Source organism: Nothobranchius furzeri, chromosome 11 (assembly GCF_043380555.1).
Source record: "Nothobranchius furzeri strain GRZ-AD chromosome 11, NfurGRZ-RIMD1, whole genome shotgun sequence".
In the NCBI taxonomy this organism is placed as follows: Eukaryota; Metazoa; Chordata; class Actinopteri; order Cyprinodontiformes; family Nothobranchiidae; genus Nothobranchius; species Nothobranchius furzeri.
This window is the reverse complement of record NC_091751.1, coordinates 7,766,363-7,835,106: the sequence shown is the minus strand read 5'-3', so window position 1 is coordinate 7,835,106 and position 68,744 is coordinate 7,766,363. Positions and strand designations below refer to the sequence as shown.

The 68,744-nt window shown below is 57.3% G+C and overlaps 2 protein-coding genes and 2 long non-coding RNA genes across 4 annotated transcripts; 2 read left to right on the top strand and 2 right to left on the bottom strand.

Moving 5' to 3' along the window:
* Window positions 1-18,105: 18,105 nt before the first annotated feature.
* Window positions 18,106-21,470, bottom strand: LOC139073060 (uncharacterized). The gene is made up of 2 exons (XR_011521868.1): window positions 21,080-21,470; window positions 18,106-20,372 (listed from the first exon to the last, which is right to left on the bottom strand). It is a non-coding gene; the product is annotated as an uncharacterized lncRNA (long non-coding RNA).
* Window positions 18,428-19,926, top strand: LOC139073059 (spectrin alpha chain, non-erythrocytic 1-like). Its single transcript, XM_070556014.1, has 5 exons — window positions 18,428-18,515; window positions 18,939-19,031; window positions 19,142-19,246; window positions 19,322-19,471; window positions 19,680-19,926. The coding sequence occupies exons 2-5, from the start codon at window positions 18,966-18,968 to the stop codon at window positions 19,755-19,757; spliced, it is 399 nt and encodes a 132-aa protein (XP_070412115.1). The 5' UTR covers window positions 18,428-18,515; window positions 18,939-18,965; the 3' UTR covers window positions 19,758-19,926.
* A 5,729-nt stretch (window positions 21,471-27,199) lies between the features above and the next one.
* On the top strand, window positions 27,200-28,806 carry LOC139073057 (spectrin alpha chain, non-erythrocytic 1-like). Its single transcript, XM_070556013.1, has 5 exons — window positions 27,200-27,395; window positions 27,819-27,911; window positions 28,022-28,126; window positions 28,202-28,351; window positions 28,560-28,806. Exons 2-5 carry the CDS (start codon window positions 27,846-27,848, stop codon window positions 28,635-28,637), a joined length of 399 nt encoding a protein of 132 aa, XP_070412114.1. The 5' UTR covers window positions 27,200-27,395; window positions 27,819-27,845; the 3' UTR covers window positions 28,638-28,806.
* A 262-nt stretch (window positions 28,807-29,068) lies between these two features.
* Window positions 29,069-30,191, bottom strand: LOC139073058 (uncharacterized). Its single transcript, XR_011521867.1, has 2 exons — window positions 29,961-30,191; window positions 29,069-29,252 (listed from the first exon to the last, which is right to left on the bottom strand). It is a non-coding gene; the product is annotated as an uncharacterized lncRNA (long non-coding RNA).
* Between the last annotated feature and the right edge of the window lie 38,553 nt (window positions 30,192-68,744).

The window sequence follows — 68,744 nt, the reverse complement described above, 5'->3', positions numbered from 1 at the left end:
CAGTCAGACCGAGTGCTGACATAAGGCAAGACGCTCCTCGGGACGCGTCTTGCTGTGGCCTCTCTCCTGGAGGTGCTCAATCAGACCCAGTGGTGACACGTGGCAAGACGCTCCTCGGGGCGCATCTTGCTTGGGCCTCTCTCCTGGAGGCGCTAAGTCAGACCCAGTGTTGACACGTGGCAAGACGCTCCTCGGGGCTCGTCATGCTTGGGCCTCTATCCTGGAGGCGCTCAGTCAGACCCAGTGTTGACATGTGGCAAGACACTCCTCGGGGCGCGTATTGCTTGGGCCTCTCTCCCGAAGGCCCTCAATCAGACCCAGTGTTGACACGTGGCAAGACGCTCCTCGAGGCGCGTCTTGCTTGGGCTTCTCTCCTGGAGGCCTTCAGTCAGACCCATTGTTGACATGTGGCAAGACGCTCCTCGGGGCACGTCTTGCTTGGGCCTCTCTCCTGGAGGCGCTCAGTCAGACCCAGTGGTGACACGTGGCAAGACGCTCCTCGGGGCACATCTTGCTTGGGCCTCTCTCCTGGAGGCGCTAAGTCAGACCCAGTGTTGACACGTGGCAAGACGCTCCTCGGGGCTCGTCATGCTTTGGCCTCTATCCTGGAGGCGCTCAGTCAGACCCAGTGTTGACATGTGGCAAGACACTCCTCGGGGCGCGTCTTGCTTGGGCATCTCTCCTGGAGGCCCTCTGTCAGACCGAGTGTTGACATGTGTCAAGACGCTCCTCGGGGCGCGTCTTGCTTTGGCCTCTCTCCTGGAGGCGCTCAGTCAGACCCAGTGGTGACATGTGGCAAGACGCTCCTCGGGGCGCGTCTTGCTTGGGCCTCTCTCCCGAAGGCCCTCAATCAGACCCAGTGTTGACAAGTGGCAAGACGCTCCTCGGGCGCTTCTTGCTTGGGCCTCTCTCCTGGAGGCGCTCAGTCAGACCCAGTGGTGACATGTGGCAAGACGCTCCTCGGGGCGCGTATTGCTTGGGCCTCTCTTTTGGATGCCCTCTGTCAGACCCAGTGTTGACATATGGCAAGACTCTCCTCGGGGCGCGTCTTGCTTGGGCTTCTCTCATGGAGGCCCTCAGTCAGACCCAGTGTTGACATGTGGCAAGACGCTCCTCGGGGCACGTCTTGCTTGGGCCTCTCTCCTGGAGGCGCTCAGTCAGACCCAGAGGAGACATGTGTCAAGATGCTCCTCGGGGCGCGTCTTGCTTGGGCCTCTCTCCTGGAGGCGCTCAGTCAGACCGAGTGCTGACATGTGGCAAGACGCTCCTCCGGGCACGTCTTGCTTGGGCCTCTCTCCTGGATGCCCTCTGTCAGACCCAGTGTTGACATGTGGCAAGAAGCTCCTCGGGGCGCGTCTTGCTTGGGCTTCTCTCCTGGAGGCCCTCAGTCAGACCCATTGTTGACATGTGGCAAGACGCTCCTCGGGGCGCGTCTTGCTTGGGCCTCTCTCCAGAAGGCCCTCAATAAGACCCAGTGTTGACACGTGGCAAGACGCTCCTCGGGGCGCTTCTTGCTTGGGCCTCTCTCCTGGAGGAGCTCAGTCAGACCCAGTGGTGACATGTGGCAAGACGTTCCTCGGGGCGCGTATTGCTTGGGCCTCTCTCCTGGATGCCCTCTGTCATACTCAGTGTTGACATGTGGCAAGACTCTCCTCGGGGCGTGTCTTGCTTGGGCCTCTCTCCTGGAGGCGCTCAGTCAGACCCAGTGTTGACATGTGGCAAGACGCTCCTCGGGGCGCGTCTTGCTTGGGCTTCTCTCCTGGAGGCCCTCAGTCAGACCCATTGTTGACATGTGGCAAGACGCTCCTCGGGGCACGTCTTGCTTGGGCCTCTCTCCTGGAGGCGCTCAGTCAGACCGAGTAGTGACATGTGACAAGACGCTCCTCGGGGCCCGTCTTGCTTGGGCCTCTCTCCTGGAGGCGCTCAGTCAGACCCAGTGTTGACATGTGGCAAGACGCTCCTCGGGGCGTGTCTTGCTTGGGCCTCTCTCCTGGAGGTTCTCAGTCAGACCCAGTGTTGACATGTGGCAAGATGCTCCTCGGGGCGCGTCTTGCTGGGGCTTCTCTCATGGAGGCACTCAGTCAGACACAGTGTTGACATGTGGCAAGACGCTCCTCGGGGCACGTCTTGCTTGGGCCTCTCTCCTGGAGGCGCTCAGTCAGACCCAGAGGAGACATGTGTCAAGATGCTCCTCGGGGCGCGTCTTGCTTGGGCCTCTCTCCTGTAGGCGCTCAGTCAGACCGAGTGCTGACATGTGGCAAGACACTCCTCCGGGCGCGTCTCATTTGGGCCTCTCTCCTGGAGGCCCTCAGTCAGACCCAGTGTTGACATGTGGCAAGACGCTCCTCGGGGCGCGTCTTGCTTGGGCTTCTCTCCTGGAGGCGCTCAGTCAGACCGAGTAGTGACATGTGGCAAGACGCTCCTCGGGGCGCATCTTGCTTGGGCCTCTCTCCTGGAGGCGCTCAGTCAGACCGAGTGCTGACATAAGGCAAGACGCTCCTCGGGACGCGTCTTGCTGTGGCCTCTCTCCTGGAGGTGCTCAATCAGACCCAGTGGTGACACGTGGCAAGACGCTCCTCGGGGCGCATCTTGCTTGGGCCTCTCTCCTGGAGGCGCTAAGTCAGACCCAGTGTTGACACGTGGCAAGACGCTCCTCGGGGCTCGTCATGCTTGGGCCTCTATCCTGGAGGCGCTCAGTCAGACCCAGTGTTGACATGTGGCAAGACACTCCTCGGGGCGCGTCTTGCTTGGGCCTCTCTCCCGAAGGCCCTCAATCAGACCCAGTGTTGACACATGGCAAGACGCTCCTCGGGGCGCTTCTTGCTTGGGCCTCTCTCCTGGAGGCGCTCAGTCAGACCCAGTGGTGACATGTGGCAAGACGCTCCTCGGGGCGCGTATTGCTTGGGCCTCTCTCCTGGATGCCCTCTGTCAGACCCAGTGTTGACATGTGGCAAGACTCTCCTCGGGGAGCGTCTTGCTTGGGCTTCTCTCATGGAGGCCCTCAGTCAGACCCAGTGTTGACATGTGTCAAGACGCTCCTCGGGGCGTGTCTTGCTTGGGCCTCTCTCCTGGAGGCGCTCAGTCAGACCCAGTGTTGACATCTGGCAAAACGCTCCTCGGGGCGCTTCTTGCTTGGGCTTCTCTCCTGGAGGCCCTCAGTCAGACCAATTGTTGACATGTGTCAAGACGCTCCTCGGGGCGTGTCTTGCTTGGGCCTCTCTCCTGGAGGTGCTCAGTCAGACCGAGTAGTGACATGTGACAAGACGCTCCTCGGGGCGCGTCTTGCTTGGGCCTCTCTCCTGGAGGCGCTCAGTCAGACCCAGTGTTGACATGTGGCAAGACGCTCCTCGGGGCGCGTCTTGCTGGGGCTTCTCTCATGGAGTCACTCAGTCAGACCCAGTGTTGACATGTGGCAAGACGCTCCTCGGGGCACGTCTTGCTTGGGCCTCTCTCCTGGAGGCGCTCAGTCAGACCCAGAGGAGACATGTGTCAAGACTCTCCTCGGGGCGCGTCTTGCTTGGGCTTCTCTCACGGAGGCCCTCAGTCCGACCCAGTGTTGACATGTGTCAAGACACTCCTCGGGGCGTGTCTTGCTTGGGCCTCTCTCCTGGAGGAGCTCAGTCAGACCCAGTGCTGACATGTGGCAAGACGCTCCTCCGAGCGCGTCTTGCTTGGGCCTCTCTCCTGGAGGCGCTCAGTCAGACCCAGTGTTCACATGTGGCAAGACTCTCCTCGGGGCGCGTCTTGCTTGGGCCTCTCTCCTGGAGGCGCTCAGTCAGACCGAGTGCTGACATGTGGCAAGACGCTCCTCGGGGCGCGTCTTGCTTGTGCTTCTCTCCTGGAGGCCCTCAGTCAGACCCATTGTTGACATGTGGCAAGACGCTCCTCGGGGCGCGTCTTATTTGGGCCTCTCTCCTAGAGGCCCTCAGTCAGACCCAGTGTTGACATGTGGCAAGACGCTCCTCGGGGCGCGTCTTGCTTGGGCTTCTCTCCTGGAGGCCCTCAGTCAGACCCATTGTTGACATGTGGCAAGACGCTCCTCGGGGCACGTCTTGCTTGAGCCTCTCTCCTGGAGGCGCTCAGTCAGACCGAGTAGTGACATGTGGCAAGACGCTCCTCGGGGCGCGTCTTGCTTGGACCTCTCTCCTGGAGGCGCTCAGTTAGACCGAGTAGTGACATGTGGCAAGACGCTCCTCGGGGCGCGTCTTGCTTGGGCCTCTCTCCTGGAGGCGCTCAGTCAGACCGAGTGCTGACATAAGGCAAGACTCTCCTCGGGGCGCGTCTTGCTTGGGCCTCTCTCATGGAGGCCCTCTGTTAGACCAAGTGTTGACATGTGTCAAGACGCTCCTCGGGGCGCGTCTTGCTTGGGCCTCTCTCCTGGAGGCGCTCAGTCAGACCGAGTGCTGACATGTGGCAAGAAGCTCCTAGGGGCGCGTCTTGCTTGGGCCTCTCTCCTGGATGCCCTCTGTCAGACCCAGTGTTGACATATGGCAAGTCTCTCCTCGGGGCGCGTCTTGCTTGGGCTTCTCTCATGGAGGCCCTCAGTCAGACCCAGTGTTGACATGTGGCAAGACGCTCCTCGGGGCACGTCTTGCTTGGGCCTCTCTCCTGGAGGCGCTCAGTCAGACCCAGTGTTGACACGTGGCAAGACGCTCCTCGGACGCTTCTTGCTTGGGCCTCTCTCCTGGAGGCGCTCAGTCAGACCCAGTGGTGACATGTGGCAAGACGCTCCTCGGGGCGCGTATTGCTTGGGCCTCTCTCCTGGATGCCCTCTGTCAGACCCAGTGTTGACATATGGCAAGACTCTCCTCGGGGCGCGTCTTGCTTGGCCTTCTCTCATGGAGGCCCTCAGTCAGACCCAGTGTTGACATGTGGCAAGACGCTCCTCGGGGCACGTCTTGCTTGGGCCTCTCTCCTGGAGGCGCTCAGTCAGACCCAGAGGAGACATGTGTCAAGATGCTCCTCGGGGCGCGTCTTGCTTGGGCCTCTCTCCTGGAGGCGCTTAGTCAGACCGAGTGCTGACATGTGGCAAGACGCTCCTCTGGGCGCGTCTTGCTTGGGCCTCTCTCCTGGATGCCCTCTGTCAGACCCAGTGTTGACATGTGGCAAGAAGCTCCTCAGGGCGCGTCTTGCTTGGGCTTCTCTCCTGGAGGCCCTCAGTCAGACCCATTGTTGACATGTGGCAAGACGCTCCTCGGGGCGCGTCTTGCTTGGGCCTCTCTCCAGAAGGCCCTCAATAAGACCCAGTGTTTACATGTGGCAAGACGCTCCTCGGGGCGCTTCTTGCTTGGGCCTCTCTCCTGGATGCCCTCTGTCAGACCCAGTGTTGACATGTGGCAAGACTCTCCTCGGGGCGTTTCTTGCTTGGGCCTCTCTCCTGGAGGCGCTCAGTCAGACCCAGTGTTGACATGTGGCAAGACGCTCCTCGGGGCGCGACTTGCTTGGGCTTCTCTCCTGGAGGCCCTCAGTCAGACCCATTGTTGACATGTGGCAAGACGCTCCTCGGGGCACGTCTTGCTTGGGCCTCTCTCCTGGAGGCGCTCAGTCAGACCGAGTAGTGACATGTGACAAGACGCTCCTCGGGGCCCGTCTTGCTTGGGCCTCTCTCCTGGAGGCGCTCAGTCAGACCCAGTGTTGACATGTGGCAAGACGCTCCTCGGGGCGTGTCTTGCTTGGGCCTCTCTCCCGGAGGTTCTCAGTCAGACCCAGTGTTGACATGTGGCAAGATGCTCCTCGGGGCGCGTCTTGCTGGGGCTTCTCTCATGGAGGCACTCAGTCAGACACAGTGTTGACATGTGGCAAGACGCTCCTCGGGGCACGTCTTGCTTGCGCCTCTCTCCTGGAGGCGCTCAGTCAGACCCAGAGGAGACATGTGTCAAGATGCTCCTTGGGCCGCGTCTTGCTTGGGCCTCTCTCCTGTAGGCGCTCAGTCAGACCGAGTGCTGACATGTGGCAAGACGCTCCTCCGGGCGCGTCTCATTTGGGCCTCTCTCCTGGAGGCCCTCAGTCAGACCCAGTGTTGACATGTGGCAAGACGCTCCTCGGGGCGCGTCTTGCTTGGGCTTCTCTCCTGGAGGCCTTCAGTCAGACCCATTGTTGACATGGGGCAAGACGCTCCTCGGGGCACGTCTTGCTTGGGCCTCTCTCCTGGAGGCGCTCAGTCAGACCCAGTGTTGACATGTGGCAAGACGCTCCTCGGGGCGTGTCTTGCTTGGGCCTCTCTCCTGGAGGTTCTCAGTCAGACCCAGTGTTGACATGTGGCAAGATGCTCCTCGGGGCGCGTCTTGCTGGGGCTTCTCTCATGGAGGCACTCAGTCAGACACAGTGTTGACATGTGGCAAGACGCTCCTCGGGGCACGTCTTGCTTGGGCCTCTCTCCTGGAGGCGCTCAGTCAGACCCAGAGGAGACATGTGTCAAGATGCTCCTCGGGGCGCGTCTTGCTTGGGCCTCTCTCCTGTAGGCGCTCAGTCAGACCGAGTGCTGACATGTGGCAAGACGCTCCTCCGGGCGCGTCTCATTTGGGCCTCTCCTGGAGGCCCTCAGTCAGACCCAGTGTTGACATGTGGCAAGAAGCTCCTCGGGGCGCGTCTTGCTTGGGCTTCTCTCCTGGAGGCCTTCAGTCAGACCCATTGTTGACATGTGGCAAGACGCTCCTCGGGGCACGTCTTGCTTGGGCCTCTCTCCTGGAGGCGCTCAGTCAGACCGAGTAGTGACATGTGGCAAGACGCTCCTCGGGGCGCATCTTGCTTGGGCCTCTCTCCTGGAGGCGCTCAGTCAGACCGAGTGCTGACATAAGGCAAGACGCTCCTCGGGACGCGTCTTGCTGTGGCCTCTCTCCTGGAGGTGCTCAATCAGACCCAGTGGTGACACGTGGCAAGACGCTCCTCGGGGCGCATCTTGCTTGGGCCTCTCTCCTGGAGGCGCTAAGTCAGACCCAGTGTTGACACGTGGCAAGACGCTCCTCGGGGCTCGTCATGCTTGGGCCTCTATCCTGGAGGCGCTCAGTCAGACCCAGTGTTGACATGTGGCAAGACACTCCTCGGGGCGCGTCTTGCTTGGGCCTCTCTCCCGAAGGCCCTCAATCAGACCCAGTGTTGACACGTGGCAAGACGCTCCTCGGGGCGCTTCTTGCTTGGGCCTCTCTCCTGGAGGCGCTCAGTCAGACCCAGTGGTGACATGTGGCAAGACGCTCCTCGGGGCGCGTATTGCTTGGGCCTCTCTCCTGGATGCCCTCTGTCAGACCCAGTGTTGACATGTGGCAAGACTCTCCTCGGGGCGCGTCTTGCTTGGGCTTCTCTCATGGAGGCCCTCAGTCAGACCCAGTGTTGACATGTGTCAAGACGCTCCTCGGGGCGTGTCTTGCTTGGGCCTCTCTCCTGGAGGCGCTCAGTCAGACCCAGTGTTGACATCTGGCAAAACGCTCCTCGGGACGCTTCTTGCTTGGGCTTCTCTCCTGGAGGCCCTCAGTCAGACCAATTGTTGACATGTGGCAAGACGCTCCTCGGGGCGTGTCTAGCTTGGGCCTCTCTCCTGGAGGTGCTCAGTCAGACCGAGTAGTGACATGTGACAAGACGCTCCTCGGGGCGCATCTTGCTTGGGCCTCTCTCCTGGAGGCGCTCAGTCAGACCCAGTGTTGACATGTGGCAAGACGCTCCTCGGGGCGCGTCTTGCTGGGGCTTCTCTCATGGAGGCACTCAGTCAGATCCAGTGTTGACATGTGGCAAGACGCTCCTCGGGGCACGTCTTGCTTGGGCCTCTCTCCTGGAGGCGCTCAGTCAGACCCAGAGGAGACATGTGTCAAGATGCTCCTCGGGGCGCGTCTTGCTTGGGCCTCTCTCCTGGAGGCGCTCAGTCAGACCGGGTGCTGACATGTGGCAAGACGCTCCTCCGGGCGCGTCTTGCTTGGGCCTCTCTCCTGGAGGCGCTCAGTCAGACCCAGTGTTCACATGTGGCAAGACGCTCCTCGGGGCGCGTCTTGCTTGGGCCTCTCTCCTGGAGGCGCTCAGTCAGACCCATTGTTGACATGTGGCAAGACGCTCCTCGGGGCGCGTCTTGCTTGGGCCTCTCTCCAGAAGGCCCTCAATAAGACCCAGTGTTGACACGTGGCAAGACGCTCCTCGGGGCGCTTCTTGCTTGGGCCTCTCTCCTGGAGGCGCTCAGTCAGACCCAGTGGTGACATGTGGCAAGACGCTCCTCGGGGCGCGTATTGCTTGGGCCTCTCTCCTGGATGCCCTCTGTCAGACCCAGTGTTGACATGTGGCAAGACTCTCCTCGGGGCGTGTCTTGCTTGGGCCTCTCTCCTGGAGGCGCTCAGTCAGACCCAGTGTTGACATGTGGCAAGACGCTCCTCGGGGCGCGTCTTGCTTGGGCTTCTCTCCTGGAGGCCCTCAGTCAGACCCATTGTTGTCATGTGGCAAGACGCTCCTCGGGGCACGTCTTGCTTGGGCCTCTCTCCTGGAGGCGCTCAGTCAGACCGAGTAGTGACATGTGACAAGACGCTCCTCGGGGCCCGTCTTGCTTGGGCCTCTCTCCTGGAGGCGCTCAGTCAGACCCAGTGTTGACATGTGGCAAGACGCTCCTCGGGGCGTGTCTTGCTTGGGCCTCTCTCCTGGAGGTTCTCAGTCAGACCCAGTGTTGACATGTGGCAAGATGCTCCTCGGGGCGCGTCTTGCTGGGGCTTCTCTCATGGAGGCACTCAGTCAGACACAGTGTTGACATGTGGCAAGACGCTCCTCGGGGCACGTCTTGCTTGGGCCTCTCTCCTGGAGGCGCTCAGTCAGACCCAGAGGAGACATGTGTCAAGATGCTCCTCGGGGCGCGTCTTGCTTGGGCCTCTCTCCTGTAGGCGCTCAGTCAGACCGAGTGCTGACATGTGGCAAGACGCTCCTCCGGGCGCGTCTCATTTGGGCCTCTCTCCTGGAGGCCCTCAGTCAGACCCAGTGTTGACATGTGGCAAGACACTCCTCGGGGCGCGTCTTGCTTGGGCCTCTCTCCCGAAGGCCCTCAATCAGACCCAGTGTTGACACGTGGCAAGACGCTCCTCGGGGCGCGTATTGCTTGGGCCTCTCTCCTGGATGCCCTCTGTCAGACCCAGTGTTGACATGTGGCAAGACTCTCCTCGGGGCGCGTCTTGCTTGGGCTTCTCTCATTTAGGCCCTCAGTCAGACCCAGTGTTGACATGTGTCAAGACGCTCCTCGGGGCGTGTCTTGCTTGGGCCTCTCTCCTGGAGGCGCTCAGTCAGACCCAGTGTTGACATCTGGCAAAACGCTCCTCGGGGCGCTTCTTGCTTGGGCTTCTCTCCTGGAGGCCCTCAGTCAGACCAATTGTTGACATGTGGCAAGACGCTCCTCGGGGCGTGTCTTGCTTGGGCCTCTCTCCTGGAGGTGCTCAGTCAGACCGAGTACTGACATGTGACAAGACGCTCCTCGGGGCGCGTCTTGCTTGGGCCTCTCTCCTGGAGGCGCTCAGTCAGACCCAGTGTTGACATGTGGCAAGACGCTCCTCGGGGCGCGTCTTGCTGGGGCTTCTCTCATGGAGGCACTCAGTCAGACCCAGTGTTGACATGTGGCAAGACGCTCCTCGGGGCACGTCTTGCTTGGGCCTCTCTCCTGGAGGCGCTCAGTCAGACCCAGAGGAGACATGTGTCAAGATGCTCCTCGGGGCGCGTCTTGCTTGGGCCTCTCTCCTGGAGGCGCTCAGTCAGACCCAGTGTTCACATGTGGCAAGACGCTCCTCGGGGCGCGTCTTGCTTGGGCCTCTCTCCTGGAGGCGCTCAGTCAGACCCAGTGTTGACATGTGGCAAGACGCTCCTCGGGGCACGTCTTGCTTGGGCCTCTCTCCTGGAGGCGCTCAGTCAGACCGAGTGCTGACATGTGGCAAGACGATCCTCGGGGCGCGTCTTGCTTGGGCTTCTCTCCTGGAGGCCCTCAGTCAGACCCATTGTTGACATGTGGCAAGACGCTCCTCGGGGCGCGTCTTGCTTGGGCCTCTCTCCAGAAGGCCCTCAATCAGACTCAGTGTTGACACGTGGCAAGACGCTCCTCGGGGCGCTTCTTGCTTGGGCCTTTCTCCTGGAGGCGCTCAGTCAGACCCAGTGGTGACATGAGGCAAGACGCTCCTCGGGGCGCGTATTGCTTGGGCCTCTCTCCTGGATGCCCTCTGTCAGACCCAGTGTTGACATGTGGCAAGACTCTCCTCGGGGCGCGTCTTGCTTGGGCTTCTCTCATGGAGGCCCTCAGTCAGACCCAGTGTTGACATGTGTCAAGACGCTCCTCGGGGCGTGTCTTGCTTGGGCCTCTCTCCTGGAGGCGCTCAGTCAGACCCAGTGTTGACATGTGGCAAGACGCTCCTCGGGGCGCTTCTTGCTTGGGCTTCTCTCCTGGAGGCCCTCAGTCAGACCCATTGTTGACATGTGGCAAGACGCTCCTCGGGGCACGTCTTACTTGGTCCTCTCTCCTGGAGGCGCTCAGTCAGACCGAGTAGTGACATGTTACAAGACGCTCCTCGGGGCGCGTCTTGGTTGGGCCTCTCTCCTGGAGGCGCTCAGTCAGACCCAGTTTTGACAGGTGGCAAGACGCTCCTCGGGGCGCGTCTTGCTTGGGCCTCTCTCCTGGAGGTTCTCAGTCAGACCCAGTGTTAACATGTGGCAAGACGCTCCTCGGGGCACGTCTTGCTTGGGCTTCTCTCCTGGAGGCGCTCAGTCAGACCGAGTGCTGACATGTGGCAAGACGCTCCTCGGGGCGCGTCTTGCTTGGGCTTCTCTCCTGGAGGCCCTCAGTCAGACCCATTGTTGACATGTGGCAAGACGCTCCTCGGGGCGCGTCTTGCTTGGGCCTCTCTCCAGAAGGCCCTCAATCAGACCCAGTGCTGACATGTGGCAAGACGCTCCTCGGGGCGCGTCTTGCTTGGGCTTCGCTCCTGGAGGCGCTCAGTCAGACCCAGTGTTGACATGTGGCAAGACGCTCCTCGGGGCGCTTCTTGCTTGGGCTTCTCTCCTGGAGGCCCTCAGTCAGACCCATTGTTGACATGTGGCAAGACGCTCCTCGGGGCACGTCTTACTTGGGCCTCTCTCCTGGAGGCGCTCAGTCAGACCGAGTAGTGACATGTTACAAGACGCTCCTCGGGGCGCGTCTTGGTTGGGCCTCTCTCCTGGAGGCGCTCAGTCAGACCCAGTGTTGACAGGTGGCAAGACGCTCCTCGGGGCGCGTCTTGCTTGGGCCTCTCTCCTGGAGGTTCTCAGTCAGACCCAGTGTTGACATGTGGCAAGACTCTCCTCGGGGCACGTCTTGCTTGGGCCTCTCTCCTGGAGGCGCTCAGTCAGACCGAGTGCTGACATGTGGCAAGACGCTCCTCGGGGCGCGTCTTGCTTGGGCTTCTCTCCTGGAGGACCTCAGTCAGACCCATTGTTGACATGTGGCAAGACGCTCCTCAGGGCGCGTCTTGCTTGGGCCTCTCTCCAGAAGACCCTCAATCAGACCCAGTGCTGACATGTGGCAAGACGCTCCTCGGGGCGCGTCTTGCTTGGGCTTCGCTCCTGGAGGCCCTCAGTCAGACCCATTGTTGACATGTGGCAAGACGCTCCTCGGGGCGCGTCTCATTTGGGCCTCTCTCCTGGAGGCCCTCAGTCAGACCCAGTGTTGACATGTGGCAAGACGCTCCTCGGGGCGCGTCTTGCTTGGGCTTCTCTCCTGGAGGCCCTCAGTCAGACCCATTGTTGACATGTGGCAAGACGCTCCTCGGGGCACGTCTTGCTTGGGCCTCTCTCCTGGAGGCGCTCAGTCAGACCGAGTAGTGACATGTGGCAAGACGCTCCTCGGGGCGCATCTTGCTTGGGCCTCTCTCCTGGAGGCGCTCAGTCAGACCGAGTGCTGACATAAGGCAAGACGCTCCTCGGGGCGCGTCTTGCTGGGGCCTCTCTCCTGTAGGTGCTCAATCAGACCCAGTGGTGACACGTGGCAAGACGCTCCTCGGGGCGCGTCTTGCTTGGGCCTCTCTCCTGGAGGCACTCAGTCCGACCCAGTGTTGACATGTGGCAAGACACTCCTCGGGGCGCGTCTTGCTTGGACCTCTCTCCTGGAGGCGCTCAGTCAGACTGAGTAGTGACATGTGGCCTGACGCTCCTCGGGGCGCGTCTTGCTTGGGCCTCTCTCCTGGAGGCGCTCAGTCAGACCCAGTGGTGACATGTGGCAAGACACTCCTCGGGGCGCGTCTTGCTTGGGCCTCTCTCCTGGAGGCCCTCTGTCCGACCCAGTGTTGACATGTGTCAAGACGCTCCTCGGGGCGCGTCTTACTTGGTTCTCTCTCCTGGAGGCGCTCATTCAGACCCAGTGTTGACATGTGGCAAGACGCTCCTCGGGGCGCGTATTGCTTGGGCCTCTCTCCTGGAGGCGCTCAGTCAGACCCAGTGTTGACATGTGGCAAGACGCTCCTCGGGGCGCTTCTTGCTTGGGCTTCTCTCCTGGAGGCCCTCAGTCAGACCCATTGTTGACATGTGGCAAGACGCTCCTCGGGGCACGTCTTGCTTGGGCCTCTCTCCTGGAGGCGCTCAGTCAGACCGAGTGCTGACATGTGGCAAGACGCTCCTCGGGGCGCGTCTTGCTTGGGCTTCTCTCCTGGAGGCCCTCAGTCAGACCCATTGTTGACATGTGGCAAGACGCTCCTCGGGGCGCGTCTTGCTTGGGCCTCTCTCCAGAAGACCCTCAATCAGACCCAGTGCTGACATGTGGCAAGACGCTCCTCGGGGCGCGTCTTGCTTGGGCTTCGCTCCTGGAGGCCCTCAGTCAGACCCATTGTTGACATGTGGCAAGACGCTCCTCGGGGCGCGTCTCATTTGGGCCTCTCTCCTGGAGGCCCTCAGTCAGACCCAGTGTTGACATGTGGCAAGACGCTCCTCGGGGCGCGTCTTGCTTGGGCTTCTCTCCTGGAGGCCCTCAGTCAGACCCATTGTTGACATGTGGCAAGACGCTCCTCGGGGCACGTCTTGCTTGGGCCTCTCTCCTGGAGGCGCTCAGTCAGACCGAGTAGTGACATGTGGCAAGACGCTCCTCGGGGCGCATCTTGCTTGGGCCTCTCTCCTGGAGGCGCTCAGTCAGACCGAGTGCTGACATAAGGCAAGACGCTCCTCGGGGCGCGTCTTGCTGGGGCCTCTCTCCTGTAGGTGCTCAATCAGACCCAGTGGTGACACGTGGCAAGACGCTCCTCGGGGCGCGTCTTGCTTGGGCCTCTCTCCTGGAGGCACTCAGTCCGACGCAGTGTTGACATGTGGCAAGACACTCCTCGGGGCGCGTCTTGCTTGGACCTCTCTCCTGGAGGCGCTCAGTCAGACTGAGTAGTGACATGTGGCCTGACGCTCCTCGGGGCGCGTCTTGCTTGGGCCTCTCTCCTGGAGGCGCTCAGTCAGACCCAGTGGTGACATGTGGCAAGACACTCCTCGGGGCGCGTCTTGCTTGGGCCTCTCTCCTGGAGGCCCTCTGTCCGACCCAGTGTTGACATGTGTCAAGACGCTCCTCGGGGCGCGTCTTACTTGGTTCTCTCTCCTGGAGGCGCTCATTCAGACCCAGTGGTGACATGTGGCAGGACGCTCCTCGGGGCGCGTATTGCTTGGGCCTCTCTCCTGGAGGCGCTCAGTCAGACCCAGTGTTGACATGTGGCAAGACGCTCCTCGGGGCGCTTCTTGCTTGGGCTTCTCTCCTGGAGGCCCTCAGTCAGACCCATTGTTGACATGTTGCAAGACGCTCCTCGGGGCACGTCTTGCTTGGGCCTCTCTCCTGGAGGCGCTCAGTCAGACCGAGTAGTGACATGTTACAAGACGCTCCTCGGGGCGCATCTTGCTTGGGCCTCTCTCCTGGAGGCGCTCAGTCAGACCGAGTGCTGACATAAGGCAAGATGCTCCTCGGGACGCGTCTTGCTGTGGCCTCTCTCCTGGAGGCCCTCTGTCAGACCCAGTGTTAACATGTGGCAAGACGCTCCTCCGGGCGCATCTTGCTTGGGCCTCTCTCCTGGAGGCCCTCAGTAAGACCCATTGTTGACATGTGGCAAGACGCTCCTCGGGGCGTGTCTTTCCACATGTCAGCACTCGGTCTGACTGAGCGCCTCCAGGAGAGAGGGCCAAGCAAGATGCGCCCAAAGGAGCGTCTTGCAACATGTCAACAATGGGTCTGACTGAGGGCCTCCAGGAGAGAAGCCCAAGCAAGACGCGCCCCGAGGAGCGTCTTGCCACATGTCAACACTGGGTCTGACTGAGGGCCTCAAGGAGAGAGGCCCAAATGAGACGCACCCCGAGGAGCGTCTTGCCACATGTCAACAATGGGTCTGACTGAGGGCCTCCAGGAGAGAAGCCCAAGCAAGACGCGCCCCGAGGAGCGTCTTGCCACATGTCAGCACTCGGTCTGACTGAGGGCCTCCATGAGAGAAGCCCAAACAAGACGCGCCCCGAGGAGAGTCTTGCCACATGTCAACACTCGGTCTGACAGAGGGCATCCAGGAGAGAGGCCCAAGCAATACGCGCCCCGAGGAGCGTCTTGCCACATGTCACCACTGGGTCTGACTGAGCGCCTCCAGGACAGAGGCCCAACCAAGACGCGCCCAAAGGAGCGTCTTGCAACATGTCAACAATGGGTCTGACTGAGGGCCTCCAGGAGAGAAGCCCAAGCAACACGCGGCCCGAGGAGCGTCTTGCCACATGTCAGCACTCGGTCTGACTGAGCGCCTCCAGGAGAGAGGCCAAAGCAAGACGCGCCCCGAGGAGCGTCTTGCCACATGTAAACACTGGGTCTGACTGAGCGCCTCCAGGAGAGAGGCCCAAGCAAGACGCGCCCCGAGGAGCGTCTTGCCACGTGTCACCACTGGGTCTGATTGAGCGCCTCCAGGAGAGAGGCGCCAGCAAGACGCGCCCCGAGGAGCGTCTTGCCTTATGTCAGCACTCGGTATGACTGATCGCCTCCAGGAAAGAGGCACAAGCAAGACGCGCCCCGAGGAGCGTCTTGCGACATGTCACTACTCGGTCTAACTGAGCGCCTCCAGGAGAGAGGTCCAAGCAAGACGCGCCCCGAGAAGCGTCTTGCCACATGTCACGACTCGGTCTGACTGAGCGCCTCCAGGAGAGAGGCCCAAGCAAGACGTGCCCCGAGGAGCGTCTTGCCACATGTCAACAATGGGTCTGACTGAGGGCCTCCAGGAGAGAAGCCCAAGCAAGACGCGCCCCGAGGAGCGTCAGGTCACATGTCACTACCAAGCCCCCACAATGCCGCTCAGAAAATGGTCCCATACCGGAAGTAAGAAAAATTGCAGTTCCACCCTCATCCGCTGGGGGCTGGTGCCAGAAGCGAGCAAATCCTCATTGACTCCCATGTTAAAAATGCCGATTTCACAGCAGAAATAAACATGTTTACAGCCTGGTGCCAAAACATGTTTTTTGTCTAAATTATCTAGTTTATACTCATGACAACTCTGAGGGGGGTGAATTTTTTTCTCACTCTTCTGTTTAAGTGTATTGAAAGCCTAAAATTCTGTATAATTAATGAGCATCCGACACACGTGACCGCCGCCTCAGACCCACGTGACCACAGAGCTAGCTCCGTGGAAAGGCCTCAGTACAGCCTCGGTCTGGCTTGGAAACTGCTCCGGCATTTTGAGTCTCTGTGTTTGTGTATTCTTCTTTGGATATTATTGGTGCAATTGTTGGACAAAATGACTTGCAGTGGTATTAATTGCACTAATAGAGCGTCCAAGGAGTCTCCACTTCATTTTTTTCGGTAAGTTAAAATCTATATTCGTATTTTATGTCACTGCCACCTTTAAACTAGCTGAGTTTACCGAAGTAGCTAGCTAACTATCAGTTTAACATGTAGCATGTACTGTTTAACCATGAAATTTAAATGTAAAATACGGTAAAATAATTAATAGGGCATATTTAGATGGGTAATAGGGTAAAACCCAGTGCATTTAAGATAAAAATGGGTTGAAATATGACGGAGCGCTAAGAGGGAGACTTCTGTGTCCATTCTTCCATCCGGTAATCCCCAGCGGTCAGGCCGGGCAGCCTGACCGATCCGGCGCCTACTTGCTGCGCCTAGCTGCTGCGCGGTCTGACCGCTCGTGGAGTTTTTCATGTCTGACTTTAACCGCATCTAATACCGTATTACGGCGTGAGCGCAACAGCGACAACTTAATATCGATGTGTAAGCAGCCTGAGTGGTAGGGTGTTTTCATCTGAACCCTTAAAACCTCCAGCAGGCTATGCTGCACTATTGACGTGTTAGCGCGCGGCGCTAACAACTTAGCAACGTGACATGTCTCTGAGAAAGCGTAAAACACGGACGCTTCTTCTGAAGCGGAAAATAACACTTCTTCTTAAGCAGAGCAGGATGTCGCCTCGGCTCGTTCACGGCCGAGCCGGACTGAGCTCGATAACATTGACCAAGCACAGCCACTGGGCCGTTGTAGCTGCCACCAGGCCTGCTGAAGGAACTCCAGCGGGTTTCATCAGACTCGTAAAGTTTCTTGTTTTTGCTGGGGATTTCTGTATTTTACCGCTCCCTCCTGCAGTCTTCCCCTATTGAAATTTAAAATGTGTAACTTTATGTATTGTGATGAATGACTAATATTCATGTAAAACTAAAACGTTAGGCATTTAGGGGGAAAAAACAAAATAATAAACATTATACAGATGTCAAATAAATCAAACTGTAATTAAACTATATATTTTCAAAGTCATATAGACAGCATGATGGTTTGTGTGATCCGCGCGGTTTCACTTACACCCCTTTAATGATCAGGCTGTTTTTTATTATTTTTATCAGCTGATAGCAGTTAAAATTATGGTAAAAAATACTTTTATCTGTTTTTGATAACTTAATGCCCAGGAAGAGCATCTTCCTGGGCATTAAATATAACCCAAATGTTTTATTATGAGCAGATCTGATGAAGGTTTAGACAAGCAGTCTGCAAAGTAAAACTTGTTTAGAGTCCAAACTCTTACTAAAGCTTTTAAAAAGAAAAAATGGTTGAATTTTGAGAAATATCCACAACAGGGGAGCGAGACCTCTGAAAAATGTATATTTTCTCTGAATTCATAGAATAATGTGAAGATTCTGGGAAAAGTTGGGATTCTGAGATTAAAACGTAAATCTTTCTAATCATAATTCTGGCAGTTTTTGTGTCCTTCTGCTGTGGAAAGTCGTGCAACATGAAGATACTGAGAAGATGCTTACAACCTGTATTTTTATTCCATCCATAAATAAAATCATGAGCTATTTTTTTAATCCAAATTTGATACAAAGGGCCATCGTTGGTTCCAGACCCGTTCTAGAACATTCCTCTAATCTTAAAGTCATCATCAGTTTCTTCCTTTTAACAAATATTTATTTGTTCAAATATTTAATATTTATAACTGGAATATTTGTTCCTCCCTCTCCCACTGCAGTTAGTCCTGTCCTGCAACCCTGTTTTTGCAGCTTAGTGAAGCCAACCATCACTAACCTGGGGGTGGTTTTGGACCCAGAGATGCGGATGGACTCCCACATTAGCCAGGTGGTTAGATCCTGCTTTTCCCGGCTTCGCCAGCTACCAAAGATGAAGTCCATCCTGAAAGACGTGTCATATTTTCTCCCCAAGCTGGACCTGACCGTCATGTATCGGTCCAAAATAGTGTGATGATATTGTGTTTTTTGTACATAACAGACTTTTTAACAGACAAATTTGTCGCATTCTCCTACACCTCTTCACGGGCTCGCCACAGTAAATATTCTATTTGGCAAGAGATAAACTTTATTGTATTTATCCTAGTGAATCTATAATTAAACGGGTAAACTAGTATTAGCACATCCAACATCAAAGAAAGTAAAATGTTACTATCAGGAGAGGGAGAATGTTTAAGTGGTTAGCAGCAGTGTGCTAGCCGATGGCCCCCTCCATGAGGCCACCACAGCTCAGCAGAACGTCGTTGTAGCTTCTTCTGGGGAGAAAAACACTTGGAGAAAAAATAAAGTTAACAGCTGAAATAGCAGGAAATAATACAGTTCAAGAGCAGATTGTAGAAGAAAGAAACCCCTGGGTTAAACTGGTCTGTCTACTGCATAATGCTGAACTCTAACATGTGTCCTCAGGGAAGGACCTGATTGGTGTCCAGAACCTGTTGAAGAAGCACCAGGCTCTGCAGGCTGAGATCACAGGTCATGAACCTCGCATCAAGGCTGTCACCCAGAAAGGAGAGACCATGGTGGAGGAAGGTAGAGCAGGTCTGGTCCTGACATGTTTCTGAGGTGTCTGCAGGTTCTGGCTCACTTTTTTTGGGTCCAGGTCACTTCGCTGGTGAGGAGGTGAAGACTAAGCTGTCAGAGCTTCATGGACGTTGGGACACGCTAAAGGCCAAGGCGTCCCAGAGGAGGCAGGACCTGGAGGACTCTGCAGGCCCAGCAGTACTTTGCGGATGCTAATGAGGCCGAGTCCTGGATGAGGGAGAAGGAGCCCATCGTTGGAAGTCCAGACTAAGGGAAAGACGAGGACTTGGCCGAGGTATGGAAGTCCCTTCCTGAGAAACTCCAATCGCTTTTCTTTGCTCTCTTTCCAGTCCTTCATAATTAGTGTTTCTGTATTTGTCATTTCCTTCGGTTGTCTACCAGACGTCGTTGCTCGTTTGAGCGTCTCATGGGTTAGGGGTAGAAGTGCTGGCCTCGCACAGGAAGTGATGACAAACGTGTTCCCGGCGCTCTTATTTCAAACGGTTTACAAGCTGTGATGTGTGTTCCCGCTGCAGAGCAGCCATGACACGTGGCAGCCGGCAGAAGGCTCACGCTTTTCCACTAAACACCCGCAGAGCTGCGTCTGCGGTGAACTGAGCAGGGTTTGTTTTACAGTGGCGGATCCGATTGGACCATCGCTGCGAGAAAGCTCCACTTGTGTCAGACGAGCTGAAGGTTCTGATGTTCTGCTCCACAGGCTCTCCTGAAGAAGCACGAGGTCCTGATGTCGGACCTGTCGGCTTATGGCAGCAGCATCCAGGCCCTGAAGGAGCAGGCCCAGTCCTGCAGGGTGAGTTCAGAGCCCTCGGCCCGTCAGAACATTCTTATCCACCACGTTCTAACACCAGACCTGTTAACCCGACAGCAACAAGATAATCAGCAGGTGCTTTTGTCCTGCAGGACCTGAAGGCCAACGAGTCCCGCCTGAGGGACATCAACAAGGTGGCATCTGAACTGGAGTCAGAAGGTCTGATGGCTGAGGAGGCTCCTATGGTTCAGGCTCAGGTGAGCGTCACCTGTCTGCAGCAGCTGGTCCCTCTCACTTCCTGGTTTGTTAACTCTGCTCGTCTCTGTTTGTAGCAACAAGAACATCAGGGTTCTGCTCCTGGAAAGGTGCATGTTGTCCTCCGCCTCAACCAGAACCAGACGTGGTGTTTTTGTTACCACTCATTTGTTTGTTTGTTTGTTTACAGGATGAAGCCGACTCTTAACACGGCGTCACCCTGGAAGGTGAGTTCATTCAGCTGATCAGAGGTCACCTCTGATGGCAGCAGTCACGGCCGACCGTGCTGACATCACACAGGAATTCAGGTGACCCGGCAGGCACCAGGTGCTGGTGAAAGTGGGGACATGTCAGCTGGTTGCCATGGCTACAGTTATCTTTATGCATCTGTATGACTGCTGACTGGTGTGTGTTTCCTGTGACCTTTGACCTCAGACCGTACGGTTGGGCGTTCAGACGACGGCTAACTTTAATTCCATCAAGGTAAGAGGAAGCTCTTCCCTTCCTGTCTGAGCGATCCGTCTCCAGGTTTCCTCGTCCGGCGTCCAGCCCGCTGGCGTCCACCTTCACCTCACCTTCATCTCATCTCACTTCATTTATAGTGCAATACTTTCACATTATCATTTTCCCACACTTCTGTATACCTGTATTTTGTTGTTTTTCAATAAAGAATGACAAATTATTTAAGTTTGGTTTTTGTTGCACACAAATATATATCTGTAAAAAATATCTTCAAAGCTAATGTTTACATAACAAGTATGATTGGGTTTTGCAATACGGCACTCAAGTTTATTTTAGTAAGATTTTCAAACCAAGTAAAGTTAGTAAAGAACACATTTCTATTGTCTGCTAAGAAACTGTTGGGATTTAAAATGGGCCTGTTGTACAAATAACTTGTAAATGATTATTCCTCACTTTTGTCTTAACCAAAGAAATTCCAGTAATTGAGCAAAAACATTTATTTTTAACACTACATTTTATAAAACAGGGCACAGTGTCGGCACATGTATGTATGTCGATGGTCCGCCCCAACCGAACCAGGAGACACAGACGTCAGGGAGGCCAATGTTGTCTCTGCAGCTCTCTGGGCACCACGCCTCACTCAGCTGTCCCCAATGATCCAAATGGCTATGGAGGAAAAAAAATTAATAAAAGAATGAAACTTAAAAACTCCCAAACCTCATGTCATGTTTACTAATCAGCTATGGCTGATTTATTGTTTGGATCACAGTGAGTTACACTAATTCTAATATATTTTTATTTCTATTATACATACATACTTTTTAACTGTTATTTTCACATGACTGTTATCAGGCTCTTGTTCTGGTTCTGATGATAACTCTGTGTCTTCCAGTAAGTTATCTTGTGCTTACTTCATCTGTATAATGTCTCTTTACTTTTGGTAAATTGTACTGAGTCCAGAATAAAGGCTAGCTGGCTGTACAAGATACAAACAAGTATTACGTTTTGGAAATATATGAAACACCGCCAGCATCTGTTAGAGCCTGTGGCGGGGTGCTGAGGGCCGGCTCCAGCCCAGGAATGAGCTCTACACGCCGGCCGGGAGGGTTTGAAACACCGCCATCCTCTCCTCTGCTGGCTGTTCATTCTGTTATGGTTACCGGTGCTTGTCTTGCAATGTGAAACGCTTGGTCTCGGATTTTGTAAGAAAGATAATAAAATGTCCCCCCAAAATACGACTTAAATATATTTTCTCTTCTTCATGATACATTTAATGGCTGGTGCGACTCAGGAGTGATAGCGCCGAAAAAAACTGTACTGAAAACTTGCTCAAAGCAAAATGTATTCATTACGGAAATAAATTATAAACTTACCGATTTAAAACTTTTTTAATACAGGTACTTCTCACGAACAGGCGCAGAAAACCTCCACCTAAACTCCGTGTGAGGTTCAGGTCGATGGGTGTTCCAGTTAGCTCCGGTTGGGTTGAAGCTAGGTGGCTACATCCGTTAGCTCGGCTCCCACCTCCGCTTTAGCTTTGGGTTAGCCAGGGTTAGCTTCAGGTTAGCTCGTAGCTAGTTCGCCTGGGTGTCGTCACTCGAGCCCAGCCTTACAGCCACACCCTCAGCGCCTCCTCTCTTCCCTTTTATGGAATTGTCTGGGCTGGACGGAACCTGTGACACGGTCAAAATGGCGGTGGTGGACACCTCCCATTATGGACAGATAACGTGTTATTGAAGCCTATGGAATCGAATTGTCCAGTATATGTACAGTCAATGGTCACTACTCAGTCTGACTGAGCGCCTCCAGGAGAGAGGCCCAAGCAAGACGCGCCCCGAGGAGCGTCTTGCCACATGTCAACACTGGGTCTGATTGAGGTTCTTCTGGAGAGAGGCCCAAGCAAGACGCGCCCCGAGGAGTGTCTTGCCACATGTCAACAATGGGTCTTACTGAGGGCCTCCAGGAGAGAGGCCCAAGCAAGATGCGCCCGGAGGAGCGTCTTGCCACATGTTAACACTGGGTCTGACAGAGGGCCTCCAGGAGAGAGGCCCAAGCAAGACGCGCCCCGAGGAGCGTCTTGCCACATGTCACCTCTGGTTCTGACTGAGCGCCTCCAGGAGAGAGGCCCAAGCAAGACGCGCCCCGAGGAGCGTCTTGCCACATGTCAGCACTCGGTCTGACTGAGTGCCTCCAGGAGAGAGGCCCAAGCAAGACGCGCCCCGAGGAGCGTCTTGCCACATGTCAACAATGGGTTTGACTGAGGGCCTCCAGGAGAGAAGCCCAAGCAAGACGCGCCCCGTGGAGCGTCTTGACACATGTCAACACTGGGTCTGACAGAGGGCCTCCAGGAGAGAGGCCCAAGCAAGACGCGCCCCGAGGAGTGTCTTGCCACATGTCACCACTGGGTCTGACTGAGCGCCTCCAGGAGAGAGGCCCAAGCAAGACGCGCCGCGAGGAGCGTCAGGCCACATGTCACTACTCAGTCTGACTGAGCGCCTCCAGGAGAGAGGCCCAAGCAAGACGCGCCCCGAGGAGCGTCTTGCCACGTGTCACCACTGGGTCTGATTGAGCGCCTCCAGGAGAGAGGCGCCAGCAAGACGCGCCCCGAGGAGCGTCTTGCCACGTGTCACCACTGGGTCTGATTGAGCGCCTCCAGGAGAGAGGCGCCAGCAAGACGCGCCCCGAGGAGCGTCTTGCCTTATGTCAGCACTCGGTATGACTGATCGCCTCCAGGAAAGAGGCACAAGCAAGACGCGCCCCGAGGAGCGTCTTGCGACATGTCACTACTCGGTCTAACTGAGCGCCTCCAGGAGAGAGGTCCAAGCAAGACGCGCCCCGAGAGGCGTCTTGCCACATGTCACGACTCGGTCTGACTGAGCGACTCCAGGAGAGAGGCCCAAGCAAGACGTGCCCCGAGGAGCGTCTTGCCACATGTCAACAATGGGTCTGACTGAGGGCCTCCAGGAGAGAAGCCCAAGCAAGACGCGCCCCGAGGAGCGTCAGGTCACATGTCACTACTCAGTCTGACTGAGCGCCTCCAGGAGAGAGGCCCAAGCAAGACGCGCCCCGAGGAGCGTCTTGCCACATGTCAACACTGGGTCTGATTGAGGTTCTTCTGGAGAGAGGCCCAAGCAAGACGCGCCCCGAAGAGTGTCTTGCCACATGTCAACAATGGGTCTTACTGAGGGCCTCCAGGAGAGAGGCCCAAGCAAGATGCGCCCGGAGGAGCGTCTTGCCACATGTTAACACTGGGTCTGACAGAGGGCCTCCAGGAGAGATGCCCAAGCAAGACGCGCCCCGAGGAGCGTCTTGCCACATGTCACCTCAGGTTCTGACTGAGCGCCTCCAGGAGAGAGGCCCAAGCAAGACGCGCCCCGAGGAGCGTCTTGCCACATGTCAGCACTCGGTCTGACTGAGTGCCTCCAGGAGAGAGCCCCAAGCAAGACGCGCCCCGAGGAGCGTCTTGCCACATGTCAACAATGGGTTTGACTGAGGGCCTCCAGGAGAGAAGCCCAAGCAAGACGCGCCCCGTGGAGCGTCTTGACACATGTCAACACTGGGTCTGACAGAGGGCCTCCAGGAGAGAGGCCCAAGCAAGACGCGCCCCGAGGAGTGTCTTGCCACATGTCACCACTGGGTCTGACTGAGCGCCTCCAGGAGAGAGGCCCAAGCAAGACGCGCCGCGAGGAGCGTCAGGCCACATGTCACTACTCAGTCTGACTGAGCGCCTCCAGGAGAGAGGCCCAAGTAAGACGCGCCCCGAGGAGCGTCTTGCCACGTGTCAACACTGGGTCTGATTGAGGGCCTTCTGGAGAGAGGCCCAAGCAAGACGCGCCACGAGGAGCGTCTTGCCACGTGTCACCACTGGGTCTGATTGAGCGCCTCCAGGAGAGAGGCCCAAGTAAGACGCGCCCCGAGGAGCGTCTTGCCACGTGTCACCACTGGGTCTGACTGAGTGCCTCCAGGAGAGAGGCCCAAGCAAGACGCGCCCCGAGGAGCGTCTTGCCACGTGTCACCACTGGGTCTGATTGAGCGCCTCCAGGAGAGAGGCGCCAGCAAGACGCGCCCCGAGGAGCGTCTTGCCTTATGTCAGCACTCGGTATGACTGATCGCCTCCAGGAAAGAGGCACAAGCAAGACGCGCCCCGAGGAGCGTCTTGCGACATGTCACTACTCGGTCTAACTGAGCGCCTCCAGGAGAGAGGTCCAAGCAAGACGCGCCCCGAGAGGCGTCTTGCCACATGTCACGACTCGGTCTGACTGAGCGCCTCCAGGAGAGAGGCCCAAGCAAGACGTGCCCCGAGGAGCGTCTTGCCACATGTCAACAATGGGTCTGACTGAGGGCCTCCAGGAGAGAAGCCCAAGCAAGACGCGCCCCGAGGAGCGTCAGGTCACATGTCACTACCAAGCCCCCACAATGCCGCTCAGAAAATGGTCCCATCCCGGAAGTAAGAAAAATTGCAGTTCCACCCTCATCCGCTGGGGGCTGGTGCCAGAAGCGAGCAAATCCTCATTGACTCCCATGTTAAAAATGCCGATTTCACAGCAGAAATAAACATGTTTACAGCCTGGTGCCAAAACATGTTTTTTGTCTAAATTATCTAGTTTATACTCATGACAACTCTGAGGGGGGTGAATTTTTTTCTCACTCTTCTGTTTAAGTGTATTGAAAGCCTAAAATTCTGTATAATTAATGAGCATCCGACACACGTGACCGCCGCCTCAGACCCACGTGACCACAGAGCTAGCTCCGTGGAAAGGCCTCAGTACAGCCTCGGTCTGGCTTGGAAACTGCTCCGGCATTTTGAGTCTCTGTGTTTGTGTATTCTTCTTTGGATATTATTGGTGCAATTGTTGGACAAAATGACTTGCAGTGGTATTAATTGCACTAATAGAGCGTCCAAGGAGTCTCCACTTCATTTTTTTCGGTAAGTTAAAATCTATATTCGTATTTTATGTCACTGCCACCGTTAAACTAGCTGAGTTTACCGAAGTAGCTAGCTAACTATCAGTTTAACATGTAGCATGTACTGTTTAACCATGAAATTTAAATGTAAAATACGGTAAAATAATTAATAGGGCATATTTAGATGGGTAATAGGGTAAAACCCAGTGCATTTAAGATAAAAATGGGTTGAAATATGACGGAGCGCTAAGAGGGAGACTTCTGTGTCCATTCTTCCATCCGGTAATCCCCAGCGGTCAGGCCGGGCAGCCTGACCGATCCGGCGCCTACTTGCTGCGCCTAGCTGCTGCGCGGTCTGACCGCTCGTGGAGTTTTTCATGTCTGACTTTAACCGCATCTAATACCGTATTACGGCGTGAGCGCAACAGCGACAACTTAATATCGATGTGTAAGCAGCCTGAGTGGTAGGGTGTTTTCATCTGAACCCTTAAAACCTCCAGCAGGCTATGCTGCACTATTGACGTGTTAGCGCGCGGCGCTAACAACTTAGCAACGTGACATGTCTCTGAGAAAGCGTAAAACACGGACGCTTCTTCTGAAGCGGAAAATAACACTTCTTCTTAAGCAGAGCAGGATGTCGCCTCGGCTCGTTCACGGCCGAGCCGGACTGAGCTCGATAACATTGACCAAGCACAGCCACTGGGCCGTTGTAGCTGCCACCAGGCCTGCTGAAGGAACTCCAGCGGGTTTCATCAGACTCGTAAAGTTTCTTGTTTTTGCTGGGGATTTCTGTATTTTACCGCTCCCTCCTGCAGTCTTCCCCTATTAAAATTTAAAATGTGTAACTTTATGTATTGTGATGAATGACTAATATTCATGTAAAACTAAAACGTTAGGCTTTTAGGGGGAAAAAACAAAATAATAAACATTATACAGATGTCAAATAAATCAAACTGTAATTAAACTATATATTTTCAAAGTCATATAGACAGCATGATGGTTTGTGTGATCCGCGCGGTTTCACTTACACCCCTTTAATGATCAGGCTGTTTTTTATTATTTTTTATCAGCTGATAGCAGTTAAAATTATGGTAAAAAATACTTTTATCTGTTTTTGATAACTTAATGCCCAGGAAGAGCATCTTCCTGGGCATTAAATATAACCCAAATGTTTTATTATGAGCAGATCTGATGAAGGTTTAGACAAGCAGTCTGCAAAGTAAAACTTGTTTAGAGTCCAAACTCTTACTAAAGCTTTTAAAAAGAAAAAATGGTTGAATTTTGAGAAATATCCACAACAGGGGAGCGAGACCTCTGAAAAATGTATATTTTCTCTGAATTCATAGAATAATGTGAAGATTCTGGGAAAAGTTGGGATTCTGAGATTAAAACGTAAATCTTTCTAATCATAATTCTGGCAGTTTTTGTGTCCTTCTGCTGTGGAAAGTCGTGCAACATGAAGATACTGAGAAGATGCTTACAACCTGTATTTTTATTCCATCCATAAATAAAATCATGAGCTATTTTTTTAATCCAAATTTGATACAAAGGGCCATCGTTGGTTCCAGACCCGTTCTAGAACATTCCTCTAATCTTAAAGTCATCATCAGTTTCTTCCTTTTAACAAATATTTATTTGTTCAAATATTTAATATTTATAACTGGAATATTTGTTCCTCCCTCTCCCACTGCAGTTAGTCCTGTCCTGCAACCCTGTTTTTGCAGCTTAGTGAAGCCAACCATCACTAACCTGGGGGTGGTTTTGGACCCAGAGATGCGGATGGACTCCCACATTAGCCAGGTGGTTAGATCCTGCTTTTCCCGGCTTCGCCAGCTACCAAAGATGAAGTCCATCCTGAAAGACGTGTCATATTTTCTCCCCAAGCTGGACCTGACCGTCATGTATCGGTCCAAAATAGTGTGATGATATTGTGTTTTTTGTACATAACAGACTTTTTAACAGACAAATTTGTCGCATTCTCCTACACCTCTTCACGGGCTCGCCACAGTAAATATTCTATTTGGCAAGAGATAAACTTTATTGTATTTATCCTAGTGAATCTATAATTAAACGGGTAAACTAGTATTAGCACATCCAACATCAAAGAAAGTAAAATGTTACTATCAGGAGAGGGAGAATGTTTAAGTGGTTAGCAGCAGTGTGCTAGCCGATGGCCCCCTCCATGAGGCCACCACAGCTCAGCAGAACGTCGTTGTAGCTTCTTCTGGGGAGAAAAACACTTGGAGAAAAAATAAAGTTAACAGCTGAAATAGCAGGAAATAATACAGTTCAAGAGCAGATTGTAGAAGAAAGAAACCCCTGGGTTAAACTGGTCTGTCTACTGCATAATGCTGAACTCTAACATGTGTCCTCAGGGAAGGACCTGATTGGTGTCCAGAACCTGTTGAAGAAGCACCAGGCTCTGCAGGCTGAGATCACAGGTCATGAACCTCGCATCAAGGCTGTCACCCAGAAAGGAGAGACCATGGTGGAGGAAGGTAGAGCAGGTCTGGTCCTGACATGTTTCTGAGGTGTCTGCAGGTTCTGGCTCACTTTTTTTGGGTCCAGGTCACTTCGCTGGTGAGGAGGTGAAGACTAAGCTGTCAGAGCTTCATGGACGTTGGGACACGCTAAAGGCCAAGGCGTCCCAGAGGAGGCAGGACCTGGAGGACTCTGCAGGCCCAGCAGTACTTTGCGGATGCTAATGAGGCCGAGTCCTGGATGAGGGAGAAGGAGCCCATCGTTGGAAGTCCAGACTAAGGGAAAGACGAGGACTTGGCCGAGGTATGGAAGTCCCTTCCTGAGAAACTCCAATCGCTTTTCTTTGCTCTCTTTCCAGTCCTTCATAATTAGTGTTTCTGTATTTGTCATTTCCTTCGGTTGTCTACCAGACGTCGTTGCTCGTTTGAGCGTCTCATGGGTTAGGGGTAGAAGTGCTGGCCTCGCACAGGAAGTGATGACAAACGTGTTCCCGGCGCTCTTATTTCAAACGGTTTACAAGCTGTGATGTGTGTTCCCGCTGCAGAGCAGCCATGACACGTGGCAGCCGGCAGAAGGCTCACGCTTTTCCACTAAACACCCGCAGAGCTGCGTCTGCGGTGAACTGAGCAGGGTTTGTTTTACAGTGGCGGATCCGATTGGACCATCGCTGCGAGAAAGCTCCACTTGTGTCAGACGAGCTGAAGGTTCTGATGTTCTGCTCCACAGGCTCTCCTGAAGAAGCACGAGGTCCTGATGTCGGACCTGTCGGCTTATGGCAGCAGCATCCAGGCCCTGAAGGAGCAGGCCCAGTCCTGCAGGGTGAGTTCAGAGCCCTCGGCCCGTCAGAACATTCTTATCCACCACGTTCTAACACCAGACCTGTTAACCCGACAGCAACAAGATAATCAGCAGGTGCTTTTGTCCTGCAGGACCTGAAGGCCAACGAGTCCCGCCTGAGGGACATCAACAAGGTGGCATCTGAACTGGAGTCAGAAGGTCTGATGGCTGAGGAGGCTCCTATGGTTCAGGCTCAGGTGAGCGTCACCTGTCTGCAGCAGCTGGTCCCTCTCACTTCCTGGTTTGTTAACTCTGCTCGTCTCTGTTTGTAGCAACAAGAACATCTGGGTTCTGCTCCTGGAAAGGTGCATGTTGTCCTCCGCCTCAACCAGAACCAGACGTGGTGTTTTTGTTACCACTCATTTGTTTGTTTGTTTGTTTACAGGATGAAGCCGACTCTTAACACGGCGTCACCCTGGAAGGTGAGTTCATTCAGCTGATCAGAGGTCACCTCTGATGGCAGCAGTCACGGCCGACCGTGCTGACATCACACAGGAATTCAGGTGACCCGGCAGGCACCAGGTGCTGGTGAAAGTGGGGACATGTCAGCTGGTTGCCATGGCTACAGTTATCTTTATGCATCTGTATGACTGCTGACTGGTGTGTGTTTCCTGTGACCTTTGACCTCAGACCGTACGGTTGGGCGTTCAGACGACGGCTAACTTTAATTCCATCAAGGTAAGAGGAAGCTCTTCCCTTCCTGTCTGAGCGATCCGTCTCCAGGTTTCCTCGTCCGGCGTCCAGCCCGCTGGCGTCCACCTTCATCTCACCTTCATCTCATCTCACTTCATTTATAGTGCAATACTTTCACATTATCATTTTCCCACACTTCTGTATACCTGTATTTTGTTGTTTTTCAATAAAGAATGACAAATTATTTAAGTTTGGTTTTTGTTGCACACAAATATATATCTGTAAAAAATATCTTCAAAGCTAATGTTTACATAACAAGTATGATTGGGTTTTGCAATACGGCACTCAAGTTTATTTTAGTAAGATTTTCAAACCAAGTAAAGTTAGTAAAGAACACATTTCTATTGTCTGCTAAGAAACTGTTGGGATTTAAAATGGGCCTGTTGTACAAATAACTTGTAAATGATTATTCCTCACTTTTGTCTTAACCAAAGAAATTCCAGTAATTGAGCAAAAACATTTATTTTTAACACTACATTTTATAAAACAGGGCACAGTGTCGGCACATGTATGTATGTCGATGGTCCGCCCCAACCGAACCAGGAGACACAGACGTCAGGGAGGCCAATGTTGTCTCTGCAGCTCTCTGGGCACCACGCCTCACTCAGCTGTCCCCAATGATCCAAATGGCTATGGAGGAAAAAAAAATTAATAAAAGAATGAAACTTAAAAACTCCCAAACCTCATGTCATGTTTACTAATCAGCTATGGCTGATTTATTGTTTGGATCACAGTGAGTTACACTAATTCTAATATATTTTTATTTCTATTATACATACATACTTTTTAACTGTTATTTTCACATGACTGTTATCAGGCTCTTGTTCTGGTTCTGATGATAACTCTGTGTCTTCCAGTAAGTTATCTTGTGCTTACTTCATCTGTATAATGTCTCTTTACTTTTGGTAAATTGTACTGAGTCCAGAATAAAGGCTAGCTGGCTGTACAAGATACAAACAAGTATTACGTTTTGGAAATATATGAAACACCGCCAGCATCTGTTAGAGCCTGTGGCGGGGTGCTGAGGGCCGGCTCCAGCCCAGGAATGAGCTCTACACGCCGGCCGGGAGGGTTTGAAACACCGCCATCCTCTCCTCTGCTGGCTGTTCATTCTGTTATGGTTACCGGTGCTTGTCTTGCAATGTGAAACGCTTGGTCTCGGATTTTGTAAGAAAGATAATAAAATGTCCCCCCAAAATACGACTTAAATATATTTTCTCTTCTTCATGATACATTTAATGGCTGGTGCGACTCAGGAGTGATAGCGCCGAAAAAAACTGTACTGAAAACTTGCTCAAAGCAAAATGTATTCATTACGGAAATAAATTATAAACTTACCGATTTAAAACTTTTTTAATACAGGTACTTCTCACGAACAGGCGCAGAAAACCTCCACCTAAACTCCGTGTGAGGTTCAGGTCGATGGGTGTTCCAGTTAGCTCCGGTTGGGTTGAAGCTAGGTGGCTACATCCGTTAGCTCGGCTCCCACCTCCGCTTTAGCTTTGGGTTAGCCAGGGTTAGCTTCAGGTTAGCTCGTAGCTAGTTCGCCTGGGTGTCGTCACTCGAGCCCAGCCTTACAGCCACACCCTCAGCGCCTCCTCTCTTCCCTTTTATGGAATTGTCTGGGCTGGACGGAACCTGTGACACGGTCAAAATGGCGGTGGTGGACACCTCCCATTATGGACAGATAACGTGTTATTGAAGCCTATGGAATCGAATTTTCCAGTATATGTACAGTCTATGGTCACTACTCAGTCTGACTGAGCGCCTCCAGGAGAGAGGCCCAAGCAAGACGCGCCCCGAGGAGCGTCTTGCCACATGTCAACACTGGGTCTGATTGAGGTTCTTCTGGAGAGAGGCCCAAGCAAGACGCGCCCCGAGGAGTGTCTTGCCACATGTCAACAATGGGTCTTACTGAGGGCCTCCAGGAGAGAGGCCCAAGCAAGATGCACCCGGAGGAGCGTCTTGCCACATGTTAACACTGGGTCTGACAGAGGGCCTCCAGGAGAGAGGCCCAAGCAAGACGCGCCCCGAGGAGCGTCTTGCCACATGTCACCTCTGGTTCTGACTGAGCGCCTCCAGGAGAGAGGCCCAAGCAAGACGCGCCCCGAGGAGCGTCTTGCCACATGCAAGCACTCGGTCTGACTGAGTGCCTCCAGGAGAGAGGCCCAAGCAAGACGCGCCCCGAGGAGCGTCTTGCCACATGTCAACAATGGGTTTGACTGAGGGCCTCCAGGAGAGAAGCCCAAGCAAGACGCGCCCCGTGGAGCGTCTTGACACATGTCAACACTGGGTCTGACAGAGGGCCTCCAGGAGAGAGGCCCAAGCAAGACGCGCCCCGAGGAGTGTCTTGCCACATGTCACCACTGGGTCTGACTGAGCGCCTCCAGGAGAGAGGCCCAAGCAAGACGCGCCCCGAGGAGCGTCTTGCCACGTGTCACCACTGGGTCTGATTGAGCGCCTCCAGGAGAGAGGCGCCAGCAAGACGCGCCCCGAGGAGCGTCTTGCCACGTGTCACCACTGGGTCTGATTGAGCGCCTCCAGGAGAGAGGCGCCAGCAAGACGCGCCCCGAGGAGCGTCTTGCCTTATGTCAGCACTCGGTATGACTGATCGCCTCCAGGAAAGAGGCACAAGCAAGATGCGCCCCGAGGAGCGTCTTGCGACATGTCACTACTCGGTCTAACTGAGCGCCTCCAGGAGAGAGGTCCAAGCAAGACGCGCCCCGAGAGGCGTCTTGCCACATGTCACGACTCGGTCTGACTGAGCGACTCCAGGAGAGAGGCCCAAGCAAGACGTGCCCCGAGGAGCGTCTTGCCACATGTCAACAATGGGTCTGACTGAGGGCCTCCAGGAGAGAAGCCCAAGCAAGACGCGCCCCGAGGAGCGTCAGGTCACATGTCACTACTGAGTCTGACTGAGCGCCTCCAGGAGAGAGGCCCAAGCAAGACGCGCCCCGAGGAGCGTCTTGCCACATGTCTTGCTTGGGCCTCTCTCCTGGAGGTGCTCAGTCAGACCCAGTGTTGACATGTGGCAAGACGCTCCTTGGGGCGCGTCTTGCTTGGGCCTCTCTCCTGGAGGCGCTCAGTCAGACCGAGTGCTGACATGTGGCAAGACGCTACTAGGGGCGCGTCTTGCTGGGGCTTCTATCATGGAGGCACTCAGTCAGACCCAGTGTTGACATGTGGCAAGACGCTCCTCAGGGCGCGTCTTGCATGGACCTCTCTCCTGGGGAGGCGATCAGTCAGACCCAGTGTTGACATGTGTCAAGACGCTCCTCGGGCGTTTCTTGCTTGGGCCTCTCTCCTGGAGGCGCTCAGTCAGACCCAATGTTGGCATGTGACAAGACGCTCCTCGGGGCGCGTCTTGCTTGGGCCTCTCTCCTGGAGGTGCTCAGTCAGACCCAGAGGTGACATGTGGCAAGACGCTCCTCGGGGCGCGTCTTGCTTGGGCCTCTCTCCTGGAGAAGCTCAGTCAGACCCAGTGTTGACATGTGGCAAGACGCTCCTCGGGGCACGTCTTGCTTGGGCCTCTCTCCTGGAGGCGCTCAGTCAGACCGAGTGCTGACATGTGGCAAGATGCTCCTTGGGGCGCGTCTTGCTTGGGCTTCTCTCCCGGTACCTCAGTCAGACCCATTGTTGACATGTGGCAAGACGCTCCTCGGGGCGCGTCTTGCTTGGACCTCTCTCCTGGGGAGGCGATCAGTCAGACCCAGTGTTGACATGTGTCAAGAGGCTCTTTGGGCGTTTCTTGCTTGGGCCTCTCTCCTGGAGGCGCTCAGTCAGACCCAGTGTTGACATGTGGCAAGACGCTCCTCGGGGCGCGTCTTGCTTGGGCCTCTCTCCTGGAGGCGCTCAGTCAGACCTAGTGCTGACATGTGGCAAGACGCTCCTCGTGGCGCGTCTTGCTTGGGCTTCTCTCCTGTAGGCCCTCAGTCAGACCCTTCGTTGACATGTGGCAAGACGCTCCTCGGGGCGCCTCTTGCTTGGGATTCTCTCCTGGAGGCCCTCAGTCAGACCCATTGTTGACATGTGGCAAGACGCTCCTCGGGGCACATCTTGCTTGGGCCTCTCTCCTGGAGCCGCTCAGTCAGACCGAGTGCTGACATGTGGCAAGACGCTCCTCGGGGCACGTCTTTCTGGGGCTTCTCTCCTGGAGGCGCTCATTCAGACCCAGTGTTGACATGTGACAAGACGCTCCACGGGGCGCGTCTTGCTTGGGCCTCTCTCCTGGAGGCGCTCAGTCAGACCCAGAGGTGACATGTGGCAAGACGCTCCTCGGGGCGCGTCTTGCTTGGGCCTCTCTCCTGGAGGCCCTCTGTCAGACCCAGTGTTGACATGTGGCAAGACGCTCCTGGGGGCGCGTCTTGCTTGGGCCTCTCTCCTGGAGGCGCTCAGTCAGACCCAGTGTTGACATGTGGCAAGATGCTCCTCGGGGCGCGTCTTGCTTGGGCCTCTCTCCTGGAGGCGCTCAGTCAGTCCTAGTGCTGACATGTGGCAAGACGCTCCTCGGAGCGCGTCTTGCTTGGGCTTCTCTCCTGGAGGCCCTCTGTCAGACCCTTCGTTGACATGTGGCAAGACGCTCCTCGGGGCGCGTCTTGCTTGGCCCTCTCTCCTGGAGGCGCTCAGTCAGACCGAGTGCTGACATGTGGCAAGACGCTCCTCGGGGCGCATCTTGCTTGGGCTTCTCTCCTGGAGGCCCTCAGTCAGACCCATTGTTGACATGTGGCAAGACGCTCCTCGGTGCGCATCTTGCTTGGGCCTCTCTCCTGGAGGCGCTCAGTCAGACCGAGTGCTGACATGTGGCAAGACGCTCCTCGGGGCACGTCTTGCTGGGGCTTCTCTCCTGGAGGCGCTCAGTGAGACCCGGTGTTGACATGTGACAAGACGCTCCTCGGGGCGCGTCTTGCTTGGGCCTCTCTCCTGGAGGCGCTCAGTCAGACCTAGTGCTGACATGTGGCAAGACGCTACTCGGGGCGCGTCTTGCTTGGGCTTCTCTCCTGGAGGCCCTCAGTCAGACCCTTCGTTGACATGTGGCAAGACGCTCCTCGGGGCGCATCTTGCTTGGGCCTCTCCCCTTGAGGCCCTCTGTCAGACCCAGTGTTGACATGTGGCAAAACGCTCCTCTAGGCACGTCTTGCTTGGGCCTCTCTCCTGGAGGTGCTCAGTCAGACCCAGTGTTGACATGTGGCAAGACGCTCCTTGGGGCGCGTCTTTCTTGGGCCTCTCTCCTGGAGGCACTCAGTCAGACCGAGTGCTGACATGTGGCAAGACGCTCCTCGGGGCGCGTCTAGCTGGGGCTTCTCTCATGGAGGCACTCAGTCAGACCCAGTGTTGACATGTGGCAAGACGCTCCTCAGGGCGCGTCTTGCTTGGGCCTCTCTCCTGGGGAGGCGATCAGTCCGACCCAGTGTTGACATGTGTCAAGACGCTCCTCGGGCGTTTCTTGCTTGGGCCTCTCTCCTGGAGGCGCTCAGTCAGACCCAATGTTGGCATGTGACAAGACGCTCCTCGGGGCGCGTCTTGCTTGGGCCTCTCTCCTGGAGGTGCTCAGTCAGACCCAGAGGTGACATGTGGCAAGACGCTCCACGGGGCGCGTCTTGCTTGGGCCTCTCTCCTGGAGAAGCTCAGTCAGACCCAGTGTTGACATGTGTCAAGAGGCTCTTTGGGCGTTTCTTGCTTGGGCCTCTCTCCTGGAGGCGCTTAGTCAGACCCAGTGTTGACATGTGGCAAGACGCTCCTCGGGGCGCGTCTTGCTTGGGCCTCTCTCCTGGGGTGGCGATCAGTAAGACCCAGTGTTGACATGTGTCAAGAGGCTCTTTGGGCGTTTCTTGTTTGGGCATCTCTCCTGGAGGCGCTCAGTCAGACCCAGTGTTGACATGTGGCAAGACGCTCCTCGGGGCGCGTCTTGCTTGGGCTTCTCTCCTGGAGGCCCTCAGTCAGACCCTTCGTTGACATGTGGCAAGACGCTCCTCGGGGCGCCTCTTGCTTGGGATTCTCTCCTGGAGGCCCTCAGTCAGACCCATTGTTGACATGTGGCAAGACGCTCCTCGGGGCGCATCTTGCTTGGGCCTCTCTCCTGGAGGCGCTCAGTCAGACCGAGTGCTGACATGTGGCAAGACGCTCCTCGGGGCACGTCTTTCTGGGGCGTCTGTCCTGGAGGCGCTCAGTCAGACCCAGTGTTGACATGTGACAAGACGCTCCTCGGGGCGCGTCTTGCTTGGGCCTCTCTCCTGGAGGCGCTCAGTCAGACCCAGAGGTGACATGTGGCAAGACGCTCCTCGGGGCGCGTCTTGCTTGGGCCTCTCTCCTGGAGGCGCTCAGTCAGTCCTAGTGCTGACATGTGGCAAGACGCTCCTCGGAGCGCGTCTTGCTTGGGCTTCTCCCCTGGAGGCCCTCTGTCAGACCCTTCGTTGACATGTGGCAAGACGCTCCTCGGGGCGCGTCTTGCTTGGCCCTCTCTCCTGGAGGCGCTCAGTCAGACCGAGTGCTGACATGTGGCAAGACGCTCCTCGGGGCGCATCTTGCTTGGGCTTCTCTCCTGGAGGCCCTCAGTAAGACCCATTGTTGACATGTGGCAAGACGCTCCTCGGGGCGCATTTTGCTTGGGCCTCTCTCCTGGAGGCGCTCAGTCAGACCGAGTGCTGACATGTGGCAAGACGCTCCTCGGGGCACGTCTTGCTGGGGCTTCTCTCCTGGAGGCGCTCAGTCAGACCCAGTGTTGACATGTGACAAGACGCTCCTCGGGGCGCGTCTTGCTTGGGCCTCTCTCCTGGAGGCCCTCTGTCAGACCCAGTGTTGACATGTGGTAAGGACACGATCACGCCGACCCTATTGTTGGAGAACCTGCTGAGTTCGTTGAACAAGTAGACGCCGGATTGGGCGCGGGCACGCGCTTGTTTTAGAGGCGTTTTCGCGCAGCCTCTACCCTGCACGACCGCTCGTGGCCGCACTAGCTATATCTATCTTTATTTGTTTCACACACACACACACACACACACACACACACACACACACACACACACACACACACACACACACACACACACACACACACACACAGGCCCTTGCGCTCAAACCCCGGTCAGGCCTGCAGTGTACAGATCAGAGACATCAGACCCATTGTTGACATGTGGCAAGACGCTCCTCGGGGCGCTTCTTGCTTGGGCCTCTCTCCAGAAGGCCCTCAATCAGACCCACTGTTGACACGTGGCAAGACGCTCCTCGGGGCGCTTCTTGCTTGGGCCTCTCTCCTGGAGGCGCTCAGTCAGACCCTGTGGTGACATGTGGCAAGACGCTCCTCGGGGCGCGTATTGCTTGGGCCTCTCTCCTGGATGCCCTCTCTCACACCCAGTGTTGACATGTGGCAAGACTCTCCTCGGGGCGCTTCTTGCTTGGGCTTCTCTCCTGGAGGCCCTCAGTCAGACCCATTGTTGACATGTGGCAAGATGCTCCTCGGGGCACGTCTTGCTTGGGCCTCTCTCCTGGAGGCGCTCAGTCAGACCGAGTAGTGACATGTGACAAGACGCTCCTCGGGGCGCGTCTTGCTTGGGCCTCTCTCCTGGAGGCGCTCAGTCAGACCCAGTGTTGGCATGTGGCAAGACGCTCCTCGGGGCGCATCTTGCTTGGGCCTCTCTCCTGGAGGTTCTCAGTCAGACCCAGTGTTGACATGTGGCAAGATGCTCCTCGGGGCGCGTCTTGCTGGGGCTTCTCTCATGGAGGCACTCAGTCAGACCCAGTGTTGACATGTGGCAAGACGCTCCTCGGGGCACGTCTTGCTTGGGCCTCTCTCCTGGAGGCGCTCAGTCAGACCCAGAGGAGACATGTGTCAAGATGCTCCTCGGGGCGCGTCTTGCTTGGGCCTCTCTCCTGGAGGCGCTCAGTCAGACCGAGTGCTGACATGTGGCAAGACGCTCCTCCGGGCGCATCTTGCTTGGGCCTCTCTCCTGGAGGCGCTCAGTCAGACCCAGTGTTCACATGTGGCAAGACGCTCCTCGGGGCGCGTCTTGCTTGGGCCTCTCTCCTGGAGGCGCTCAGTCAGACCGAGTGCTGACATGTGGCAAGACGATCTTCGGGGCGCGTCTTGCTTGGGCTTCTCTCCTGGAGAACCTCAGTCATACCCATTGTTGACATGTGGCAAGACGCTCCTCGGGGCGCGTCTTGCTTAAGCCTCTCTCCAGAAGGCCCTCAATCAGACCCAGTGTTGACACGTGGCAAGACGCTCCTCAGGGCGCTTCTTGCTTGGGCCTTTCTCCTGGAGGCGCTCAGTCAGACCCAGTGGTGACATGTTGCAAGACGCTCCTCGGGGCACGTATTGCTTGGGCCTCTCTCCTGGATGCCCTCTGTCAGACCCAGTGTTGACATGTGGCAAGACTCTCCTCGGGGCGCGTCTTGCTTGGGCGTCTCTCATGGAGGCCCTCAGTCAGACCCGGTGTTGACATGTGTCAAGACGCTCCTCGGGGCGTTTCTTGCTTGGGCCTCTCTCCTGGAGGCGCTCAGTCAGACCCAGTGTTGACATGTGGCAAGACGCTCCTCGGGGCGCTTATTGCTTGGGCTTCTCTCCTGGAGGCCCTCAGTCAGACCCTTTGTTGACATGTGGCAAGACGCTCCTCGGGGCACGTCTTGCTTGGGCCTCTCTCCTGGAGGCGCTCAGTCAGACCGAGTAGTGACATTTGACAAGACGCTCCTCGGGGCGCGTCTTGCTTGGGCCTCTCTCCTGGAGGCGCTCAGTCAGACCCAGTGTTGACAGGTGGCAAGACGCTCCTCGGGGCGCGTCTTGCTTGGGCCTCTCTCCTGGAGGTTCTCAGTCAGACCCAGTGTTGACATGTCGCAAGATGCTCCTCGGGGCACGTCTTGCTGGGGCTTCTCTCATGGAGGCACTCAGTCAGACCCAGTGTTGACATGTGGCAAGACGCTCCTCGGGGCACGTCTTGCTTGGGCCTCTCTCCTGGAGGCGCTCAGTCAGACCCAGAGGAGACATGTGTCAAGATGCTCCTCGGGGCGCGTCTTGCTTGGGCCTCTCTCCTGGAGGCGCTCAGTCAGACCCAGTGTTGACATGTGGCAAGACACTCCTCGGGGCGCATATTGCTTGGGCCTCACTCATGGAGGCCCTCTGTCAGACCGAGTGTTGACATGTGGCAAGACTCTCCTCGGGGCGCGTCTTGCTTGGGCTTCTATCATGGAGGCCCTCAATCCGACCCAGTGTTGACATGTGTCAAGACGCTCCTCGGGGCGTGTCTTGCTTGGGCCTCTCTCCTGGAGGCGCTCAGTCAGACCCAGTGCTGACATGTGGCAAGACGCTCCTCCGGGCGCGTCTTGCTTGGGCCTCTCTCCTGAAGGCACTCAGGCAGACCCAGTGTTCACATGTGGCAAGACTCTCCTCGGGGCGCGTCTTGCTTGGGCCTCTCTCCTGGAGGCGCTCAGTAAGACCGAGTAGTGACATAAGGCAAGACGCTCCTCGGGGCGCGTCTTGCTGGGGCCTCTCTCCTGGAGGTGCTCAATCAGACCCAGTGGTGACACGTGGCAAGACGCTCCTCGGGGCGCGTCTTGCTTGGGCCTCTCTCCTGGAGGAGCTCAGTCAGACCCAGTGGTGACACGTGGCAAGACGCTCCTCGGGGCGCGTCTTGCTTGGGCCTCTCTCCTGGAGGCGCTCAGTCAGACCCAGTGTTGACATGTGGCAAGACACTCCTCGGGGCGCGTCTTGCTTGGGCCTCTCTCATGGAGGCCCTCTCTCAGACCCAGTGTTGACATGTGTCAAGACGCTCCTCGGGGCGCGTCTTGCTTGGGCCTCTCTCCTGGAGGCGCTCAGTCAGACCGAGTGCTGACATGTGGCAAGAAGCTCCTCGGGGCGCGTCTTGCTTGGGCTTCTCTCCTGGAGGCCCTCAGTCAGACCCATTGTTGACATGTGGCAAGACGCTCCTCGGGGCGCGTCTTGCTTTGGCCTCTCTCCTGGAGGTTCTCAGTCAGACCCAGTGTTGACATTTGGCAAGATGCTCCTCGGGGCGTGTCTTGCTGGGGCTTCTCTCATGGAGGCACTCAGTCAGACCCAGTGTTGACATGTGGCAAGATGCTCCTCGGGGCACGTCTTGCTTGGGCCTCTCTCCTGGAGGCGCTCAGTCAGACCCAGAGGAGACATGTGTCAAGATGCTCCTCGGGGCGCGTCTTGCTTGGGCCTCTCTCCTGGAGGCGCTCAGTCAGACCGAGTGCTGACATGTGGCAAGACGCTCCTCCGGGCGCGTCTTGCTTGGGCCTCTCTTCTGGAGGCGCTCAGTCAGACCCAGTGTTCACATGTGGCAAGACGCTCCTCGGGGTGCGTCTTGCTTGGGCCTCTCTCCTGGAGGCGCTCAGTCAGACCGAGTGCTGACATGTGGCAAGACGTTCCTCGGGGCGCGTCTTGCTTGGGCTTCTCTCCTGGAGGCCCTCAGTCAGACCCATTGTTGACATGTGGCAAGACGCTCCTCGGGGCGCGTCTTGCTTGGGCCTCTCTCCAGAAGGCCCTCAATCAGACCCATTGCTGACATGTGGCAAGACGCTCCTCGGGGCGCGTCTTGCTTGGGCTTCTCTCCTGGAGGCCCTCAGTCAGACCCATTGTTGACATGTGGCAAGACGCTCCTCGGGGCGCGTCTTGCTTGGGCCTCTCTCCTGGAGGCCCTCAGTCAGACCCATTGTTCACATGTGGCAAGACGCTCCTCGGGGCGCGTCTTGCTTGGGCCTCTCTCCTGGAGGCCCTCAGTCAGACCCAGTGTTGACATGTGGCAAGACACTCCTCGGGGCGCGTCTTGCTTGGGCCTCTCTCATGGAGGCCCTCTGTCAGACCCAGTGTTGACATGTGTCAAGACGCTCCTCGGGGCGTGTCTTGCTTGGGCCTCTCTCCTGGAGGCGCTCAGTCAGACCGAGTGCTGACATGTGGCAAGAAGCTCCTCGGGGCGCGTCTTGCTTGGGCCTCTCTCCTGGAGGTTCTCAGTCAGACCCAGTGTTTACATTTGGCAAGATGCTCCTCGGGGCGCGTCTTGCTGGGGCTTCTCTCATGGAGGCACTCAGTCAGACCCAGTGTTGACATGTGGCAAGACGCTCCTCGGGGCACGTCTTGCTTGGGCTTCTCTCCTGGAGGCCCTCAGTCAGACCCATTGTTGACATGTGGCAAGACGCTCCTCTGGGCACGTCTTGCTTGGGCCTCTCTCCAGAAGGCCCTCAATCAGACCCAGTGCTGACATGTGGCAAGACGCTCCTCGGGGCGCGTCTTGCTTGGGCTTCTCTCCTGGAGGCCCTCAGTCAGACCCATTGTTGACATGTGGCAAGACGCTCCTCGGGGCGCGTCTTGCTTGGGCCTCTCTCCTGGAGGCCCTCAGTCAGACCCATTGTTGACATGTGGCAAGACGCTCCTCGGGGCGCGTCTTGTTTGGGCCTCTCTCCTGGAGGCCCTCAGTCAGACCCAGTGTTGACATGTGGCAAGACACTCCTCGCGGCGCGTCTTGCTTGGGCCTCTCTCATGGAGGCCCTCTGTCAGACCCAGTGTTGACATGTGTCAAGACGCTCCTCGGGGCGCGTCTTGCTTGGGCCTCTCTCCTGGAGGCGCTCAGTCAGACCGAGTGCTGACATGTGACAAGAAGCTCCTCGGGGCGCGTCTTGCTTGGGCTTCTCTCCTGGAGGCCCTGAGTAAGACCCATTGTTGACATGTGGCAAGACGCTCCTCGGGGCGCGTCTTGCTTGGGCCTCTCTCCTGGAGGTTCTCAGTCAGACCCAGTGTTGACATTTGGCAAGATGCTCCTCGGGGCGCGTCTTGCTGGGGCTTCTCTCATGGAGGCACTCAGTCAGACCCAGTGTTGACATGTGGCAAGACGCTCCTCGGGGCACGTCTTGCTTGGGTCTCTCTCCTGGAGGCGCTCAGTCAGACCCAGAGGAGACATGTGTCAAGATGCTCCTCGCGGCGCGTCTTGCTTGGGCCTCTCTCCTGGAGGCGCTCAGTCAGACCAAGTGCTGACATGTGGCAAGACGCTCCTCGGGGCGCGTCTTGCTTGGGCCTCTCTCCAGAAGGCCCTCAATCAGACCCAGTGCTGACATGTGGCAAGACGCTCCTCGGGGCGCGTCTTGCTTGGGCTTCTCTCATGGAGGCCCTCAGTCAGACCCATTGTTGACATGTGGCAAGACGCTCCTCGGGGCGCGTCTTGCTTGGGCCTCTCTCCTGGAGGCCCTCAGTCAGACCCATTGTTGACATGTGGCAAGACGCTCCTCGGGGCGCGTCTTGCTTGGGCCTCTCTCCAGAAGGCCCTCAATCAGACCCAGTGCTGACATGTGGCAAGACGCTCCTCGGGGCGCGTCTTGCTTGGGCTTCTCTCCTGGAGGCCCTCAGTCAGACCCATTGTTGACATGTGGCAAGACGCTCCTCGGGGCACGTCTTGCTTGGGCCTCTCTCCTGGAGGCGCTCAGTCAGACCGAGTAGTGACATGTGGCAAGACGCTCCTCGGGGCGTGTCTTGCTTGGGCCTCTCTCCTGGAGGCGCTCAGTCAGACCGAGTGCTGACATAAGGCAAGACGCTCCTCGGGGCGCGTCTTGCTGGGGCCTCTCTCCTGGAGGTGCTCAATCAGACCCAGTGGTGACACGTGGCAAGACGCTCCTCGGGGCGCGTCTTGCTTGGGCCTCTCTCCTGGAGGAGCTCAGTCAGACCCAGTGGTGACACCTGGCAAGACGCTCCTCGGGGCGCATCTTGCTTGGGCCTCTCTCCTGGAGGCGCTAAGTCAGACCCAGTGTTGACACGTGGCAAGACGCTCCTCGGGGCGCGTCTTGCTTGGGCCTCTCTCCAGAAGGCCCTCAATCAGACCCAGTGTTGGCACGTGGCAAGACGCTCCTCGGGGCGCTTCTTGCTTGGGCCTCTCTCCTGGAGGCGCTCAGTCAGACCCAGTGGTGACATGTGGCAAGACGCTCCTCGGGGCGCGTATTGCTTGGGCCTCTCTCCTGGATGCCCTCTGTCAGAACCAGTGTTGACATGTGGCAAGACTCTCCTCGGGGCGCGTCTTGCTTGGGCTTCTCTCATGGAGGCCCTCAGTCAGACCCAGTGTTGACATGTGTCAAGACGCTCCTCGGGGCGTGTCTTGCTTGGGCTTCTCTCCTGGAGGCGCTCAGTCAGACCCAGTGTTGACATGTGGCAAGACGCTCCTCGGGGCGCTTCTTGCTTGGGCTTCTCTCCTGGAGGCCCTCAGTCAGACCCATTGTTGACATGTGGCAAGACGCTCCTCGGGGCACGTCTTGCTTGGGCCTCTCTCCTGGAGGCGCTCAGTCAGACCGAGTAGTGACATGTGACAAGACGCTCCTCGGCGCGCGTCTTGCTTGGGCCTCTCTCCTGGAGGCGCTCAGTCAGACCCAGTGTTGACATGTGGCAAGACGCTCCTCGGGGCGCATCTTGCTTGGGCCTCTCTCCTGGAGGTTCTCAGTCAGACCCAGTGTTGACATGTGGCAAGATGCTCCTCGGGGCGCGTCTTGCTGGGGCTTCTCTCATGGAGGCACTCAGTCAGACCCAGTGTTGACATGTGGCAAGACGCTCCTCGGAGCACGTCTTGCTTGGGCCTCTCTCCTGGAGGCGTTCAGTCAGACCCAGAGGAGACATGTGTCAAGATGCTCCTCGGGGCGCGTCTTGCTTGGGCCTCTCTCCTGGAGGCGCTCAGTCAGACCGAGTAGTGACATGTGGCAAGACGCTCCTCGGGGCGCGTCTTGCTTGGGCCTCTCTCCTGGAGGCGCTCAGTCCGACCGAGTGCTGACATAAGGCAAGACACTCCTCGGGGCGCGTCTTGCTGGGGCCTCTCTCCTGGAGGTGCTCAATCAGACCCAGTGGTGACACGTGGCAAGACGCTCCTCGGGGCGAATCTTGCTTGGGCCTCTCTCCTGGAGGCGCTAAGTCAGACCCAGTGTTGACACGTGGCAAGACGCTCCTCGGGGCGCGTCTTGCTTGGGCCTCTCTCCAGAAGGCCCTCAATCAGACCCAGTGTTGACACGTGGCAAGACGCTCCTCGGGGCGCTTCTTGCTTGGGCCTCTCTCCTGGAGGTGCTCAGTCAGACCCAGTGTTGACATGTGGCAAGACGCTCCTCGGGGCGCTTCTTGCTTGGGCTTCTCTCCTGGAGGCCCTCAGTCAGACCCATTGTTGACATGTGGCAAGACGCTCCTCGGGGCACGTCTTGCTTGGGCCTCTCTCCTGGAGGCGCTCAGTCAGACCGAGTAGTGACATGTGACAAGACGCTCCTCGGGGCGCGTCTTGCTTGGGCCTCTCTCCTGGAGGCGCTCAGTCAGACCCAGTGTTGACATGTGGCAAGACGCTCCTCGGGGCGCATCTTGCTTGGGCCTCTCTCCTGGAGGTTCTCAGTCAGACCCAGTGTTGACATGTGGCAAGATGCTCCTCGGGGCGCGTCTTGCTGGGGCTTCTCTCATGGAGGCACTCAGTCAGACCCAGTGTTGACATGTGGCAAGACGCTCCTCGGGGCACGTCTTGCTTGGGCCTCTCTCCTGGAGGCGCTCCGTCAGACCCAGAGGAGACATGTGTCAAGATGCTCCTCGGGGCGCGTCTTGCTTGGGCCGCTCTCCTGGAGGTGCTCAGTCAGACCGAGTGCTGACATGTGGCAAGACGCTCCTCCGGGCGCGTCTTGCTTGGGCCTCTCTTCTGGAGGCGCTCAGTCAGACCCAGTGTTCACATGTGGCAAAACGCTCCTCGGGGTGCGTCTTGCTTGGGCCTCTCGCGGGGCCAAGACGCGCCCCGAGGAGCTTCTTGCCACAGTACTCAGCACTCGGTCTGACTGAGCGCCTCCAGGAGAGAGGCCCAAGCAAGATGCGCCCCGAGGAGCGTCTTGCCACGTGTCACCACTGGGTCTGACTGAGCGCCTCCAGGAGAGAGGCCCAAGTAAGACGCGCCCTGAGGAGCGTCTTGCCACGTGTCACCACTGGGTCTGATTGAGCGCCTCCAGGAGGGAGGCCCCAGCAAGACGCGCCCCGAGGAGCGTCTTGCCTTATGTCAGCACTCGGTCTGACTGAGGGCCTCCAGGAGATAGGCCCAAGCAAGATGCGCCCGGAGGAGCATCTTGCCACATGTCAACAATGGGTCTTACTGAGGGCCTCCAGGAGAGAGGCCCAAGCAAGATGCGCCCGGAGGAGCGCCTTGCCACATGTCAACACTGGGTCTGACAGAGGGCCTCCAGGAGAGAGGCCCAAGCAAGACGCGCCCCGAGGAGCGTCTTTCCACATGTCACGTCTGGTTCTGACTGAGCGCCTCCAGGAGAGAGGACCAAGCAAGACGCGCCCCGAGGAGCGTCTTGCCACATGCCAACAATGGGTCTGACTGAGGGCCTCCAGGAAAGAAGCCCAAGCAACACGCGCCCCGAGGAGCGTCTTGCCACGTGTCAACAATGGGTTTGACTGAGGGCCTCCAGGAGAGAAGCCCAAGCAAGACGCGCCCCGTGGAGCGTCTTGACAAATGTCAACACTGGGTCTGACAGAGGGCCTCCAGGAGAGAGGCCCAAGCAAGACGCGCCCCGAGGAGTGTCTTGCCACATGTCACCACTGGGTCTGACTGAGCGCCTCCAGGAGAGAGGCCCAAGCAAGATGCGCCCCGAGGAGCGTCTTGCCACGTGTCAACACTGGGTCTGATTGAGGGCCTTCTGGAGAGAGGCCCAAGCAAGACGCGCCACGAGGAGCGTCTTGCCACATGTCAACAATGGGTCTTACTGAGGGCCTCCAGGAGAGAAGCCCAAGCAAGACGCGCCCCGAGGAGCTTCTTGCCACATGTCAGCACTCGGTCTGACTGAGCACCTCCAGGAGAGAGGCCAAAGCAAGACGCGCCCCGAGGAGCGTCTTGACACATGTCAACACTGGGTCTGACAGAGGGCCTCCATGAGAGAGGCCCAAGCAAGACGCGCCCCGAGGAGTGTCTTGCCACATGTCAACACTGGGTCTGACTGAGCGCCTCCAGGAGAGAGGCCCAAGCAAGTCGCGCCCCGACGAGCGTCTTGCCACGTGTCAACACCGGGTCCGACTGAGCGCCTCCAGGAGAGAGGCCCAAGCAAGATGCGCCCCGAGGAGCTTCTTGCCACGTGTCACCACTGGGTCTGACTGAGCGCCTCCAGGAGAGAGGCCCAAGCAAGACGCGCCCCGAGGAGCGTCTTGCCACGTGTCACCACTGGGTCTGATTGAGCGCCTCCAGGAGAGAGGCTCCAGCAAGACCGGTCAGGCCTGCAGTGTACACATCAGAGACATGATGTTCTTTCACAGAACTGAGGTTGTTCATTACTAAATGACTTTTACAGGAATATTGTTATTATACTATTCAACAGGTTGATCATAATAATGTGTATTAAACCCACAACCTAGCACTTAGGACAGAGGGACTTTATTTAAATTAGTACTTAATGGAAACGATACATAATGATACATAAGAGCCATGTCATACATTCAGCCTAGGAATAGTAGCATTGTGCACTATTAAAAATATACACATCAATTGCTCGAATCCCATTGTTGCAAAGTAAAACTCTAATAAATTTCTTTTCTGACATCAACAGAGAAGACTTAGTGTATGTACTACAAATACAGCATTAGGATTTCGAGTGGACCGTGCACCTTGTGAACCATCAGAGGCTTATGACGCAATATATCTTCAAGTTGCTATTAGACAAGTTATCACAATTACGTTGATTAATAAATCCAGTGTTGTAGAGACTGCAGCCAGCGCAGTCGCGCAACTCGTGTCGGTGTTATCTCTCGATACTTTCATTCGTATCCGAGCATATGCAGAATCTACGGATCTGGTGAAGTTGCTTGTCACTAGCTTGCGCACATTTGATATGGCACTTTGCGCGTGACTCACACAACCTGCAGTGGCGACCGTCGCGTCAGTGCAAAGTTTTTCCGATATATCGCTCGCAACATCGTTTGTCATTTGCTGTACACTGCGCACACTGGCCGCAAGGTCGCGGAGAGGGTCTTCGTTACGAGTTGTGTAATATCCGCTGACTTGCCGATTCAATTCTGGTGGCGCTGACCCAAACAAGAACGCTTTTAAGGCGCATGTCGTGGTAACTCTTGTAGCACCGTGGTTGACGAGGACGATCATCTTTAGCAATAGTTATCTCGAAGCGCAACGATGGTGAGGGCGACGGGTTGGCCGGTTCCGCCTTCAGGCCACTCGGTTGCCGCTAGATTGCCCAATGCCACACACGCAGACGAACCCTGTACACACTCAATGACCCGTGTGCGATTGTTGATTTCTGCTAGTACGTTTGCTAGTTCTACGTGCTTCCACGGATCGGGCGTGGGCACGCGCTTGTTTTAGAGGCGTTTTCGCGCAGCCTCTACCCTGCACGACCGCTCGTGGCCGCACTAGCTATATTTATCTTTATTTGTTTCACACACACACACACACACACACACACACACACACACACACACACACACACACACACACACACACACACACACACACACACACACACACAGGCCCTTGCGTGCAAACCCCGGTCAGGCCTGCAGTGTACACATCAGAGACATGATGTTCTTTCACAGAACTGAGGTTGTTCATTACTAAATGACTTTTACAGGAATATTGTTATTATACTATTCAACAGGTTGATCATAATAATGTGTATTAAACCCACAACCTAGCACTGAGGACAGAGGGACTTTATTTAAATTAGTACTTAATGGAAACGATACATAATGATACATAAGAGCCATGTCATACATTCAGCCTAGGAATAGTAGCATTGTGCACTATTAAAAATATACACATCAATTGCTCGAATCCCATTGTTGCAAAGTAAAACTCTAATAAAACTCTAGTCTGACATCAACAGAGAAGACTTAGTGTATGTACTACAAATACAGCATTAGGATTTCGATTGGACCGTGCACCTTGTGAACCATCAGAGGCTTATGACGCAACATATCTTCCAGTTGCTATTAGACAAGTTATAATTCTCGACCACTTTTCGGAACTGGTTTCTTGGGTCCGTGAGTAAATGCCAAATGAGATGATAGTCCTTAAGTAAGTTCCTGGCGATCCCATGTCACGCTCTTGCCCATCAGCCGGTGAACGCTGAGACGGAACTCGATGAGAGCGATGTATTTTTTGAGTGCTCCGAATGTACTTCTAACAAGCGTGCGATTCACTTCGTGAGTAAACCGCAGCTGCAGCTGATTCAAACAGTCGAGCCAACTTTCTACATCACAATATTCGTTTTGTAGTTAGTCGAGTTACCTTTTGTGTGGCGCATGCACGGGTCGTTAGCGTCCAGCTCCCAGCTTAGAGAGTCCTGTATTGACACAGACGTCAATACATCTCGATGTCATGCAACACACAAAGTCTGTCGCATACAGGTGGGTTAACACAGGTACGATACCTTTTGTGTGGCGCATGCACGGGTCGTTAGCGTCCAGCTCCCGGCTTATAGAGAGTCCTGTATTGACACAGACGTCAATACATCTCGATGTCATGCAACACACAAAGTCTGTCGCATACAGGTGGGTTAACACACATGTACGATGTGTGCAATGGCACGCCCGTTTACAATGGGACACGACGATGATCATTGTTAACCAAACTCTTGTTTCTCACGACAGGTGGTAGCGTTGTCTCCTGCTCCTGGTCTTCGTGCACAGAGGGTGTTGTAATGTGCTCGTCATAGTCGCGATCGTTGTCACTCGAATCCGTTGTTCTCACGACAGGTGGTAGCGTTGTCTCCTGCATGTTGTCTTCGCGTGCGGCAAGCGTTGTGCTGTGCTCGTTATAGTGGTTGTCTTCGTACAAAGGGGGTGTTGAATACTCCTTCGCGAGTAGTCTAGGAGGTGGTGTGATGGGACGTATCTCAGAGGCGTTATGTGAGCGTACCACCATGGCCTGAGCAACTGCGACTACTGAGAGTACACCCAGTACAGACAGCGAGATCATTTTTTTTCTTGGGTGTTGTACGTGTGGGTACAGCCGCTTTAATGGCAGTGAGAGCAAGTGGTCAAATGTATTTATAGGTCACTAGCAGAAAATAAGGCACGTGGTCAGAGTGTAATCGTAACCACCGTAGCTCTTGTCATAATTTAATATATATTGAAATCAGAAACGGGCATGTCAGGATAGACATCGCGAGTGATAATGCGGCCAGTATCTGTGTGCGCTTGAGAGCACCTTGTTGTTCTACTGTGGTGCCCACGCCGCCGGGTCTGTAAATGTCATCGACCTTCTTTATACACGCATACGCTAAAGACTGTATATTCTCTATGGATTTGAACAAGTCCTTTGTTTCGAGTAACGCTTGAGCTGTCTCGAGCGTGATGTTGTGAGTGTACGCCAGTGTTTCGCGTGCACCGAGGTCCGAAAGGGCGTGCGCTACAACTATTAACCTTGGTTTGGGAGTGTGGCGAAACGCTCGCTCCACTGTAATGGGCAGATGCAATGTTATCACCTGGTACGTTTCGTTAGTCGGGTCGTAACACACCGGTCCGTGACACGGACCGTCACATTGTATGGGGCACAGAAAGGACAACACGCCGCCGACCGTGACTTCGCACTCGACATGGGATCGCCATGAACTTACTTAAGGACTATCATCTCATTTGGCATTTACTCACGGACCCAAGAAACCAGTTCCGAAAAATGGTCGAGAATTATAACTTGTCTAATAGCAACTGGAAGATATGTTGCGTCATAAGCCTCTGAAGGTTCACAAGGTGCACGGTCCACTCAAAATCCTAATGCTGTATTTGTAGTACATACACTAGGTCTACTCTGTTGATGTCAGACTAGAGTTTTATTAGAGTTTTACTTTGCAACAATGGGATTCGAGCAATTGATGTGTATATTTTTAATAGTGCACAATGCTACTATTCCTAGGCTGAATGTATGACATGGCTCTTATGTATCATTATGTATCGTTTCCATTAAGTACTAATTTAAATAAGGTCCCTCTGTCCTCAGTGCTAGGTTGTGGGTTTAATACACATTATTATGATCAACCTGTTGAATAGTATAATAACAATATTCCTGTAAAAGTCATTTAGTAATGAACAACCTCAGTTCTGTGAAAGAACATCATGTCTCTGATGTGTACACTAGAGGCCTGACCGGGGTTTGCACGCAAGGGCCTGTGTGTGTGTGTGTGTGTGTGTGTGTGTGTGTGAGTGTGTGTGTGTGTGTGTGTGTGTGTGTGTGTGTGTGTGTGTGTGTGTGTGTGTGTGTGTGTGTGTGTGTGTGTGTGTGTGTGTGTGTGTGTGTGTGTGTGTGTGTGTGTGAAACAAATAAAGATAAATATACATAGTGCGGCCACGAGCGGTCGTGCAGGGTAGAGGCTGCGCGAAAACGCCTCTAAAACAAGTGCGTGCCCGCGCCCAATCCGGCGTCTACTTGTTCGACGAACTCAGCAGGTTCTCCAACAATAGGGTCGGCGTGATCGTGTCCTTACCACATGTCAACACTGGGTCTGACAGAGGGCCTCCAGGAGAGAGGCCCAAGCAAGACGCGCCCCGAGGAGCGTCTTGCCACATGTCACCTCTGGGTCTGACTGAGCGCCTCCAGGAGAGAGGCCCAAGCAAGACGCACCCCGAGGAGCGTCTTGCCACATGTCAACACTGGGTCTGACAGAGGGCCTCCAGGAGAGAGGCCCAAGCAAGACGTGCCCCGAGGACCGTCTTGCCACATGTCAACAATGGGTCTGAATGAGGGCCTCCAGGAGAGAAGCCCAAGCAAGACGTGCCCCGAGGAGCGTCTTGCCACATGTCAACACTGGGTCTGACTGAGGGCCTCCAGGAGAGAGGCCCAAATGAGACGCGCCCTGAGGAGCGTCTTGCCACATGTCAACAATGGGTCTGACTGAGGGCCTCCATGAGAGAAGCCCCAGCAAGACGCGCCCCGAGGAGCATCTTGCCACATGTCAACACTGGGTCTGACTGAGAACCTCCAGGAGAGAGGCCCAAGCAAGATGCGCCGCGAGGAGCGTCTTGCCACATGTCAACACTGGGTCTGACTGAGCGCCTCCAGGAGAGAGGCCCAAGCAAGACGCGCCCCGAGGAGCGTCTTGTCACATGTCACTACTCGGTCTGACTGAGCGCCTCCAGGAGAGAGGCCCAAGCAAGACGTGCCCCGAGGAGCGTCTTGCCACATGTCAACAATGGGTCTGACTGAGGGCCTCCAGGAGAGAAGCCCAAGCAAGAAGCGCCCCGAGGAGCATCTTGCCACATGTCAACACTGGGTCTGACTGAGCGCCTCCAGGAGAGAGGCCCAAGCAAGACGCGCCCCGAGGAGCGTCTTGCCACATGTCAGCACTGGGTCTGACTGAGCGCCTCCAGGAGAGAGGCCCAAGCAAGACGCGCCCCGAGGAGCATCTTGACACATGTCTCCTCTGGGTCTGACTGAGCGCCTCCAGGAGAGAGGCCCAAGCAAGACGTGCCCCGAGGAGCGTCTTGCCACATGTCAACACTGGGTCTGACTGAGTGCCTCCATGAGAGAAGCCCCAGCAAGACGCGCTCCGAGGAGCATCTTGCCACATGTCAACACTGTGTCTGACTGAGAACCTCCAGGAGAGAGGCCCAAGCAAGACGCGCCGCGAGGAGCGTCTTGCCACATGTCAACACTGTGTCTGACTGAGCGCCTCCAGGAGAGAGGCCCAAGCAAGACGCGCCCCGAGGAGCGTCTTGTCACATGTCACTACTCGGTCTGACTGAGCGCCTCAAGGAGAGAGGCCCAAGCAAGACGTGCCCCGAGGAGCGTCTTGCCACATGTCAACAATGGGTCTGACTGAGGGCCTCCAGGAGAGAAGCCCAAGCAAGAAGCGCCCCGAGGAGCGTCTTGCCACATGTCAACACTGGGTCTGACTGAGCGCCTCCAGGAGAGAGGCCCAAGCAAGACACGCCCCGAGGAGCGTCTTGACACATGTCAACACTGGGTCTGACTGAGGGCATCCAGGAGAGAGGCCCAAGCAATACGCGCACCAAGGAGCATCTTGCCACATGTCAACAATGGGTCTGACTGAGGGCCTCCAGGAGAGAGGCCAAAGCAAGACGCGCCCCGAGGAGCGTCTTGCCACATGTCAACACTGGGTCTGACTGAGCGCCTCAAGGAGAGAGGCCCAAGCAAGACGCGCCCCGAGGAGCGTCTTGCCACGTGTCAACACTGGGTCTGACTTAGCGCCTCCAGGAGAGAGGCCCAAGCAAGATGCGCCCCGAGGAGCGTCTTGACACATGTCAACACTGGGTCTGACTGAGGGCCTCCATGAGAGAAGCCCAAGCAAGACGCGCCCCGAGGAGAGTCTTGCCACATGTCAACACTGGGTCTGACAGAGGGCATCCAGGAGAGAGGCCCAAGCAATACGCGCCCCAAGGAGCGTCTTGCCACATGTCAACAATGGGTCTGACTGAGGGCCTCCAGGAGAGAGGCCCAAGCAAGACGTGCCCCGAGGAGCATCTTGCCACATGTCAACACTGGGTCTGACTGAGCGCCTCCAGGAGAGAGGCCCAAGCAAGACACGCCCCGAGGAGCGTCTTGCCACATGTCAGCACTGGGTCTGACTGAGCGCCTCCAGGAGAGAGGCCCAAGCAAGACGCGCCCCGAGGAGCGTCTTGCCACATGTCAGCACTGGGTCTGACTGAGCGCCTCCAGGAGAGAGGCCCAAGCAAGACGCGCCCCGAGGAGCATCTTGACACATGTCTCCTCTGGGTCTGACTGAGCGCCTCCAGGAGAGAGGCCCAAGCAAGACGTGCCCCGAGGAGCGTCTTGCCACATGTCAACACTGGGTCTGACTGAGTGCCTCCATGAGAGAAGCCCCAGCAAGACGCGCTCCGAGGAGCATCTTGCCACATGTCAACACTGTGTCTGACTGAGAACCTCCAGGAGAGAGGCCCAAGCAAGACGCGCCGCGAGGAGCGTCTTGCCACATGTCAACACTGTGTCTGACTGAGCGCCTCCAGGAGAGAGGCCCAAGCAAGACGCGCCCCGAGGAGCGTCTTGTCACATGTCACTACTCGGTCTGACTGAGCGCCTCAAGGAGAGAGGCCCAAGCAAGACGTGCCCCGAGGAGCGTCTTGCCACATGTCAACAATGGGTCTGACTGAGGGCCTCCAGGAGAGAAGCCCAAGCAAGAAGCGCCCCGAGGAGCGTCTTGCCACATGTCAACACTGGGTCTGACTGAGCGCCTCCAGGAGAGAGGCCCAAGCAAGACACGCCCCGAGGAGCGTCTTGACACATGTCAACACTGGGTCTGACTGAGGGCATCCAGGAGAGAGGCCCAAGCAATACGCGCACCAAGGAGCATCTTGCCACATGTCAACAATGGGTCTGACTGAGGGCCTCCAGGAGAGAGGCCAAAGCAAGACGCGCCCCGAGGAGCGTCTTGCCACATGTCAACACTGGGTCTGACTGAGCGCCTCAAGGAGAGAGGCCCAAGCAAGACGCGCCCCGAGGAGCGTCTTGCCACGTGTCAACACTGGGTCTGACTTAGCGCCTCCAGGAGAGAGGCCCAAGCAAGATGCGCCCCGAGGAGCGTCTTGACACATGTCAACACTGGGTCTGACTGAGGGCCTCCATGAGAGAAGCCCAAGCAAGACGCGCCCCGAGGAGAGTCTTGCCACATGTCAACACTGGGTCTGACAGAGGGCATCCAGGAGAGAGGCCCAAGCAATACGCGCCCCAAGGAGCGTCTTGCCACATGTCAACAATGGGTCTGACTGAGGGCCTCCAGGAGAGAGGCCCAAGCAAGACGTGCCCCGAGGAGCATCTTGCCACATGTCAACACTGGGTCTGACTGAGCGCCTCCAGGAGAGAGGCCCAAGCAAGACACGCCCCGAGGAGCGTCTTGCCACATGTCAGCACTGGGTCTGACTGAGCGCCTCCAGGAGAGAGGCCCAAGCAAGACGCGCCCCGAGGAGCATCTTGACACATGTCTCCTCTGGGTCTGACTGAGCGCCTCCAGGAGAGAGGCCCAAGCAAGACGTGCCCCGAGGAGCGTCTTGCCACATGTCAACACTGGGTCTGACTGAGTGCCTCCATGAAAGAAGCCCCAGCAAGACGCGCCCCGAGGAGCATCTTGCCACATGTCAACACTGGGTCTGACTGAGAACCTCCAGGAGAGAGGCCCAAGCAAGACGCGCCGCGAGGAGCGTCTTGCCACATGTCAACACTGGGTCTGACTGAGCGCCTCCAGGAGAGAGGCCCAAGCAAGACGCGCCCCGAGGAGCGTCTTGTCACATGTCACTACTCGGTATGACTGAACGCCTCCAGGAGAAGGGCCAAGCAAGACGTGCCCCGATGAGCGTCTTGCCACATGTCAACAATGGGTCTGACTGAGGGCCTCCAGGAGAGAAGCCCAAGCAAGAAGCGCCCCGAGGAGCGTCTTGCCACATGTCAACACTGGGTCTGACTGAGGGCCTCCATGAGAGAAGCCCAAGCAAGTCGCGCCCCGAGGAGAGTCTTGCCACATGTCAACACTGGGTCTGACAGAGGGCATCCAGGAGAGAGGCCCAAGCAATACGCGCACCAAGGAGCATCTTGCCACATGTCAACAATGGGTCTGACTGAGGGCCTCCAGGAGAGAAGCCCAAGCAAGACGCGCCCCGAGGAGCTTCTTGCCACATGTCAGCACTCGGTCTGACTGAGCGCCTCCAGGAGAGAGGCCAAAGCAAGACGCGCCCCGAGGAGCGTCTTGCCACATGTCAACACTGGGTCTGACTGAGCGCCTCAAGGAGAGAGGCCCAAGCAAGACGCGCCCCGAGGAGCGTCTTGCCACGTGTCAACACTGGGTCTGACTTAGCGCCTCCAGGAGAGAGGCCCAAGCAAGATGCGCCCCGAGGAGCGTCTTGACACATGTCAACACTGGGTCTGACTGAGGGCCTCCATGAGAGAAGCCCAAGCAAGACGCGCCCCGAGGAGAGTCTTGCCACATGTCAACACTGGGTCTGACAGAGGGCATCCAGGAGAGAGGCCCAAGCAATACGCGCCCCAAGGAGCGTCTTGCCACATGTCAACAATGGGTCTGACTGAGGGCCTCCAGGAGAGAGGCCCAAGCAAGACGTGCCCCGAGGAGCATCTTGCCACATGTCAACACTGGGTCTGACTGAGCGCCTCCAGGAGAGAGGCCCAAGCAAGACGCGCCCCGAGGAGCGTCTTGTCACATGTCACTACTCGGTCTGACTGAGCGCCTCCAGGAGAGAGGCCCAAGCAAGACGTGCCCCGAGGAGCGTCTTGCCACATGTCAACAATGGGTCTGACTGAGGGCCTCCAGGAGAGAAGCCCAAGCAAGAAGCGCCCCGAGGAGCGTCTTGCCACATGTCAACACTGGGTCTGACTGAGCGCCTCCAGGAGAGAGGCCCAAGCAAGATACGCCCCGAGGAGCGTCTTGACACATGTCAACACTGGGTCTGACTGAGGGCCTCCATGAGAGAAGCCCAAGCAAGACGCGCCCCGAGGAGAGTCTTGCCACATGTCAACACTGGGTCTGACAGAGGGCATCCAGGAGAGAGGCCCAAGCAATACGCGCCCCAAGGAGCGTCTTGCCACATGTCAACAATGGGTCTGACTGAGGGCCTCCAGGAGAGAAGCCCAAGCAAGACGCGCCCCGAGGAGCTTCTTGCCACATGTCAGCACTCGGTCTGACTGAGCGCCTCCAGGAGAGAGGCCAAAGCAAGACGCGCCCCGAGGAGCGTCTTGCCACATGTCAACACTGGGTCTGACTGAGCGCCTCCAGGAGAGAGGCCCAAGCAAGACGCGCCCCGAGGAGCGTCTTGCCACGTGTCAACACTGGGTCTGACTTAGCGCCTCCAGGAGAGAGGCCCAAGCAAGATGCGCCCCGAGGAGCGTCTTGACACATGTCAACACTGGGTCTGACTGAGGGCCTCCATGAGAGAAGCCCAAGCAAGACGCGCCCCGAGGAGAGTCTTGCCACATGTCAACACTGGGTCTAACAGTGGGCATCCAGGAGAGAGGCCCAAGCAATACGCGCCCCAAGGAGCGTCTTGCCACATGTCAACAATGGGTCTGACTGAGGGCCTCCAGGAGAGACGCCCAAGCAAGATGCGCCCCGAGGAGCTTCTTGCCACATGTCAGCACTCGGTCTGACTGAGCGCCTCCAGGAGAGAGGCCAAAGCAAGACGCGCCCCGAGGAGCGTCTTGACACATGTCAACACTGGGTCTGACTGAGCGCCTCCAGGAGAGAGGCCCAAGCAAGACGCGCCCGGAGGAGCGTCTTGCCACGTGTCAACACTGGGTCTGACTTAGCGCCTCCAGGAGAGAGGCCCAAGCAAGATGCGCCCCGAGGAGCGTCTTGCCACGTGTCACCACTGGGTCTGACTGAGCTCCTCCAGGAGAGAGGCCCAAGCAAGACGCGCCCCGAGGAGCGTCTTGCCACGTGTCAACACTGGGTCTGATTGAGCACCTCCAGGAGAGAGGCCCCAGCAAGACGCGCCCCGAGGAGCGTCTTGCCTTATGTCAGCACTCGGTCTGACTGAGCGCCTCCAGGAGAGAGGCCCAAGCAAGATGCCCCCCGAGGAGACTCTTGCCACATGTCAACACTGGGTCTGACTGAGGGCCTCCAGGAGAGAAGCCCAAGCAAGACGCGCCCCGAGGAGCGTCTTGCCACATGTCAACACTGGGTCTGACTGAGGGCCTCCAGGAGAGAAGCCCAAGCAAGACGTGCCCCGAGGAGCGTCTTGCCACATGTCAGCACTCGGTCTGACTGAGCGCCTCCAGGAGAGAGGCCCAAGCAAGACGCGCCCCGAGGAGCGTCTTGCCACATGTCAGCACTGGGTCTGACTGAGCGCCTCCAGGAGAGAGGCCCAAGCAAGATGCGCCCCGAGGAGCATCTTGACACATGTCTCCTCTGGGTCTGACTGAGCGCCTCCAGGAGAGAGGCCCAAGCAAGACGTGCCCCGAGGAGCGTCATGCCACATGTCAACACTGGGTCTGACTGAGTGCCTCCATGAGAGAAGCCCCAGCAAGACGCGCCCCGAGGAGCATCTTGCCACATGTCAACACTGGGTCTGACTGAGAACCTCCAGGAGAGAGGCCCAAGCAAGACGCGCCGCGAGGAGCGTCTTGCCACATGTCAACAATGGGTCTGACTGAGGGCCTCCAGGAGAGAAGCCCAAGCAAGAAGCGCCCCGAGGAGCGTCTTGCCACATGTCAACACTGGGTCTGACTGAGCGCCTCCAGGAGAGAGGCCCAAGCAAGACACGCCCCGAGGAGCGTCTTGACACATGTCAACACTGGGTCTGACTGAGGGCCTCCATGAGAGAAGCCCAAGCAAGACGCGCCCCGAGGAGAGTCTTGCCACATGTCAACACTGGGTCTGACAGAGGGCATCCAGGAGAGAGGCCCAAGCAATACGCGCCCCAAGGAGCGTCTTGCCACATGTCAACAATGGGTCTGACTGAGGGCCTCCAGGAGAGAAGCCCAAGCAAGACGCGCCCCGAGGAGCTTCTTGCCACATGTCAGCACTCGGTCTGACTGAGCGCCTCCAGGAGAGAGGCCAAAGCAAGACGCGCCCCAAGGAGCGTCTTGCCACATGTCAACACAGGGTCTGACTGAGCGCCTCCAGGAGAGAGGCCCAAGCAAGACGCGCCCCGAGGAGCGTCTTGCCACGTGTCAACACTGGGTCTGACTTAGCGCCTCCAGGAGAGAGGCCCAAGCAAGATGCGCCCCGAGGAGCGTCTTGACACATGTCAACACTGGGTCTGACTGAGGGCCTCCATGAGAGAAGCCCAAGCAAGACGCGCCCCGAGGAGAGTCTTGCCACATGTCAACACTGGGTCTGACAGAGGGCATCCAGGAGAGAGGCCCAAGCAATACGCGCCCCAAGGAGCGTCTTGCCACATGTCAACAATGGGTCTGACTGAGGGCCTCCAGGAGAGAAGCCCAAGCAAGACGCGCCCCGAGGACCTTCTTGCCACATGTCAGCAATCGGTCTGACTGAGCGCCTCCAGGAGAGAAGCCCAAGCAAGACGCGCCCGGAGGAGCGTCTTGCCACGTGTCAACACTGGGTCTGACTTAGCGCCTCCAGGAGAGAGGCCCAAGCAAGATGCGCCCCGAGGAGCGTCTTGCCACGTGTCACCACTGGGTCTGACTGAGCTCCTCCAGGAGAGAGGCCCAAGCAAGACGCGCCCCGAGGAGCGTCTTGCCACGTGTCAACACTGGGTCTGATTGAGCACCTCCAGGAGAGAGGCCCCAGCAAGACGCGCCCCGAGGAGCGTCTTGCCACATGTCAACAATGGGTCTGACTGAGGGCCTCCAGGAGAGTAGCCCAAGCAAGACGCGCACCGAGGAGCGTCTTGCCACATGTCAACACTGGGTCTGACTGAGGGACTCCAGGAGAGAAGCCCAAGCAAGACGCGCCCCGAGGAGCGTCTTGCCACATGTCAGCACTCGGTCTGACTGAGCGCCTCCAGGAGAGAGGCCCAAGCAAGACGCGCCCCGAGAAGCGTCTTGCCACATGTCAGCACTGGGTCTGACTGAGCGCCTCCAGGAGAGAGGCCAGGGCAAGAAGCGCCCCGAGGAGCATCTAGACACATGTCTCCTCTGGGTCTGACTGAGCGCCTCCAGGAGAGAGGCCCAAGCAAGACGTGCCCCGAGGAGCGTCTTGCCACATGTCAACACTGGGTCTGACTGAGTGCCTCCATGAGAGAAGCCCCAGCAAGACGCCCCCCGAGGAGCGTCTTGCCACGTGTCAACACTGGGTCTGACTTAGCGCCTCCAGGAGAGAGGCCCAAGCAAGATGCGCCCCGAGGAGCGTCTTGACACATGTCAACACTGGGTCTGACTGAGGGCCTCCATGAGAGAAGCCCAAGCAAGACGCGCCCCGAGGAGAGTCTTGCCACATGTCAACACTGGGTCTAACAGTGGGCATCCAGGAGAGAGGCCCAAGCAATACGCGCCCCAAGGAGCTTCTTGCCACATGTCAACAATGGGTCTGACTGAGGGCCTCCAGGAGAGACGCCCAAGCAAGATGCGCCCCGAGGAGCTTCTTGCCACATGTCAGCACTCGGTCTGACTGAGCGCCTCCAGGAGAGAGGCCAAAGCAAGACGCGCCCCGAGGAGCGTCTTGACACATGTCAACACTGGGTCTGACTGAGCGCCTCCAGGAGAGAGGCCCAAGCAAGACGCGCCCGGAGGAGCGTCTTGCCACGTGTCAACACTGGGTCTGACTTAGCGCCTCCAGGAGAGAGGCCCAAGCAAGATGCGCCCCGAGGAGCGTCTTGCCACGTGTCACCACTGGGTCTGACTGAGCTCCTCCAGGAGAGAGGCCCAAGCAAGACGCGCCCCGAGGAGCGTCTTGCCACGTGTCAACACTGGGTCTGATTGAGCACCTCCAGGAGAGAGGCCCCAGCAAGACGCGCCCCGAGGAGCGTCTTGCCTTATGTCAGCACTCGGTCTGACTGAGCGCCTCCAGGAGAGAGGCCCAAGCAAGATGCCCCCCGAGGAGACTCTTGCCACATGTCAACACTGGGTCTGACTGAGGGCCTCCAGGAGAGAAGCCCAAGCAAGACGCGCCCCGAGGAGCGTCTTGCCACATGTCAACACTGGGTCTGACTGAGGGCCTCCAGGAGAGAAGCCCAAGCAAGACGCGCCCCGAGGAGCGTCTTGCCACATGTCAGCACTCGGTCTGACTGAGCGCCTCCAGGAGAGAGGCCCAAGCAAGACGCGCCCCGAGGAGCGTCTTGCCACATGTCAGCACTGGGTCTGACTGAGCGCCTCCAGGAGAGAGGCCCAAGCAAGATGCGCCCCGAGGAGCATCTTGACACATGTCTCCTCTGGGTCTGACTGAGCGCCTCCAGGAGAGAGGCCCAAGCAAGACGTGCCCCGAGGAGCGTCTTGCCACATGTCAACACTGGGTCTGACTGAGTGCCTCCATGAGAGAAGCCCCAGCAAGACGCGCCCCGAGGAGCATCTTGCCACATGTCAACACTGGGTCTGACTGAGAACCTCCAGGAGAGAGGCCCAAGCAAGACGCGCCGCGAGGAGCGTCTTGCCACATGTCAACAATGGGTCTGACTGAGGGCCTCCAGGAGAGAAGCCCAAGCAAGAAGCGCCCCGAGGAGCGTCTTGCCACATGTCAACACTGGGTCTGACTGAGCGCCTCCAGGAGAGAGGCCCAAGCAAGACACGCCCCGAGGAGCGTCTTGACACATGTTAACACTGGGTCTGACTGAGGGCCTCCATGAGAGAAGCCCAAGCAAGACGCGCCCCGAGGAGAGTCTTGCCACATGTCAACACTGGGTCTGACAGAGGGCATCCAGGAGAGAGGCCCAAGCAATACGCGCCCCAAGGAGCGTCTTGCCACATGTCAACAATGGGTCTGACTGAGGGCCTCCAGGAGAGAAGCCCAAGCAAGACGCGCCCCGAGGAGCTTCTTGCCACATGTCAGCACTCGGTCTGACTGAGCGCCTCCAGGAGAGAGGCCAAAGCAAGACGCGCCCCAAGGAGCGTCTTGCCACATGTCAACACAGGGTCTGACTGAGCGCCTCCAGGAGAGAGGCCCAAGCAAGACGCGCCCCGAGGAGCGTCTTGCCACGTGTCAACACTGGGTCTGACTTAGCGCCTCCAGGAGAGAGGCCCAAGCAAGATGCGCCCCGAGGAGCGTCTTGACACATGTCAACACTGGGTCTGACTGAGGGCCTCCATGAGAGAAGCCCAAGCAAGACGCGCCCCGAGGAGAGTCTTGCCACATGTCAACACTGGGTCTGACAGAGGGCATCCAGGAGAGAGGCCCAAGCAATACGCGCCCCAAGGAGCGTCTTGCCACATGTCAACAATGGGTCTGACTGAGGGCCTCCAGGAGAGAAGCCCAAGCAAGACGCGCCCCGAGGACCTTCTTGCCACATGTCAGCAATCGGTCTGACTGAGCGCCTCCAGGAGAGAGGCCCAAGCAAGACACGCCCGGAGGAGCGTCTTGCCACGTGTCAACACTGGGTCTGACTTAGCGCCTCCAGGAGAGAGGCCCAAGCAAGATGCGCCCCGAGGAGCGTCTTGCCACGTGTCACCACTGGGTCTGACTGAGCTCCTCCAGGAGAGAGGCCCAAGCAAGACGCGCCCCGAGGAGCGTCTTGCCACGTGTCAACACTGGGTCTGATTGAGCACCTCCAGGAGAGAGGCCCCAGCAAGACGCGCCCCGAGGAGCGTCTTGCCACATGTCAACAATGGGTCTGACTGAGGGCCTCCAGGAGAGAAGCCCAAGCAAGACGCGCACCGAGGAGCGTCTTGCCACATGTCAACACTGGGTCTGACTGAGGGCCTCCAGGAGAGAAGCCCAAGCAAGACGCGCCCCGAGGAGCGTCTTGCCACATGTCAGCACTCGGTCTGACTGAGCGCCTCCAGGAGAGAGGCCCAAGCAAGACGCGCCCCGAGGAGCGTCTTGCCACATGTCAGCACTGGGTCTGACTGAGCGCCTCCAGGAGAGAGGCCCAAGCAAGACGCGCCCCGAGGAGCATCTAGACACATGTCTCCTCTGGGTCTGACTGAGCGCCTCCAGGAGAGAGGCCCAAGCAAGACGTGCCCCGAGGAGCGTCTTGCCACATGTCAACACTGGGTCTGACTGAGTGCCTCCATGAGAGAAGCCCCAGCAAGACGCGCCCCGAGGAGCATCTTGCCACATGTCAACACTGGGTCTGACTGAGAACCTCCAGGAGAGAGGCCCAAGCAAGACGCGCCGCGAGGAGCTTCTTGCCACATGTCAACACTGGGTCTGACTGAGCGCCTCCAGGAGAGAGGCCCAAGCAAGACGCGCCCCGAGGAGCGTCTTGTCACATGTCACTACTCGGTCTGACTGAGCGCCTCCAGGAGAGAGGCCCAAGCAAGACGTGCCCCGAGGAGCGTCTTGCCACATGTCAACAATGGGTCTGACTGAGGGCCTCCAGGAGAGAAGCCCAAGCAACACGCGCCCCGAGGAGCGTCTTGCCACATGTCAACAATGGGTATGACTGAGGGCCTCCAGGAGAGAAGCCCAAGCAAGACGCGCCCCGAGGAGCGTCTTGACACATGTCAACAATGGGTCTGACAGAGGGTCTCCAGGAGAGAGGCCAAAGCAAGACGCGCCCCGAGGAGCGTCTTGACACATGCCAACACTGGGTCTGACAGAGGGCCCCCATGAGAGAGGCCCAAGCAAGACGCGCCCCGAGGAGCGTCTTGCCACATGTCAACACTGGGTCTGACTGAGCGCCTCCAGGAGAGAGGCCCAAGCAAGATGCGCCCCGAGGAGCGTCTTGCCACGTGTCAACACTGGGTCTGACTGAGTGCCTCCAGGAGAGAGGCCCAATCAAGATGCGCCCCGAGGAGCGTCTTGCCACGTGTCACCACTGGGTCTGACTGAGCGCCTCCAGGAGAGAGGCCCAAGTAAGACGCGCCCCGAGGAGCGTCTTGCCACGTGTCACCACTGTGTCTGACTGAGCTCCTCCAGGAGAGAGGCCCAAGCAAGACGCGCCCCGAGGAGCGTCTTGCCACGTGTCAACACTGGGTCTGACTGAGTGCCTCCAGGAGAGAGGCCCAAGCATGACGCGCCCCGAGGAGCGTCTTGCGACATGTCACTACTCGGTCTAACTGAGCGCCTCCAGGAGAGAGGTCCAAGCAAGACGCGCCCCGAGGAGCGTCTTGCCACATGTCAACACTGGGTCTGACTGAGGGCCTCCAGGAGAGAGGCCCAAATGAGACGCGCCCCGAGGAGCATCTTGCCACATGTCAACAATGGGTCTGACTGAGGGCCTCCATGAGAGAAGCCCCAGCAAGACGCGCCCCGAGGAGCATCTTGCCACATGTCAACACTGGGTCTGACTGAGAACCTCCAGGAGAGAGGCCCAAGCAAGATGCGCCGCGAGGAGCGTCTTGCCACATGTCAACACTGGGTCTGACTGAGCGCCTCCAGGAGAGAGGCCCAAGCAAGACGCGCCCCGAGGAGCGTCTTGTCACATGTCACTACTCGGTCTGACTGAGCGCCTCCAGGAGAGAGGCCCAAGCAAGACGTGCCCCGAGGAGCGTCTTGCCACATGTCAACAATGGGTCTGACTGAGGGCCTCCAGGAGAGAAGCCCAAGCAAGAAGCGCCCCGAGGAGCATCTTGCCACATGTCAACACTGGGTCTGACTGAGCGCCTCCAGGAGAGAGGCCCAAGCAAGACGCGCCCCGAGGAGCGTCTTGCCACATGTCAGCACTCGGTCTGACTGAGCGCCTCCAGGAGAGAGGCCCAAGCAAGACGCGCCCCGAGGAGCGTCTTGCCACATGTCAGCACTGGGTCTGACTGAGCGCCTCCAGGAGAGAGGCCCAAGCAAGACGCGCCCCGAGGAGCATCTTGACACATGTCTCCTCTGGGTCTGACTGAGCGCCTCCAGGAGAGAGGCCCAAGCAAGACGTGCCCCGAGGAGCGTCTTGCCACATGTCAACACTGGGTCTGACTGAGTGCCTCCATGAGAGAAGCCCCAGCAAGACGCGCTCCGAGGAGCATCTTGCCACATGTCAACACTGGGCCTGACTGAGAACCTCCAGGAGAGAGGCCCAAGCAAGACGCGCCGCGAGGAGCGTCTTGCCACATGTCAACACTGGGTCTGACTGAGCGCCTCCAGGAGAGAGGCCCAAGCAAGACGCGCCCCGAGGAGCGTTTTGTCACATGTCACTACTCGGTCTGACTGAGCGCCTCCAGGAGAGAGGCCCAAGCAAGACGTGCCCCGAGGAGCGTCTTGCCACATGTCAACAATGGGTCTGACTGAGGGCCTCCAGGAGAGAAGCCCAAACAAGAAGCGTCCCGAGGAGCGTCTTGCCACATGTCAACACTGGGTCTGACTGAGCGCCTCCAGGAGAGAGGCCAAAGCAAGACACGCCCCGAGGAGCGTCTTGACACATGTCAACACTGGGTCTGACTGAGGGCCTCCATGAGAGAAGCCCAAGCAAGACGCGCCCCGAGGAGACTCTTGCCACATGTCAACACTGGGTCTGACAGAGGGCATCCAGGAGAGAGGCCCAAGCAATACGCGCCCCAAGGAGCGTCTTGCCACATGTCAACAATGGGTCTGACTGAGGGCCTCCAGGAGAGAAGCCCAAGCAAGACGCGCCCCGAGGAGCGTCTTGCCACATGTCAACACTGGGTCTGACTGAGGGCCTCCAGGAGAGAAGCCCAAGCGAGACGCGCCCCCAGGAGCGTCTTGCCACATGTCAGCACTCGGTCTGACTGAGCGCCTCCAGGAGAGAGGCCCAAGCAAGACGCGCCCCGAGGAGCGTCTTGCCACATGTCAGCACTGGGTCTGACTGAGCGCCTCCAGGAGAGAGGCCCCAGCAAGACGCGCCCCGAGGAGCATCTTGACACATGTCTCCTCTGGGTCTGACTGAGCGCCTCCAGGAGAGAGGCCCAAGCAAGACGTGCCCCGAGGAGCGTCTTGCCACATGTCAACACTGGGTCTGACTGAGTGCCTCCATGAGAGAAGCCCCAGCAAGACGCGCCCCGAGGAGCATCTTGCCACATGTCAACACTGGGTCTGACTGAGAACCTCCCGGAGAGAGGCCCAAGCAAGACGCGCCGCGAGGAGCGTCTTGCCACATGTCAACACTGGGTCTGACTGAGCGCCTCCAGGAGAGAGGCCCAAGCAAGACGCGCCCCGAGGAGCGTCTTGTCACATGTCACTACTCGGTCTGACTGAGCGCCTCCAGGAGAGAGGCCCAAGCAAGACGTGCCCCGAGGAGCGTCTTGCCACATGTCAACAATGGGTCTGACTGAGGGCCTCCAGGAGAGAAGCCCAAGCAAGAAGCGCCCCGAGGAGCGTCTTGCCACATGTCAACACTGGGTCTGACTGAGCGCCTCAAGGAGAGAGGCCCAAGCAAGACACGCCCCGAGGAGCGTCTTGACACATGTCAACACTGGGTCTGACTGAGGGCCTCCATGAGAGAAGCCCAAGCAAGACACGCCCCGAGGAGCGTCTTGACACATGTCAACACTGGGTCTGACTGAGGGCCTCCATGAGAGAAGCCCAAGCAAGACGCGCCCCGAGGAGACTCTTGCCACATGTCAACACTGGGTCTGACAGAGGGCATCCAGGAGAGAGGCCCAAGCAATACGCGCCCCAAGGAGCGTCTTGCCACATGTCAACAATGGGTCTGACTGAGGGCCTCCAGGAGAGAAGCCCAAGCAAGACGCGCCCCGAGGAGCGTCTTGCCACATGTCAACACTGGGTCTGACTGAGGGCCTCCAGGAGAGAAGCCCAAGCAAGACGCGCCCCGAGGAGCGTCTTGCCACATGTCAGCACTCGGTCTGACTGAGCGCCTCCAGGAGAGAGGCCCAAGCAAGACGAGCCCCGAGGAGCGTCTTGCCACGTGTCAACACTGGGTCTGACTTAGCGCCTCCAGGAGAGAGGCCCAAGCAAGATGCGCCCCGAGGAGCGTCTTGACACATGTCAACACTGGGTCTGACTGAGGGCCTCCATGAGAGAAGCCCAAGCAAGACGCGCCCCGAGGAGAGTCTTGCCACATGTCAACACTGGGTCTGACAGAGGGCATCCAGGAGACAGGCCCAAGCAATACGCGCCCCAAGGAGCGTCTTGCCACATGTCAACAATGGGTCTGACTGAGGGCCTCCAGGAGAAAAGCCCAAGCAAGACGCGCCCCGAGGAGCTTCTTGCCACATGTCAGCACTCGGTCTGACTGAGCGCCTCCAGGAGAGAGGCCCAAGCAAGACGCGCCCGGAGGAGCGTCTTGCCACGTGTCAACACTGGGTCTGACTTAGCGCCTCCAGGAGAGAGGCCCAAGCAAGATGCGCCCCGAGGAGCGTCTTGCCACGTGTCACCACTGGGTCTGACTGAGCTCCTCCAGGAGATAGGCCCAAGCAAGACGCGCCCCGAGGAGCGTCTTGCCACGTGTCAACACTGGGTCTGATTGAGCACCTCCAGGAGAGAGGCCCCAGCAAGACGCGCCCCGAGGAGCGTCTTGCCACATGTCAACAATGGGTCTGACTGAGGGCCTCCAGGAGAGAAGCCCAAGCAAGACGCACCCCGAGGAGCGTCTTGCCACATGTCAACACTGGGTCTGACTGAGGGCCTCCAGGAGAGAAGCCCAAGCAAGACACGCCCCGAGGAGCATCTTTACACATGTCTCCTCTGGGTCTGACTGAGCGTCTCCAGGAGAGAGGCCCAAGCAAGACGCGCCCCGAGGAGCATCTTGACACATGTCTCCTCTGGGTCTGACTGAGCGCCTCCAGGAGAGAGGCCCAAGCAAGACGTGCCCCGAGGAGCGTCTTGCCACATGTCAACACTGGGTCTGACTGAGGGCCTCCAGGAGAGAAGCCCAAGCAAGAAGCGCCCCGAGGAGCGTCTTGCCACATGTCAACACTGGGTCTGACTGAGCGCCTCCAGGAGAGAGGCCCAAGCAAGACACGCCCCGAGGAGCGTCTTGACACATGTCAACACAGGGTCTGACTGAGGGCCTCCATGAGAGAAGCCCAAGCAAGACGCGCCCCGAGGAGAGTCTTGCCACATGTCAACACTGGGTCTGACAGAGGGCATCCAGGAGAGAGGCCCAAGCAATAAGCGCCCCAAGGAGCGTCTTGCCACATGTCAACAATGGGTCTGACTGAGGGCCTCCAGGAGAGAAGCCCAAGCAAGACGCGCCCCGAGGAGCTTCTTGCCACATGTCAGCACTCGGTCTGACTGAGCGCCTCCAGGAGAGAGGCCAAAGCAAGACTCGCCCCGAGGAGCGTCTTGCCACATGTCAACACTGGGTCTGACTGAGCGCCTCCAGGAGAGAGGCCCAAGCAAGACGCGCCCCGAGGAGCGTCTTGCCACGTGTCAACACTGGGTCTGACTTAGCGCCTCCAGGAGAGAGGCCCAAGCAAGATGCGCCCCGAGGAGCGTCTTGACACATGTCAACACTGGGTCTGACTGAGGGCCTCCATGAGAGAAGCCCAAGCAAGACGCGCCCCGAGGAGAGTCTTGCCACATGTCAACACTGGGTCTAACAGTGGGCATCCAGGAGAGAGTCCCAAGCAATACGCGCCCCAAGGAGCGTCTTGCCACATGTCAACAATGGGTCTGACTGAGGGCCTCCAGGAGAGAAGCCCAAGCAAGACGCTCCCCGAGGAGCTTCTTGCCACATGTCAGCACTCGGTCTGACTGAGCGCCTCCAGGAGAGAGGCCAAAGCAAGACGCGCCCCGAGGAGCGTCTTGCCACATGTCAACACTGGGTCTGACTGAGCGCCTCCAGGAGAGAGGCCTAAGCAAGACGCGCCCGGAGGAGCGTCTTGCCACGTGTCAACACTGGGTCTGACTTAGCGCCTCCAGGAGAGAGGCCCAAGCAAGACGCGCCCCGAGGAGCGTCTTGCCACGTGTCAACACTGGGTCTGATTGAGCACCTCCAGGAGAGAGGCCCCAGCAAGACGCGCCCCGAGGAGCGTCTTGCCTTATGTCAGCACTCGGTCTGACTGAGCGCCTCCAGGACAGAGGCCCAAGCAAGACGCGCCCCGAGGAGACTCTTGCCACATGTCAACACTGGGTCTGACTGAGGGCCTCCAGGAGAGAAGCCCAAGCAAGACGCGCCCCGAGGAGCGTCTTGCCACATGTCAACACTGTGTCTGACTGAGGGCCTCCAGGAGAGAAGCCCAAGCAAGACGCGCCCCGAGGAGCGTCTTGCCACATGTCAGCACTCGGTCTGACTGAGCGCCTCCAGGAGAGAGGCCCAAGCAAGACGCACCCCGAGGAGCGTCTTGCCACATGTCAGCACTGGGTCTGACTGAGCGCCTGCAGGAGAGAGGCCCAAGCAAGACGCGCCCAGAGGAGCATCTTGACACATGTCTCCTCTGGGTCTGACTGAGCGCCTCCAGGAGAGAGGCCCAAGCAAGACGTGCCCCGAGGAGCGTCTTGCCACATGTCAACACTGGGTCTGACTGAGTGCCTCCATGAGAGAAGCCCCAGCAAGACGCGCCCCGAGGAGCATCTTGCCACATGTCAACACTGGGTCTGACTGAGAACCTCCAGGAGAGAGGCCCAAGCAAGACGCGCCGCGAGGAGCGTCTTGCCACATGTCAACACTGGGTCTGACTGAGCGCCTCCAGGAGAGAGGCCCAAGCAAGACGCGCCCCGAGGAGCGTCTTGTCACATGTCACTACTCGGTCTGACTGAGCGCCTCCAGGAGAGAGGCCCAAGCAAGAAGTGCCCCGAGGAGCGTCTTGCCACATGTCAACAATGGGTCTGACTGAGGGCCTCCAGGAGAGAAGCCAAAGCAAGAAGCGCCCCGAGGAGCGTCTTGCCACATGTCAACACTGGGTCTGACTGAGCGCCTCCAGGAGAGAGGCCCAAGCAAGACACGCCCCGAGGAGCGTCTTGACACATGTCAACACTGGGTCTGACTGAGGGCCTCCATGAGAGAAGCCCAAGCAAGACGCGCCCCGAGGAGAGTCTTGCCACATGTCAACACTGGGTCTGACAGAGGGCATCCAGGAGAGAGGCCCAAGCAATACGCGCCCCAAGGAGCGTCTTGCCACATGTCAACAATGGGTCCGACTGAGGGCCTCCAGGAGAGAAGCCCAAGCAAGACGCGCCCCGAGGAGCTTCTTGCCACATGTCAGCACTCGGTCTGACTGAGCGCCTCCAGGAGAGAGGCCAAAGCAAGACGCGCCCTAAGGAGCGTCTTGCCACATGTCAACACTGGGTCTGACTGAGCGCCTCCAGGAGAGAGGCCCAAGCAAGACGCGCCCCGAGGAGCGTCTTGCCACGTGTCAACACTGGGTCTGACTTAGCGCCTCCAGGAGAGAGGCCCAAGCAAGATGCGCCCCGAGGAGCGTCTTGACACATGTCAACACTGGGTCTGACTGAGGGCCTCCATGAGAGAAGCCCAAGCAAGACGCGCCCCGAGGAGAGTCTTGCCACATGTCAACACTGGGTCTGACAGAGGGCATCCAGGAGAGAGGCATAAGCAATACGCGCCCTAAGGAGCGTCTTGCCACATGTCAACAATGGGTCTGACTGAGGGCCTCCAGGAGAGAAGCCCAAGCAAGACGCACCCCGAGGAGCTTCTTGCCACATGTCAGCACTCGGTCTGACTGAGCGCCTCCAGGAGAGAGGCCCAAGCAAGACGCGCCCGGAGGAGCGTCTTGCCACGTGTCAACACTGGGTCTGACTTAGCGCCTCCAGGAGAGAGGCCCAAGGAAGATGCGCCCCGAGGAGCGTCTTGCCACGTGTCACCACTGGGTCTGACTGAGCTCCTTCAGGAGAGAGGCCCAAGCAAGACGCGCCCCGAGGAGCGTCTTGCCACGTGTCAACACTGGGTCTGATTGAGCACCTCCAGGAGAGAGGCCCCAGCAAGACGCGCCCCGAGGAGCGTCTTGCCACATGTCAACAATGGGTCTGACTGAGGGCCTCCAGGAGAGAAGCCCAAGCAAGACGCGCCCCGAGGAGCGTCTTGCCACATGTCAACACTGGGTCTGACTGAGGGCCTCCAGGAGAGAAGCCCAAGCAAGACGCGCCCCGAGGAGCGTCTTGCCACATGTCAGCACTCGGTCTGACTGAGCGCCTCCAGGAGAGAGGCCCAAGCAAGACGCGCCCCGAGGAGCGTCTTGCCACATGTCAGCACTGGGTCTGACTGAGCGCCTCCAGGAGAGAGGCCCAAGCAAGACGCGCCCCGAGGAGCATCTAGACACATGTCTCCTCTGGGTCTGACTGAGCGCCTCCAGGAGAGAGGCCCAAGCAAGACGTGCCCCGAGGAGCGTCTTGCCAAATGTCAACACTGGGTCTGACTGAGTGCCTCCATGAGAGAAGCCCCAGCAAGACGCGCCCCGAGGAGCATCTTGCCACATGTCAACACTTTGTCTGACTGAGAACCTCCAGGAGAGAGGCCCAAGCAAGACACGCCCCGAGGAGCGTCTTGACACATGTCAACACTGGGTCTGACTGAGGGCCTCCATGAGAGAAGCCCAAGCAAGACGCGCCCCGAGGAGAGTCTTGCCACATGTCAACACTGGGTCTGACAGAGGGCATCCAGGAGAGAGGCCCAAGCAATACGCGCCCCAAGGAGCGTCTTGCCACATGTCAGCAATGGGTCTGACTGAGGGCCTCCAGGAGAGTAGCCCAAGCAAGACGCGCCCCGAGGAGCTTCTTGCCACATGCCAGCACTCGGTCTGACTGAGCGCCTCCAGGAGAGAGGCCAAAGCAAGACGCGCCCGAGGA

Coding starts and splice junctions, on each gene's coding strand:
- LOC139073057 (XM_070556013.1), top strand. CDS start 27,846: ATGTCGGACCTGTCGGCTTATGGCAGCAGCATCCAGGCCCTGAAGGAG. Junction 28,127..28,201: donor CTCCTATGGTTCAGGCTCAG/GTGAGCGTCACC, acceptor CTCTGTTTGTAG/CAACAAGAACATCTGGGTTC. Junction 28,352..28,559: donor ACACGGCGTCACCCTGGAAG/GTGAGTTCATTC, acceptor CTTTGACCTCAG/ACCGTACGGTTGGGCGTTCA.
- LOC139073059 (XM_070556014.1), top strand. CDS start 18,966: ATGTCGGACCTGTCGGCTTATGGCAGCAGCATCCAGGCCCTGAAGGAG. Junction 19,032..19,141: donor AGCAGGCCCAGTCCTGCAGG/GTGAGTTCAGAG, acceptor TTTGTCCTGCAG/GACCTGAAGGCCAACGAGTC. Junction 19,472..19,679: donor ACACGGCGTCACCCTGGAAG/GTGAGTTCATTC, acceptor CTTTGACCTCAG/ACCGTACGGTTGGGCGTTCA.